Raw genomic sequence first — 72,089 nt, 5'->3', positions numbered from 1 at the left:
CCCTTCAAGTGCAGTGTGTGTGGAAAGGCATTTTCAGATTCATCTGCTCTTAAAACACACCAGAGAACACACACGGGAGAGAAACCCTTCAAGTGCAGTGTGTGGGAAGGCATTTGCACAGTCATCTGCTCTTAAACACCAGAGAACACACGGGAGAGAAACCCTTCAAGTGCACTGTGTGTGGGAAGGCATTTGCACAGTCATCTGCTCTTAAAAAACACCAGAGAACACACACGGGAGAGAAACCCCTTCAAGTGCACTGTGTGTGGGAAGACATTTTCAGATTCATCTGCTCTTAAAACACCAGAGAACACACGGGAGAGAAACCCCTCAAGTGCACTGTATGTGGGAAGGCATTTGTACAGTCATTTGCTCTTAAAATACACCAGAGAACACACACGGGAGAGAAACCCTTCAGGTGCAGTGTGTGTGGGAAGACATTTTCAGTCATCTGCTCTTAATACACACCAGAGTACACACACGGGAGAGAAACCCTTCAAGTGCAGTGTGTGTGGGAAGGCATTTTCACAGTCATCTGCTCTTAAAACACACCAGAGAACACAGAAGCATCAGAAGATCCACAAGGAGCGGAGTCTGAAATCAGCTTGTGAAAGTCAAAGTGCCGCAATGAGCCCATCCCTCATGAAACACGAACCGGAAGAAAATCCCAACTTGGACACTTTTAAAGGTATCGAGGTGAAATGTGAAGAAGTGGTGGTGAAGAGGGAAGAAGTGAAGGTAAAATGTGAAGATGAAGATTCAACTCCAAAATGGGACCTTCACATCGATGGAGGCAACGTAAAGCAGGAGGAGAATTCTCACTGTGAGGCAGAGCGAGGCAACTCTCAGCAGTTTGTGGAAGTGGAGGTGTGGGTGGACTTCCTCTGAGACAATACAAAGTCAAGTGGAGACTCGATAGATGTGTAAGCTTGAGATGATGTCGCTCCAATAGATGCACCTTTGTCACAGGCCTTTAATGACAAGAACGTGAAGTTGGACACTCAGTTGCTAGGTTCAACCTGCAGAGTAAGAGCGGCCAGTCTTTATAGACCTGTGGGTTGGGTAGATCTTTAACCAGGAGCGAGATACAATAAGCCCCCAAGCATTCACGATGTTATAATAATTGCATTTACACGCTGCTTGCCTTATCGCCTTGGCAACTCGGAGTTTTATGTCGTACCTCGTCTGAAACACTCGAAGAGCATCCCCAAGTAGCAGCTGCCCCTGTGTGGCACAAGGTGGTGTCCCTGCACCAGCCTGCATGTGGACAAGAGCCTGTCAGTAGGGGGCGATGATTGATGCATCATCTCAGTTGTGTAGTTTGTAGGCAATCTTGATTCGAAGCTTTGGTGACTGCAGGAATCCACACTGTTGAGTTATTTTGGTAAAGTCACCACGTGGGTAGAAACATAACAGATCGCGGCGTTTAGATCACAGCCCAAACAATCGTCATCAGGTGGGACAACCACAGCAAGAGAAACTGCTGAAGTAGTAGGCGCCTACTCCAGTAGTTTCTGCTTATTGCTGCTGTGCTTGTCCCACCTGATGACGATTGCTTGTGTTGCCATCGAAGTGCCCTCTATTATTTGTAGCGTAATGTTTAGAATTTGCTACATTTTGACCCAGATGCCAGCATGCAACGGCCTACTCGTTTTGAATGATGCAACAATAGTACGTTGTACATACACTGTTAAGCAGATGGTGCGTATTTGTAAAATAACTTCTTGTTAATACGATGTAACGTCATGCAGTCAATTACGCTGCAGTAATTCAATTTTGTTAATATGCCCGTCAATGATTTAGAATTAATACTTGTCTGATTGTGCTCGTGCATGTAACATTTTGTCTGAGGGTCACACATTGAATAAGTGATGTTAGCACAAAGTGTGTGTGTGTGTTTGGAAGTAACCTGTACAGAGAACTCAGGTGAGACCCGTTGTTCTTGTGATACAGGTCAAAGGGTACTTTTGTGTTTCACAAAGCGTCTGCCTCTGGAGCAACTCATTGTCTTTGAAATAGGGAGCACACTCGGATCTTTCATCAGTTACAAGGCATACCACTTAAAAGTTACACGTATAGGAGGAGGTACATTCTCTACAACACGAATTGTAGTTTTGTCTTACGTGTTGACGTAGATTTTGTCTAACTAGGACTAGAAATGCACCTCGCTGATTCACGTCTGGATGTTCGTACCTATCGGTTGAAGCAAACCCCACTGCTGTTGTTGAGACGCTGTGCACCAATAAGGGTCCAACACATTGACGGCCTTCAGGCCAGGAAAGTCACAAGATTTGCACATGAAGGACGCATTCACGCAAGTACCCCATGCTCCGTTTTGAAGTTTTAAAATGAAACATCTTTGAATTGTGTTGTGTTTTGAATGAGATGATTTTATTTCTTCATTAAAAGCGTGTATCAATTTACATCTGGATGACTCCATTGAAAAGGACATTTCATGTGAATGTTCTCTCGTCATTAAGTAGATGGCCTTGCCGGGGGTTCGGTTCAATGCGGACACAAACAGTGTACACACAGAGTGTACACACAGTGTACACACACAGTGTAGACACAGTGTACACACACACAGTGTACACACACACAGTGTACACACACACTGTACACACACACAGTGTACACACACACAGTGACACACAGTGTATACACACATAGCGTACACACAGTGTACACACAGTGTGCACACACACAGTGTACACGCACACAATGTACACACACAGTGTATACACAGTGACACACAAAGTGACACAACAACAACCGCCATTCGCCACTAAGTGGCGGTGACGTCACCACGACGCTTGTGCCAGGCACAGTGACACACACAGTGACACACAGCGACACACAGTGACACACAGTGGCACACACAGTGTACACACACAGTGTACACACACACAGTGTATACACAATAATGTCCACGTTGTTGCTGAGCTCACACACCCAAGGGAGGGAGCAATGGAAAATGAATCTAAATCAACTTAAACTCCAACTCTGTGACGTCACCACTCTGCATTACCTCATCGGTGTGAAACGCCAGGGGGAGGTGTACCTCGCTAGTGACGTCATGTTACCAAGGTATTCACCCCTCGCCCGTCCACCGCGCTCTTGAGCGTGACGTCACCTCCGCTTGGGTCACTGCCGATATCGTTCCAATGGCAATCCTTATTTGGGCAAAGCTACGCCCAGTGACTGGTGGCTCATTAACATAATGTATCCGTTAAAGCCGTCGCGAGTTTATTGCGACGGGTTCAGCGCCCACGCCCCCATCCCTCGACATATGGGCCTGCCTCATTAACATAATTTATTTAGTTAGAGAGCCGCTCGTGGGAGGGAAGTGACGTCATACTACTTCCTGCTGTCGCGAGGCAACAGGAAGCTTGAAATTGATTGGTCCACACCCAAGACAACTTTCTTTAGAGCCTCGTCTCACGTTGGTGTTGGACCAGAAGACGCCAAAAAGAAAGCTGTCTCGGGTGTGGACCAATCAATTTCAAGGACAGTGCCACATACATTATCAGAGTTGTTGTTTTGTGTTTGCGTTCCGACCGCAGGTATTGTGGTGAATGTGAACATGACTCCTTGTAAAAAAGGTGTCAGTTTTGTTGCCAGATTAAAGGGTAAAAATAACAATTATCATATTTTGTTACTGGCAAATGAGGTTTACAATGGTGTAAGGTGGGGCTTGTCAACAGCGTGGTGGTGTTCACTCTAGACACGTGGCGGTGTTCACTCTAGACGCTTAGTGGTGTTCACTCTAGACGCTTAGTGGTGTTCACTCTAGACGCTTAGTGGTGTTCACTCTAGACGCGTGGTGGTGTTCACTCTAGACACGTGGCGGTGTTCACTCTAGACGCGTGGTGGTGTTCACTCTAGACGCGTGTTGGTGTTCACTCTAGACGTGTGGTGGTGTTCACTCTAGACACTTGGTGGTGTTCACTCTAGACGTGTGGTGGTGTTCACTCTAGACGCGTGGTGGTGTTCACTCTAAACGCGTGACAGTGTTCACTCTAGACGCGTGGCGGTGTTCACTCTAGACGCTTAGTGGTGTTCACTCTAGATGCGTGGCGGTGTTCACTCTAGACACGTGGCGGTGTTCACTCTAGACGCGTGTTGGTGTTCACTCTAGACGCTTGGCGGTGTTCACTCTAGACGCGTGGTGGTGTTCACTCTAGACACGTGGCGGTGTTCACTCTAGACACGTGGTGGTGTTCACTCTAGACACGTGGTGGTGTTCACTCTAGACGCGTGGTGGTGTTCACTCTAAACGCGTGGCAGTGTTCACTCTAGACGCGTGGCGGTGTTCACTCTAGACGCTTAGTGGTGTTCACTCTAGATGCGTGGCAGTGTTCACTCTAGACGCGTGGTGGTGTTCACTCTAGACACGTGGCGGTGTTCACTCTAGATGCGTGGCGGTGTTCACTCTAGACACGTGGCGGTGTTCACCCTAGACGCGTGGCGGTGTTCACTCTAGATGCTTGGTGGTGTTCACTCTAGACGCGTGGTGGTGTTCACTCTAGACGCGTGGCGGTGTTCCCTCTAGACGCGTAGTGGTGTTCACTCTAGACACGTAGTGGTGTTCACTCTAGACGCGTGGTGGTGTTCACTCTAGACGCGTCGCGGTGTTCACTCTAGACACGTGGTGGTGTTCACTCTAGACGCTTGGTGGTGTTCACTCTAGACGCTTGGTGGTGTTCACTCTAGACACGTGGTGGTGTTCACTCTAGACGCGTGGTGGTGTTCACTCTAGACGCGTGGTGGTGTTCACTCTAGACGCGGGGTGGTGTTCACTCTAGATCAGTGGTTCTTAACCTGGGTTCGATCGAACCCCAGGGGTTCGGTGAGTCGATCTCAGGGGTTCGGCAGAGCCCCCGCCACGGAGGTCCGGACACACTTGAATTATTGTGTAAATTTGTGATGACACACACGGCCCGCTTGGCCATCACTGGCTGCAGATGATCATGCTACACTGCTTGGCCAATCAGCGCTGCGGGGAATTTAGTGCGTACTCAGTAGTCAACGTGTGACTGTTGTTGTCGTACGTCGTGTGATTTCTTTAATATTTTATCCATACTAACTATGTCGGGCAAAAGAAGAAAGTGGTCGGACGAATATGTACAACATGGATTCTCATGTATCACGGAACGTGATGGGAGTGAGCGTCCTATCTGCATGATTTGCAACGCCAAGTTGAGCAACTCTAGTCTTGCACCGGCAAAACTAAAGGAACACTTCTTGAAGCTGCATGGAGACGGGGAATACAAGAACACAACACTTGCTGAATTCAGGGTGAAGAGAGCCAGATTCGATGAAAGGGCCACTCTGCCTGCTCTTGGATTTGTACCTGTTAACAAACCGATCCTGACAGCATCGTACGAAGTTGCTTACCTGATCGCAAAGCAGGGCAAGCCACACACCATTGGTGAAACACTTGTGAAACCAGCTGCATTAAAGATGGCGAATCTGATACTCGGAACAGCGGCCGAAGGTAAATTATCCCAAATTCCCCTTTCAAATGACACCGTCAGTGACAGAATAGAAGACATGAGTAAAGACATCTTGGCTCAAGTAGTCGCGGATCTGATTTCAAGCCCGGCAAAATTCAGCCTTCAACTCGACGAAACCACAGACGTTTCTGATCTAAGCCAGCTTGCTGTTTTTGTATGCTATGTGAAAGACGACATGATAAAAGAAGAGTTTTTTTATTTTGTAAGCCTCTTACAACAACAACGAAGGCAGCCGATGTGAAGAAGCTTGTGGATGACTTCTTCAGAGACAACAATCTTTCATGGGATATGGTTTCTGCAGTTTGTACGGACGGAGCTCCAGTCATGCTGGGAAGAAAGTCTGGTTTTGGTGCGCTAGTAAAGGCCGATGCACCACACATCATTGTGACGCATTGTATTCTGCACAGGCATGCGTTGGCAACAAAAACCTTACCTCCAAAAATGGCAGAAGTATTAAAAACTGTGGTGGAATGTGTGAACTATGTGCGAAAAAGTGCTCTGAGGCACCGCATCTTCAGTGAGCTGTGTAAAGAAATGGGCTCTGAATTTGAGGTACTTCTGCTCCATTCTAATATTCGGTGGTTATCCCGGGGACAGGTGCTGAATTGTGTTTTTGCCATGCGTGTGGAATTAGCCCTGTTTTTGCAAGAGCACCAACACTGCCATGCAAATTGCTTCAAAAATCCTGAGTTCATTCTCATTTTAGCGTACATGGCTGATATATTCGCAGCTCTCAATCATCTCAATCAGCAGATGCAGGGTGGTGGAGTCAATATCATGGAAGCGGAAGAACACCTGAAGGCTTTTCAAAAAAAGCTACCGTTATGGAAACGACGAACAGAGAACAATAACTTCGCAAACTTCCCGCTTCTGGACGACTGTGCAAGTAAGATCGAAGATGTGTCTGGAATCGGAGATATTTCTGTATCCACGGAACTGAAGCAAACAATTGCCACGCACTTAGATGAGCTTGCAAAGTCTCTCGACCGATATTTCCCTACAAGAGAGTCATATCCAGCATGGGTTAGACAGCCGTTCAGGTTTGCTGTTGAAACAGCAGATGTCAATGATGAATTCCTCGACGAAATCATTGAAATTCAGCAGAGCCAGGTTCAACAGCAACTCTTCAGAACAACAACGCTCTCAACGTTTTGGTGTCGACAAATGAACAAGTATCCAGTTATTGCTAAGAAAGCCCTGGATTTTTTTATACCATTTGTTACAACATATCTTTGTGAGCAATCCTTTTCGAGGATGCTGGACATAAAAACGAAGAAAAGGAACAGACTTTGCTGTGAAAATGACATGAGAGTGGCACTTGCCAAGGTGAAGCCACGCATATCTGAACTGATCTCTCAAAGGCAACAGCAGAAGTCACTTTGATTTCTAGGTATGTAATTTGTTGTGAGTTTATGCATTGTGTTGGTTTTATTCTTTGAACAAGGTAATGTTCATGCACGGCTCATTTTGTGTACCAGTAAAAAACATATCTATGTCTTGAATTTGAAAAAAATCACATTTTATTTTTCACTAAAGAGGGGTTCGGTGAATGCGCATATGAAACTGGTGGGGTTCGGTACCTCCAACAAGGTTAAGAACCACTGCTCTAGATGCGTGGCGGTGTTCATTCTCTACATGTAGAGGGGAGACCGGGGGTTCGGGAAGGAAATCCACACGACCACGGGGAGAGAGACACGCAGCCTCGGTTGTGTTGATTGATCCTCAATTAACTACTTGGTGGAGTGAGGAAGCATTAATACTGAGCAGGTGAAGGTGGCAAGGCGTGGGTCTGGACACACCACCACCTGTGAACCATGCCAGTGTGTGACAGTGGTGGAGCCAGTGGGGGGTGGGGTGGCACGTGCCCCCCCCAACGATCCGATCGAAATCCCTAATTTTGATAGGATCATTGGGGTTTATTAGTAATAAGCTTCACTACCCAGCTTCGCCCGGGACTTGGATTATTGTCTTGGATTAACTTCACATTCCCTTCCATTTCACTGAAAAACCCTGGAAAAAATTGATGCTTGCAAGAAAGAAAAAAGCCGAAACAAATCAATTTACCTAAATCGGATGTTTTCACTCAAGGAAATTCAACCTCTTACGCCACTTATACGTAAGGTCGATTTTGGCCACCCGGGAAGGGAATAATGACGTGGCGAGCTGAAAATAGTCACGTTCATTTAGAAATTCCAGACAGCGTCAGCTGTGCAAATTTTCACGACGCCAGAGCTCGGCGCTGGAGAGGTTTTTGCTGCTTCGCACAAACAAACAGATGGAATGTTCTGCTTCATATTTAAGATAGCAGTTCTACCCGTTCTTCGCACGGAGGATATGTATTGAACTCCGAGAAGCCAATGGCTTCATCGGCCAGGAGCGAAGCGCCACCTAAAATCTCCCGGCACGTCTGTTAACAGCTCTAAGCATTGCAGAGCGCTTAACTCAGAGGTGTTGCGGGTTGACGCCAGACACTTCATGGTCATTCCCCCCCCCCCCAAAAAAAAATACTAAAGACTTTTTTTTTATATTTTTTACATTGTGTACAGTATGGAACATACCCACATGCCAAATTTCAAGTGTGTGGCACGTTGGGAAGTATGCTAAACATTTCGAACAGACACAAGTATCCACACATTTCCCTTTCATATATATAGATAAATCAGCATTTTGCGACCCCCACTGCCACCGTGTGGCATATTATTACGTGCCAGGGACTCTATGAGAGGACAACAGTCCAAGTCCATAATTGGCAATAAGTAACGGCAAAGCAGTTGTAAGTGACTCACAGAATTTTGCGCAGTTGCGTATACAGAGTACACGACTTCCCTGAAGGCAAACACCTTCAGCGAGCGCAATGCCGATCACACGCGTCGAATAAAAAGTAAGGGACAAGTCATTACATACTAACAACTCCTTACTTACTAACAACTCCTTACTTACTAACAACTCCTTACTAACAACTCCTCACTTACTAACAACTCCTTACTAACAACTCCTCACTTACTAACAACTCCTTACTAACAACTCCTTACTTACTAACAACTCCTGTCATTTCATTGCTGGAGGGGTTGCCCCCCTACCTGAAAATCCTGGCTCCACCTCTGAGTGTGTGACAGTGTCAAGTTTGTGTTTTCAGTAAAGTCTATTAACTCTATTGAGCACGGAGGTTATATCAAAACAGTAGTTTAGTTTTGTTTTCCTCTGCAACTCTTTGTAAGAATGGAGTCAGGAAGTTAACACAGCACACACGTGCAGCTGAAGTCGGATCTGTTCATCCCAGCATTCAAGGACATCTGAGCCTGGCTTCACACCTCTAAGTTGCGATTGAACATTAATTTATGCATTTCTGCATAACACAAATAGTATTATTTTAAACACCCTTTGCTATGTCAGCTGAAGTTAGCTTTCATAAATATTCCTTTTGAAGCCAGACAGCTGAAATTGTGTGCTCGGAGTTTTTGGTTAACATTCATTTTGAAGATACGAGGGCTTCCAGGCATGTTTGTAACCATTTTCCCTCTCATTGTGTGCCATAACAGCCCGTGTGTTGAATTTGGGACACTTTTCCACTATATCATGAATATATGAATAAGTATAGACGTGTAAGTCACGTTTTACTGTGTATATATGCTTTCCTCTGTGTATCGATACTGACGTGTAGATGGTGTAGATATTATATTTTTATGTCTGCAGCTGACGCTTCCTCTGACGCTTCCTCTGCAGAATTGGTCTGATGGAGCAAAGGCGCTCGGCGCAGCTCGTTACTACAAGGCAACATTGTGACTGGTGTGCATACAGCACGGATCGTACTGGAAATTTGACACGACACGAGAGAACTCACACAGGAGAGAAACCCTTCAAGTGCAATGTGTGTGGGAAGGCGTTTGCACGTTCATCTACTCTTGTAGAACACCAGAGAACACACACGGGAGAGAAACCCTTCAAGTGCAGTGTGTGTGGGAAGGCGTTTGCACAGTTATCTGTTCTTGTAATACACCAGAGAACACACACGGGAGAGAAACCCTTCAAGTGGAGTGTGTGTGGGAAGGCGTATGCACGTTCATCTGTTCTTGTAGAACACCAGAGAACACACACGGGAGAGAAACCCTTCAAGTGCAGTGTGTGTGGGAAGGCGTTTGCACAGTTATCTACTCTTGTAGCACACCAGAGAACACACACGGGAGAGAAACCCTTCAAGTGCAGTGTGTGTGGGAAGGCGTTTGCACGTTCATCTCTTCTTGTAGAACACCAGAGAACACACACGGGAGAGAAACCCTTCAAGTGCAGTGTGTGTGGGAAGGCGTTTGCACGTTCATCAAATCTTAAAGTACACCAGAGAACACAAAAGCATCAGAAGATCCACAAGGAGTGGAGTCTGAAATCAGCTTGTGAAAGTCAAAGTGACGCAATGAGCCCATCCCTCATGAAACAACCGGAAGAAAATCCCAGCTTGGACACTTTTAAAGGTATCGAGGTGAAATCTGAAGAGGTCAAGGTGAAATGTGAAGAAGTGAAGAGCGAAGAAGTGAGGGTAAAATGTGAAGATGAAGATTCAGCTCCAAAATGGGACCTTCACATCGATGGAGGCAACGTGAAGCAGGAGGTGAATTCTGACTGTGAGGCAGAGCGAGGCAACTCCCAGCAGTTTGTGGAAGTGGAGGTGTGGGTGGACTTCCTCCGAGACAATACAACTCAAATGGAGACCCGGTAGATGTGTAGGCTTGAAACGATGTCGCTCCAATAGATGCACCTTCATCACAGGCCTTTAATGACAAGAATGAAGTTGAACACTCAATTCCTAGGTTCAACCTGCAGGGTAAGAGCGGCCAGTCTTTGTGGACCTGTGGGTTGGGTAGATCTCTAACCAGGAGCGAGAGTCGAATAAGCTCCCAAGCATTCACTAGGTTCTAATAATTCCATTTATATGGTGCTTGCTTAATCGCCTCGGCAATTCGGAGTTTTGTGTCGTATCTCGTCTCAAACACTCGAAGAGCATCCCCAAGTAGCAGCTGCCCCTGTGTGGCACAAGGTGGTGGCCCTGCTCCGGCCTGCATGTGCACAAGAGCCTGTCAGTAGGAGGCGATGGTTGATGTGGCATCTTAGTTGTGGAGTTTGTAGGTAATGTTTAGAATTTGATAAATTTTGACCCAGACGCCAGTATGCAATGGCCTACTCGTTTTGAATGGCGCAATAGTATGTTGTACATACTAAAATAGCTTCTTGTTAATGCGATGTAACCTGATGCAGTATGTTTCAGTGCAGTAATTGAATTTTGTTAATATGCCTGTCAATAATACTTGTCTGATTGTGTGCATACATGTACCATTTTGTCTATAAGGGTTAAACATTGAATAAGTGATGTTAGGACAAAGTGTGTGTTTTGGAAGTAACCTGTACAGATAACTCAGGTGAGACTCATTGTTCTTGTCATACAGGTCAAAGGGTATTTTGTGTTTTCAGGAAGCTTCTCCCTCTGGAGCAACTCATTGTCTTTGAAATAGGGAGCACACTCGGATCATTAATCAGTTACATGGCATACCTCTCAAAGGTTACACGTAGAGGAGATTCATTCTCTACAACACAAATTGTAGTTTTGTATTACGTGTTGACGTAGATTTTGTCGAACTAGGACTAGAAATGCTCCTTGCTGATTAACGTCTGGATGTTCACAACCAAGGGTTGAAGCAAGGCTGACCGCCTGCGGCGCCCCTCACAACCATTTGCGGCCTTGGGCCAGGAAAGTCACGAAAAAAATTGCACAAGAACGACGCATCCACGCAAGCTCCCAATGCTCCGTTTTGAAGTTTGAAAATGAAACAACTTTGAATTGTATTATGTTTTGAATTAAATAATTGTATTTCTTCATTAACAGCTTATTCATTGAAAACGATATTTCGTGTGAATTTTCTCTCGTCGTTAAGTAGATGGCTTTGCCAGGGGTTCCGTTCGATGCGGACTTTCACCTGGTTGGGATCGCCGGATCGAGATGAGGCGACACAAAGCTTGCCGTGCGAGAAGACTGTCATCTGCAGATCGATTTCAACACGATCGAACGTCTGTCCCTGCGCCTCTGTCGTTCATGCAGGGGGCGCGTAGGTTTGCAGCACCCCATGCATGAAAATGACGGAACGTGCAGTGTTCGTCACGAAGTTGTGCATAAGCGCCATAACAAGGCACTGTAAGCTGACCTGCCACCACATTCACAGGTCAACGGGGCAGCCGAGAGAGAGCGCGGTGCGTAGGGGTCGACCAAAGGTTAAACCCCCGCCCCACCCCCCCGTGATCGGAGACTGATACCCCTGACCCCCCACCCGTCCCTAAGGCCCCTTAAAACCTTTCAGAAGGTTCTGGGAGGGGGGGGGGGTCAGGAGGGGTGGGGTGACCCCGACCTGAGGATAAAAGGCCGGCCCTCTGGACGGGCCGAGGCAGTGTTCACTAACTCAAGCCTGAAGACATCCGAAGACCTGAAGACTGGACCGGCACCCGGGGACCCTCAACCGAGGCTTTTGTTAGAGCCGGGTTGTAGCGGACCAGAGGTGGCTCGGACACCCTGGGACCCTCCCCAGGCTCTAGCCAGAGCCGGGTTGTAGCAGACCAGAGGTGAGCTCCCGTACCCTGGCTAGGACGGGTCGTCCAGTCTTCCCTTAACGCCGGGCTAAGGGACCCGTGGGTAGCAGAGCCCGGATTGTGCAGGCTGCGATAGAAGGGAGGCTGTCACTCCCGTAGGCGATCGGGTGGAAGGGGACGTACCCCTTCGTGTTTCAGTAGTGTGTAGAGCCGAGTTCGAAAGAGTTATAATAATTGCGTTGCCTCAACCAGATGTCTCCGTGTGGTTAGTTAAGGACACAACACTTATATACAGTGAGGGAAAAAAGAATTTGATCCCCTACTGATTTTGTACGTTTGCCCACTGACAAATAAATGATCAGTCTATAATTTTAATGGTAGGTTTATTTGAACAGTGAGAGACAGAATAACAACAACAAAATCCAGAAAAACACATGTCAAAAATGTTATAAATTGATTTGCATTTTAATGAGGGAAATAAGTATTTGACCCCCTCTCAATCAGAAAGATTTCTGGCTCCCAGGTGTCTTTTATACAGGTAACGAGCTGAGATTAGGAGCACACTCTTAAAGGGGGTGCTCCTAATCTCAGCTTGTTACCTGTAGACATAAAAGACATCTTTCCACAGAAGAAATCAATCAATCAGATTCCAAACTCTCCACCATAGCCAAGACCAAAGAGCTCTCCAAGGATGTCAGGGACAAGATTGTAGACCTACACAAGGCTGGAATGGGCTAGAAGACCATTGCCAAGCAGCTTGGTGAGAAGGTGACAACAGTTGGTGCGATTATTCGCAAATGGAAGAAACACAAAAGAACTGTCAATCTCCCTCGGCCTGGGGCTCCATGCAAGATCTCACCTCGTGGAGTTGCAATGATCATTAGAACGCTGAGGAATCAGCCCAGAACTACACGGGAGGATCTTGTCAATGATCTCAAAGCAGCTGGGACCATATTCACCAAGAAAACAATTGGTAACACACTATGCCGTGAAGGACTGAAATCCTGCAGCGCCCGCAAGGTCCCCCTGCTCAAGAAAGCACATATACATGCCCGTCTGAAGTTTGCCAATGAACATCTCAATGATTCAGAGGACAACTGGGTGAAAGTGTTGTGGTCAGATGAGACCAAAATGGAGCTCTTTGGCATCAACTCAACTCGCCGTGTCTGGAGCAGGAGGAATGCTATGACCCCAAGAAGAACACCATCCCCACCGTCAAACATGGAGGTGGAAACATTATGCTTTGGGGGTGTTTTTCTGCTAAGGGGACAGGACAACTTCACCACATCAAAGGGACGATGGACGGGGCCATGTACCGTCAAATCTTGGGTGAGAGCCTCCTTCCCTCAGCCAGGGCATTTAAAATGGGTCGTGGATGGGTATTCCAGCATGACAATGACCCAAAACACACGGCCAAGGCAACAAAGGAGTGGCTCAAGAAGAAGCACATTAAGGTTCTGGAGTGGCCTAGCCAGTCTCCAGACCTTCATCCCATAGAAAATCTGTGGAGGGAGCTGAAGATTGAGTTGCCATACGTCAGCCTCGAAACCTTAAGGACTTGGAGATCTGCAAAGAGGAGTGGGACAAAATCCCTCCTGAGATGTGTGTAAACCTGGTGGCCAACTACAATAAACGTCTGACCTCTGTAATTGCTAACAACGGTTTTGCCACCAAGTACTAAGTCATGTTTTGCAGAGGGGTCAAATACTTATTTCCCTCATTAAAATGCAAATCAAATTATAACATTTTTGACATGCCTTTTTCCAGATTTTGTTGTTGTTATTCTGTCTCTCACTGTTCAAATAAACCTACCATTAAAATCATATACTGATCATTTCTTTGTCAGTGGGCAAACGTACAAAATGAGCAGGGGATGAAATACTTTTTTCCCTCACTGTAAAAGAGTAAAGCCAGTGGGTTTTCAAAGTACCTTCCTTTTACAGAAATACATTTCACGTGAGCCCACCGCATTAAAACAATGCTCAGCTGAGCGGGGCGAGCCACGGGGGGGGGGGGGGGGGGGAGCACCTTTGTCACGTTCTGTAACTCACGTGACTTCTGCCGCAACAATGTCTGGATGTTTCGCCTGAGGATGACTGCTCGTGTTGTGATCGAAACATCGTGATTTCTTTTATTATTATTTTATTTTTTCTACCTACGTGACTTTACTGAAAGAACCAAAGAGTATGAAAGACGTCTTGTCTGCTGATATTGTTCATATCCGTGTACATCGATATCCCACATTGCTTACACGTACACACCACACACAATGAAATAAATAGAAACTAGAACGACTTTCGGGGATGGGCAAAGATCGAGGAATCTCTTTCAATGGAGCGAGTTAAGGGTGTTCGATTCAACATCTCTCTGTACGTCTGTATCTCTGTTTGCCTCTATGTCTCTCTCTGCCTGTGTCTCTGTCTGTCTATCTTTCTCTGTCTCTGTGTTCCTCTTGTCTGTGTCTGTCCGCCTGTCCTGTCTGTCTGTGTGTCTGTCTAAAGCACAGCAAGTTGGCACAGTAGGGGGCACAGGTGGTGCATCAGCCAGTCATTTCAGTCATCTCAGTCGACCAGTGGCACCTGGGTCTGCCCCGTGCCAGCGGGCGTTCGACACTTCACTTGGCCTCAAGGTGCACATAGCCTGGCACAAGCGTCGTGGTGACGTCACCACCACTTAGTGACCAATGGCGGTTGTTGTTGTCTATCATAAAATAATAAACCACTAATGTAGACTGTAGCCTGCTATCAAAGCAATTTTGCTGACGGTTTCCATCTGAAGACGGAAGCTTGTGTTGCCTCCAAAACGTCGTGATTTAATTTCGTTTTCATTTATTTTATTTTACCTACGTGTCTGTGTTTAGTGGGGGTGTGCGTGTGTTTAGTGGGTGTGTGCGATTGATCATATTAAACGTACTCAATTAGCATCAATTAACATGAAATACACAATAATAATTTACATTTCCCAATTTTATTGAATATTTTTCTGAAAAACAATACATACAACACTGTGTCACCTGCCGTTCAGATTTGGCCACAGCTGTTCACAAACCGCATAGCCAGCATCTTAAACGCCTTTTGGTTTGACAAAATATAAATCGGAGCAGGCTGTTACGGTATAATAACGACGTGCCCGCTAAACTCAGGCCCTCTTATCCACCGATGAACGAGGAAGTTTAACAAAACAACGAAAACAGAAACTCACACAAATTAAGAAGTAAGCTAAAGTAACAAAAATATTTGGGTTGCTTTAATCAAAACACACCTCCATATTGATTAAACACTCACGCAAACATTCCCCCCCCCCGACTCGTGCATTTATACGTTGGCCGAATGCGAAAGCCACAATGCCACACAAAACGCGTTCTAAGGAGATTTGAACTCTCAACGCTCTGGGTTACAAACCCAGCGCCGAATCCCCCGAGCCACGAGGCTGGGTGCTGGCGTACCCCCCGTGCCATCGCGAGCGGGTTAGCGGGGTGCCCGCGCTCTGCCGCTCGAATCTTAAAAGCGCAGACGGTCGCCTCCGATTGAATCTCGACGGAAGAATGTCACGAATACCTTCAAAGTCGAGACGATCCAAACGGCAGCGGCGCGTTGGGGGGGCCGAGTAAATGGAACGTGGGATGGCGAAAAGCGATTGAGCGATAACGACGCCCGAGAGTAATACTAGCACGCTAAACCCAAGACTTGCCGGACGCTTCGCCAGCGTCTTGCTCGGGGGGCTCCTGGTGGGGTCTCGGCGTCACCCCCAGCTCCGTCTGAAGTTTCTGCACCTCGTCAAGGAGCTGCCACAATTCTGACGGTGACATCGCTCTGGGACCCGCCGTCGATTCCGGCTCGACGGCATCTGCCACCCTAGAAACGAGTCAAATTTCAAGAAGAGTATTTTCATTAACAAAAATATATATACACTGTCCATGATAGAGGGTTTTTTTTGGGTTATATTGCATGTATAGTGTAGTGTATAGTATAGTGTATGGTGCAGTGGATAGTGTAGTGTATAGTAGTGTAGTGTATAGTAGTGTAGTGTATAGTAGTGTAGTGTATAGTATAGTGTATAGTAGTGTAGTGTATAGTAGTGTAGTGTATAGTGTATAGTAGTGTAGTGTATAGTGTAGTGTATAGCAGTGTATAGTGTATATTAGTGTAGTGTATAGTGTAGTGTATAGTGTAGTGGATAGTGTAGTATATAGTGTAGTGTATATAGTGTATAGTGCAGTGTATAGTGTAGTGTATAGTGCAGTGTATAGTGTAGTGTATAGTAGTGTATAGTGCAGTGTATAGTGTAGTGTATAGTGTAGTGTATAGTGCATTAGATAGTGCAGTAGATAGTGCAATCTAAACCCAAAAACCTTGATTATGAATAATTGTTAACGCCGTAATGTATGAACGTTGCGAGCGCTCACGAAAGTCACCCGGTGCGGTTCCCGTCAGAGGAGGCCCCCACAACCGAATGGTAGCTATACACTACACACACAACATCTATATACATAGCTATCAAACATAAACTACACTATACACTACACTATACACACAACATCTATATACATAGCTGTCAACACATACACTACACTATACACTACACACACAACATCTATATACATAGCTATCAACACATACACTACATTATACACTACACTATACACTACACACAACATCTATATACATAGCTATCAACACATACACTACACTATACACTACACTATAAAGTACACACAAAACATCTATATACATAGCTATCAACACATACACTACACTATACACTATAAACTACACACAAAACATCTATATACATAGCTATCAACACATACACTACACTATACACTACACTATACACTACACACAACATCTATATATATATAGCTATCAACACATACACTACACTATAAATTACACACAAAACATCTATATACATAGCTATCAACACATACACTACACTATACACTACACTATAAACTACACACAAAACATCTATATACATAGCTATCAACACATACACTACACTATACACTTCACTATGCACTACACACACAACATCTATATACATAGCTATCAACACATACACTACACTATACACTATACACACAATATCTATATACATAGCTATCAACACATACACTACACTATACACTACACACACAACATCTATATACATAGCTATCAACACATACACTACACTATACACTACACTATAAACTACACACAACATATATATACATAGCTATCAACACATACACTACATTATACACTACACTATACACTACACACAACATCTATATACATAGCTATCAACACATACACTACACTATACACTACACTATAAACTATACACATCTATATACATAGCTATCAACACATACACTACATTATACACTACACTATAAACTACACACATCTATATACATAGCTATCAACACATACACTACACTATACACTACACTATAAACTATACACAACATATATACACATAGCTATCAACACATACACTACACTATACACTACACTATACACTACACACACAACATCTATATACATAGCTATCAACACATACACTACACTATACACTACACTATACACTACACACACAACATCTATATACATAGCTATCAACACATACACTACACTAAACACTACACTATAAACTATACACAACATCTATATACATAGCTATCAACACATATACTACATTATACACTACACTATACACTACACACAACATCTATATATATAGCTATCAACACATACACTACACTATACACTACACTATAAACTACACACAACATATATACATAGCTATCAACACATACACTACACTATACACTACACACAACATCTATATCCATAGCTATCAACACATACACTACACTATAAACTATACACATCTATATACATAGCTATCAACACATACACTACATTATACACTACACTATAAACTACACACATCTATATACATAGCTATCAACACATACACTACACTATACACTACACTATAAACTATACACAACATCTATATACATAGATATCAACACATACACTACACTATAAACTATACACAACATCTATATACATAGCTATCAACACATACACTACACTATACACTACACTATAAACTACACACAACATCTATATACATAGCTATCAACACATACACTACACTATACACTACACTATAAACTACACACATCATCTATATATATAGCGGTTGGGGAGCTGACGGAACCAATATTATTTCCCTTCCACGTGACTTTAGCGAAAGAACCAAAAATAAGAGACAGCTTTGTTTAGAGCCTAGTCTCAAACAGTGTTAGATGAGAGGACAATGCCACTACGAAGACATTGACAGCTCGGGGTGAGACACACGAGGCTCTAAAGAAAGCTGTCTCTGGTGTGGAACAATCAGTTTCAAAGACAATGCATCATCATCATCATAGACTACCAGAGCGTGTTTCTGTTTGCATGTTCATTACAAGTACCGTGTGTGTGGCCAATGCAGTGAGATGATTCCTTGCAAGAGGTTTACGTTTGGTGTTATCACGTTCACACAGCTGTTTTACTGCTAAAAAAGGGTAAAACAAATTCTTATATCTTGTTACTGGCAAGGGAGGTCCCATGATGTTTTTTTGCTGTTGTCATCATCGGCGAAACGTCACGGAAACTCGAATTGTAGGCGTAGTTGAGGGTCACTCTCTGACACGCAGCCGGCGAGTGTCGAGCCGGTAGCGACCCGGCACGTTTCGTTTCCGTGACGCAACGCCGCTACTACAAGTTGGCGGCTTTGACGAGACGACGCTTTCGTTTCTCGCGATCCAACGCCGAAGCCGACAACCTCCGTCCGCGCGCCGAACTTTTTCCGCCCCCCACCCCTCCCCCCGCATAGCCGACCGTGGCCAACCGCGCCGTCGAGGCCCCCCACCTGCTCCGTAGCCGGCGCGGGCGCCACCCGCTCAGCGAGTCGTGGATGGTGCCCAGCCCCAGGTAGGCAATCTCAGACAGTTCGAGCAGGAGGCTGAGACCGGCGACCGCGTACATGACTAGAAGGAAGACGGTCTTCTCCGTGGGGCGCGACACAAAGCAATCGACCCGGTGCGGGCAGGGGTGACGGACGCACTCGAAGCGCGGGGCCACCTCCAAGCCGTACATCAGGTACTGCCCCACCAGGAAGCCGACCTCGGCCAGCGTGCGGGCCAGCAGCTGGAGGGTGTAGGCCACCATCAGGCCGTCCGTCTTGATCCTCCACCGCTCGTTGTGCTGCTTCCCCTCGCCGTCTTCTTCACCCTCCTCCTCCACCTCCTCTTCCACCTCCTCCTCTTTCTCCGTGCCTTCAATCACGCGGTCGGGGCCGCCGGTTCGCTTGGCTCGCTTAGTTTGTTCGTCTCGCATGTACTCGATCCTACCACGACAGAGAGCGGCGGCGGCGTCGAAGTTTCACCCCTCGCTACGAGCGAGCCACCGTCGGGACTCGAGGTAAGTGAAAATATTTACCTTCCTTTAAAATTTGACGCTTTATTTACTACTAAGCGGGAAGCACCCGGCGTTGCCCGGGGAAAAACATATATTGAAAAACTTCTCAAAACTTAAAACCATAACATATACAAATGGAAAAAAAAAACTTTGATCATTGCCTCATTCGTAAAAACTAAAATGAAACCCAACGCGCGGCGTAAAAAAACGTACGCTCGTGCGCCAAGATTCGATTCTTTAGATCGCGCAAAGGAATCGAAGGTTGTAGATTTCTTTAGAATCAGCCTATTCCTGTTTAATCGATACCACAAAGCTCACCAGATATCGATTCTCGCCACACTTCATCGTCATTTCCCCACCCCCCCCCCAAAAAAAATAAGTGTATTTTTATGTTTGCATGGTGTACAGTATGGAAAGTACCCACATGGCAAATTTCAAGTTTGTTGCATGTCGGGAAGTACGCTAAACATTTTGAACAGACACATACTCACAACTTTGCCTTTTATACATATGCAATTATAATATCGCATGCAAATGTATTATATTTCTTATTGTTGAAGAGTTTAACAATGCTTCCCTTTTTGCTGTTGAATCGCAGAATATTTTACGACGCTGACCGTGTGCGTGTTTAAACACAGCGCACATTCGCCCTCCCGAACTGAACTAGCCGTTCGGACATACCGACGGGGGGGCTCGGGAACGGAACTCCGTTCCTAAGTCAAGGAGAAACCTTGCCGGCACTTTCACCGTTCAAACTCGTGACCAAATCGACGGCGCAACCTAATTAAAAAACAAATTAAAACATTTCCAACTGCGGGCAGCCATTCAAATTTCCACCGTAGCCCCCCCCCCCCCCCCCCCAACTGTGAAAACTCCCTCCGAGAACCTCGGTACCTGGTGATGCGATGCACTGCGAAGCCGAGGTACAGGATGGTGGGCGTGGCGACCGCGATGATCTGGAACACCCAGAAGCGGACGTGGGAGAGCGGGGCGAAGCTGTCGTAGCAGACGTTCTCGCAACCGGGCTGCGCCGTGTTGCACGAGAAGCGGCCCTGCTCGTCGTAGTAGATGGACTCGCCGGCGACCGTCGTGAGAACGACGCGAAAGATGACGAAGGTGGTGATCCACAGCTTGCTCAGGAAGGTGGAGTGCCGATGAACCTCCTCCAGCAGATGTGTGAGGTAGCCCCAGCTCATCGTGGCCGCCGGTCTAATTCAGCGACGCCGCTGCGGGGAAACGTTCACCCGTGTTTGTACAGGCACTACTCTACTTACAAACATTCAACTTCAGGACTTTTAGAGATAATAAAAAAACCTATCCCGTTTGTCCAGTTGCCCGTTTGGAATGAGAGTCGTAAGTTCAACCTCCACGCACAATAAATGGCAGTGGTGGCATCTACATTGGCAGAATGTGAAGAACCAGTGGCATCTACATCTGCAGAACATGAAGAACCGGTGGCATCTACATCTGCAGAACGTGAAGAACCAGTGGCATCTACATCTGCAGAATGTGAAGAACCAGTGGCATCTACATCTGTAGAACGTGAAGAACCAGTGGCATCTACATCTGCAGAACGTGAAGAACCAGTGGCATCTACATCTACAGAACGTGAAGAACCAGTGGCATCTACATCTGCAGAACGTGAAGAACCAGTGGCATCTACATCGACAGAACATGAAGAACCAGTGGCATCTACATCTGCAGAACGTGAAGAACCAGTGGCATCTACATCGACAGAACGTGAAGAACCAGTGGCATCTACATCTACAGAACGTGAAGAACCAGTGGCATCTACATCTGCAGAACGTGAAGAACCAGTGGCATCTACATCGACAGAACATGAAGAACCAGTGGCATCTACATCTGCAGAACGTGAAGAACCAGTGGCATCTACATCTGCAGAATGTGAAGAACCAGTGGCATCTACATCTGTAGAACGTGAAGAACCAGTGGCATCTACATCTGCAGAACGTGAAGAACCAGTGGCATCTACATCTACAGAACGTGAAGAACCAGTGGCATCTACATCTGCAGAACGTGAAGAACCAGTGGCATCTACATCGACAGAACATGAAGAACCAGTGGCATCTACATCTGCAGAACGTGAAGAACCAGTGGCATCTACATCGACAGAACGTGAAGAACCAGTGGCATCTACATCTACAGAACGTGAAGAACGAGTGGCATCTACGTCTACAGAACGTGAAGAACCAATGGCATCTACATCTCCAGAACGTGAAGAACCAGTGGCATCTACATCTACAGAAAGTGAAGAACCTGTGGCATCTACATCGACAAAACGTGAAGAACCAGTGGCATCTACATCTACAGAACGTGAAGAACCAGTGGCATCTACGTCTACAGAACGTGAAGAACCAGTGGCATCTACATCTACAGCGCTGGTAGCGGCCATCGGCAAGTCCAATCAAGTTTCAAGTTTCATTTATTAGGTGTATAGCCCTGTGAGTCATGCGGCTCTTGAGTTCGGGTGCAACCGCAACAAACAAAATATGAACAGAGAAACATCTTAAAGCGACGACGCGTAACGGAAACATCCTGTGATAAAACAGCAAATCTTCCAGAAAAGAAAAAAACTTATTACAACTCTGTGTGCAAAAATCTCACAAACCCCTTCTTGAATAAGAGCCTTGAGACTCGGCGAGGAATTCCCCCCCGGGTGAACTGAATCACATCGTTATTATCACTACTGCCCTCTGTTCGAACTGCGTTCATCTATTTTCGTTGTAAAATGTCAATCGGTCACTTGTTCGGAGGTCATGTCCATGAGGACGCATTTCCTAAGAAGGCCACGGCAGTTGCGTTGGTTCCTCGCGCGCTGCCGAGAGACGAGTTCTCGGTGGCACTCGAGAAAAAACAAACGCGCATCCGTCCCGTGCCCTCCTGGATAGCATCATCAATTGCGGTGTATAAGGGAGCAAAGATGCCGCCCTAATCGATTGCGGTGTATAAGGGAGCAAAGATGCCGCCCGAGAAGACGATTCGTAATTTGTTTTTTTTGGGATCAAGATCTCTTGTGGACGCGCGCGTGTGTGTGCGTTCGGGCCCTCCTCCACCCGACACAGCCAATCAATAAAATGTTGACTCCCTCGCCTGGTATACAGGAGGTCGTGGATTCGATCCCGAACCTGACGCCTGCTGTGTACTCCATCTCTTCTCTAGCTGTTTAGGCATCCGCTTGCACACAACAACAACCGCCATTCGCCACTAAGTGGCGGTGATGTCACCACGACGCTTGTACCAGGCTATGTGCACCCTGAGGCCACGTGAAGTGTCGAACGCCCGCTAGCAGGAGGTCACGGGGCAGACCCAGGTGCCACGGGTCGACTGACTGAGATGACTGGCTGATGCACCACCTGTGCCCCCTACTGTGCCAACCTGCTGTGTTTTAGCCACCCGGCGCTCCGCTCGTTGTTGTGAGCTTCGCTCCTCCGCCCTCCGTTGTTGTTGGAGGGCGACTGCCTCCAACTGCCCAGTAGCGTCCTTCACGAGCCTCCTCCACAGAGGCCGATCTTGACACCGCTGGTACCAGTCATCGGCAAGTCCACTCAGCTCCACGTCCTCCTGTACCACATCACTCCATCTCTTCTCTAGCCCATGCCGCGCCCGTTTAGCCCCCTCGATCCGGCCGAACAAAAGCTGTTTCGGCATGCGGTGGCTGGGCATGCGGGCTACATGACCCAGCCAACGCAGCCGTGCCTGCCGGAGGAGCTCACCGATGGGACCTTGCCCAGATCTTTCAAGGATTTGTGAGCTCCTCACACAATCCAGTCTGGTTAAACCCAGGATGGATCGTAGGCAGGCCAGCCTAAATGTTTCTAACCGGTGAAGATGTTCCATTAGGGGGGTCCACGTTTCGCAAGCGTAGAGAAGTGAGGGAATGACTGTGGTCGAGAAGACCTGAAGCTTAGTGCGGAGCCACAGACCAGGTAGCTTCCACACAGCGTTACGCAACCGATGAAAAGATATTGCCGCTCGACTGATTCGGAGTGAGACCTCTGCTGTTAAACTGGAGCTGGTCATAAGCACACTGCCCAGGCATGGGAAACTCTCCACTCGCTCCACAACTGCCCCATCACCGATTGGGAGTTGTGGGGGTGTAGTGTCCGATGGTACAAAATACCCAGGCAGGTGCTTAGTTTTGGTGGGGCTGATGGTAAGGCCCCACCTCTTAGTGGCACGCTCCAGTCTCAGCAGCAGCTTCGACAACTCCTCCTCTGAATGAGCAGCTATTACCAAATCATCAGCATACATAACGTGGTTGAGCAATAGGGAGCCATCCCTTGACCGCACCCGGGCATCGATCAGCCTCCCATTATATCTGTACCATATGGAGATTCCCCCGGTACAGCTATTGAAGGCTTCACGAACTACGTGGTCAAAATAGATGTTAAATAATGTGGGAGCCAGAGGACATCCCTGTCGCACCCCAAGGTGTACAGGGAATGGCTCTGACTCCCGACCACATAGTTTTACCTGGGCCCGCTCACCATCATGAAGGTCCTTAATGATCGTGAGCAGAGGGTCAGGTACTCCAAAAGCACGAAGAACAACCCAGAGCCCTGGCCTATTAATGGTATCATATGCCTTGACCAGGTCAATAAAGCAGAGATGTAGGTCTTGTTGGAATTCCCTACACCTCTGCTGTAGCAGACGGACAGAAAATATGGCATCTGTGCAGGACCGCCCTTTCCTGAAAACGCATTGGGGCTCCGCAAGCCTCTCCTCAGCGTGCCTGGCAAGGCGATGCTGAATAATCCTTGCCAGGACCTTTCCCGGCACACTGAGGAGTGAGATGCCCCTGTAGTTGTTACAGTCTGTGCGGTCCCCCTTCATAAAAAGGGGGACCACCAGGGCATCCTTCCAATCCTGCGGAACCCGTCCAGTGGTCCAGACTGTTGTTATGATGTCATATAGGGCAGTCTGTGCACAAACGCCACCCTCCCTCAGCATTTCGCTTGGGAGATCATCTCTGCCCGCTGCCTTTCCTGGTCTCAGACTCCTGATCGCCTTCAATACTTCCTCAACAGATGGCACCTCAGCCAGCCACTCACAGGGGGTGACTTCTTCCAATATTTGAGGCACCGCAGCCTCAGCAGGGTCATCCTCACTTTGTGCCACGATGTTTTCCTGGCTGAGGGATTTTCCCTCCCCCAGGACCTCACAGAAATGCTCAGCAAATCTGCAAACCTGTTCCTGGGGGTCGGAGATTGGATCACCGTTTTTTCCCCTAATGATTGTAATAGGTGTGGCGCTGCAGGTTACTTTTTGATGGAGTTAAATAGAGATTTGTGATCACGGGCCACTGAGGCAGCATCTATCTCCTCAGCAACCCGCGACCACCACCCATCCTTGCAGCGCCTCACGGCCCTCCGAACCTCCGAGCGAAGGCTGCGGTAAGCCTCCTCATTCTCTGACGTGGGATTCTGTAGCCGATGACAGTGGGCCTGTCGCTTTTTCTCAACCATCCTGAACACCTCCTCTGTCAGCCAGGGTCTCTGGGGAGGTCTGGACCGCATGCCCAAAGCAGCCATTGCAGCTGCATGAGTCACAGTCCTAAACCTCGCCCATTTACCCTCGACATCAGGAGGAGTCGGGGACGATGCCAATCCTAGCCGCAAGCGATGATGAAATTCTCGCTTGCAACTTTCATCAGATAACTGAGACCAGGAAACTTTAGGTTGGAATGGGGTCCTGGGTGTACACCCACCACCGGAGTGGAAGAATGGCAGGCGCATCTTACAGATGACAAGTCGCTGGTCAGAGGGCAGATCAGCTCCACGGTAGGTCCTGGTGTCAAGGACATGGGCTCGCATCCGCTGGTCCGTCACTATGTAGTCCAGCAGATGTTCTTGCGTGGACCCGGCATGCATCCATGATGTTGTGTGGATGTGCCGATGCCAGAACAGCGTGTTGGTAATTACAAGCCCATGGGCTGCACAAAATCTAGCAGCCTCCTACCGTTGTTATTGAGCTGATCTGGCCCATGCCCTCCAATCACTCCAGACCAGGTGCCAGCATCATGACCAACTCGGGCATTGAAGTCACCCAACATGATGACTCTTTTCCGAGGGGCCAATTTAGCCAGCACCTGTGACAGGAGGTCATAGAAGGTATCTGACTCATCGGCTTTGCCTGCATCCCTCCATGGATGTTCATCTTCGGTGGGGGCATAAGTAACCACGACCACCATTCCTCGCCTCCGGTTGATGGGAAGGTGAGCCCAAAGTAGCCTGGGGCTTACAGCTTCCCACACCTCACCGCCACGCTCCCACGCCCCCTTCATTCTTTTGTTCAAAAGAAGAGCCACACCCTGTTGTTTGGCAGTCTGCTGCCCCGAGTAGAGGACTGTCCACCCCTCATGGTGGCAGGAGCCAGAACCGGTCCACCGGACACACACACAGACACACACACAGACACACACACAGACACACACACAGACACACACACACAGACACACACAGACACACACAGAGACAGACACACACACAGACACACACAGACACACACACAGACAACAACAACCGCCATTCGCCACTAAGTGGCGGTGACGTCACCACGACGCTTGTGCCAGGCTATGTGCACCGTGAGGCCACGTGAAGTGTCGTACGCCCACTGGCAGGAGGTTACTGGGCAGACCCAGGTGCCACGGGTCGACTGACTGAGATGACTGGCTGATGCACCACCTGTGCCCCCTACTGTGCCAACCTGCTGTGCTTTAGCCACCCGGCGCTCCGCTCGTTGTTGTGAGCGTCGCTCCTCCGCCCTCCGTTGTTGTTGGAGGGCGACTGCCTCCAACTGCCCAGTAGCATCCTTCACGAGCCTCCTTCACAGAGGCCGATCTTGACACCGCTGGTACCAGTCATTGGCAAGTCCACTCAGCTCCACGTCCTCCCGTACCACATCACTCCATCTCTTCTCTAGCCCGTGCCGCGCCCGCTTAGCCCCCTCAATCCGGCCAAACAAAAGCTGTTTCGGCATGCGGTGGCTGGGCATGCGGGCTACATGACCCAGCCATCGCAGCCTTGCCTGCCGGAGGAGCTCACCGATGGGACCCTGCCCAGATCTTTCAAGGATTTGTGAGCTCCTCACACAATCCAGTCTGGTTAAACCCAGGATGGATCGTAGGCAGGCCAGCGTAAATGTTTCTAACCGGCGAAGATGTTCCATTAGGGGGGTCCACGTTTCGCAAGCGTAGAGAAGGGAGGGAATGACCATGGCCGAGAAGACCTGAAGCTTAGTGCGGAGCGACAGACCAGGTAGCTTCCACACAGCGTTACGCAACCGATGAAAAGAAATTGCCGCTCGACTGATTCGGAGTGAGACCTCTGCTGTTAAACTGGAGCCAGTCATAAGCACACTGCCCAGGTATGGGAAACTCTCCACTCTCTCCACAACTGCCCCATCACCGATTGGGAGTTGTGGGGGTGGAGTGTCCGATGGTACAAAATACCCAGGCAGGTGCTTAGTTTTGGTGGGGCTGATGGTAAGGCCCCACCTCTTAGTGGCACGCTCCAGTCTCAGCTGCAGCGTCTCCAACTCCTCCTCTGACTGAGCAGCTATTACCAAATCATCAGCATACATAACGTGGTTGAGCAATAGGGAGCCATCCCTTGACCGCACCCGGGCATCGATCAGCCTCCCATTATATCTGTACCATATGGAGATTCCCCCGGTACAGCTATTGAAGGCTTCACGAACTACGTGGTCAAAATAGATGTTAAATAATGTGGGAGCCAGAGGACATCCCTGTCGCACCCCAAGGTGTACAGGGAATGGCTCTGACTCCCGCCCACGTAGTTTTACCCGGGCCCGCTCACCATCATGAAGGTCCTTAATGATCGTGAGCAGAGGGTCAGGTACTCCAAAAGCACGAAGAACGACCCAGAGCCCAGGCCTACTGATGGTATCATAGGCCTTGACCAGGTCAATAAAGCAGAGATGTAGGTCTTGTTGGAATTCCCTACACCTCTGCTGTAGCAGACGGACAGAAAATATGGCATCTGTGCAGGACCGCCCTTTCCTGAAAACGCATTGGGGCTCCGCAAGCCTCTCCTCAGCGTGCCTGGCAAGGCGATGCTGAATAATCCTTGCCAGGACCTTTCCCGGCACACTGAGGAGTGAGATGCCCCTGTAGTTGTTACAGTCAGTGCGGTCCCCCTTCTTAAAAAGGGGGACCACCAGGGCATCCTTCCAATCCTGCGGAACCCGTCCAGTGGTCCAGACTGTTGTTATGATGTCATATAGGGCAGTCTGTGCACAAACGCCACCCTCCCTCAGCATTTCGCTTGGGAGATCATCTCTTCCCGCTGCTTTTCCTGGTCTCAGACTCCGGATCGCCTTCAATACTTCCTCAGCAGATGGCACCTCAGCCAGCCACTCACAGGGGGTGACTTCTTCCAATATTTGAGGCACCGCAGCCTCAGCAGGGTCATCCTCACTTTGTGCCACGATGTTTTCCTGGCTGAGGGATTTTCCCTCCCCCAGGACCTCACAGAAATGCTCAGCAAATCTGCGAACCTGTTCCTGGGGGTCGGAGATTGGATCACCGTTTTTTCCCCTAATGATGGTAATAGGTGTGGCGCTGCAGGTTACTTTTTTGATGGAGTTAAATAGAGATTTGTGATCACGGGCCACTGAAGCAGACTCCATCTCCTCAGCAACCCGCGACCACCACCCATCCTTGCAGCGCCTCACGGCTCTCCGAACCTCCGAGCGAAGGCTGCGGTAAGCCTCCTCATTCTCTGACGTGGGATTCTGTAGCCGATGACAGTGGGCCTGTCGCTTTTTCTGAACCATCCTGAACACCTCCTCTGTCAGCCAGGGTCTCTGGGGAGGTCTGGACCGCGTACCCAAAGCAGCCATTGCAGCTGCATGAGTCACAGTCCTAAACCTCGCCCATTTACCCTCGACATCAGGAGGAGTCGGGGACGATGCCAATCCCAGCCGCAAGCGATGATGAAATTCTTGCTTGCAACTTTCATCAGATAACTGAGACCAGGCCACTTTATGTTGGAATGGGGTCCTGGGTGTACACCCACCACCGGACCTCCTGAATGCCGCATAGATCCAGCCGGTACCGGTCCAGCTCCCGACAGAGGAGTGGCAGCCTCTCCTCTGCAGTGAGCATTCGAACATTCCACGTGGCCACCCGTAGTGGCTTTTCGTTGTTTCTGGAGTAGCCCCGAGGGTAGGTATTCAATCTCCTGGCTCCGCCAAATGGGGTTTGGCCAGGAGACGTCATAGACGCCTGGCCCCCCGGGGCCTCCGGCACAAGCTTATTAGTTACATATTTCAGTTTAATTCGTGGTTTCGTGGTAATTAATTGAAGATGGAGGGCTTACCAGCCCCTCGCACCCGTCCAGAGCCCCCGTTTAGCCCCTGTGGTGGACACATATGCCATGAGGGGAGGAGCCAATCAAAATTGGATCTCCCCCCACAGCACTGTCCACGACAGAGTTGCCCGTCCGGCCCCGCGAGGAGGTAGGGGGTTGTTTTGACAGACACACACACACAGACACACACACACACAGACACACACACAGACACACAGACACACACACAGACACACACACAGACACACACACAGACACACACACACAGACACACACAGACAGACACACACAGACACACACACACACACACAGACACACACACAGACACACACACAGACACACACACAGACACACAGACACACACACACAGACACACACACTGACAAACACAGACACACACACAGACACACACACAGACACACACACACATACACACACAGACACACACAGAGACAGACACACACACACACAGACACACACACACACAGACACACACAGACACACACACAGACACACACACACAGACACACACAGACACACACACAGACACACACACACTGACACAAACACACACACAGACACAAACACACAGACACACACACACAGACACACACAGACACACACACAGACACACACACACTGACACAAACACACACACAGACACACACACAGACACAAACACACAGACACACACACAGACACACACTGACACAAACACACACAGACACACACACACACAGACACACACAGACAGACACACACAGACACACACACACAGACACACACACAGACACACACACAGACACACACACTGACACAAACACACACACACACAGACACACACAGACAGACACACACAGACACACACACAGACACACACAGACACACAGACACACACACTGACACAAACACAGACACACACACAGACACACACACAGACACACACACACAGATACACACACAGACACACACACACAGACACACACAGACAGACACACACAGACACACACACACAGACACACACAAAGACACACACACTGACACAAACACACACACACACAGACACACACAGACAGACACACACAGACACACACACAGACACACACAGACACACAGACACACACACACTGACACAAACACAGACACACACACAGACACACACACAGACACACACACACAGATACACACACAGACACACAGACACACACACACTGACACAAACACTGACACAAACACAGACACACACACAGACACACACACACAGACACACACAGACACACACACAGACACACACACTGACACAAACACAGACACACACACACAGACACACACACAGACACACACACACAGATACACACACAGACACACACACAGACACACACAGACAGACACACACAGACACACAGACACACACACAGACACACACACAGACACACACACAGACACACACACACAGACACACACAGACACACACAGAGACAGACACACACACAGACACACACAGACACACACACAGACAACAACAACCGCCATTCGCCACTAAGTGGCGGTGACGTCACCACGACGCTTGTGCCAGGCTATGTGCACCGTGAGGCCACGTGAAGTGTCGTACGCCCACTGGCAGGAGGTTACTGGGCAGACCCAGGTGCCACGGGTCGACTGACTGAGATGACTGGCTGATGCACCACCTGTGCCCCCTACTGTGCCAACCTGCTGTGCTTTAGCCACCCGGCGCTCCGCTCGTTGTTGTGAGCGTCGCTCCTCCGCCCTCCGTTGTTGTTGGAGGGCGACTGCCTCCAACTGCCCAGTAGCATCCTTCACGAGCCTCCTTCACAGAGGCCGATCTTGACACCGCTGGTACCAGTCATTGGCAAGTCCACTCAGCTCCACGTCCTCCCGTACCACATCACTCCATCTCTTCTCTAGCCCGTGCCGCGCCCGCTTAGCCCCCTCAATCCGGCCAAACAAAAGCTGTTTCGGCATGCGGTGGCTGGGCATGCGGGCTACATGACCCAGCCATCGCAGCCTTGCCTGCCGGAGGAGCTCACCGATGGGACCCTGCCCAGATCTTTCAAGGATTTGTGAGCTCCTCACACAATCCAGTCTGGTTAAACCCAGGATGGATCGTAGGCAGGCCAGCGTAAATGTTTCTAACCGGCGAAGATGTTCCATTAGGGGGGTCCACGTTTCGCAAGCGTAGAGAAGGGAGGGAATGACCATGGCCGAGAAGACCTGAAGCTTAGTGCGGAGCGACAGACCAGGTAGCTTCCACACAGCGTTACGCAACCGATGAAAAGAAATTGCCGCTCGACTGATTCGGAGTGAGACCTCTGCTGTTAAACTGGAGCCAGTCATAAGCACACTGCCCAGGTATGGGAAACTCTCCACTCTCTCCACAACTGCCCCATCACCGATTGGGAGTTGTGGGGGTGGAGTGTCCGATGGTACAAAATACCCAGGCAGGTGCTTAGTTTTGGTGGGGCTGATGGTAAGGCCCCACCTCTTAGTGGCACGCTCCAGTCTCAGCTGCAGCGTCTCCAACTCCTCCTCTGACTGAGCAGCTATTACCAAATCATCAGCATACATAACGTGGTTGAGCAATAGGGAGCCATCCCTTGACCGCACCCGGGCATCGATCAGCCTCCCATTATATCTGTACCATATGGAGATTCCCCCGGTACAGCTATTGAAGGCTTCACGAACTACGTGGTCAAAATAGATGTTAAATAATGTGGGAGCCAGAGGACATCCCTGTCGCACCCCAAGGTGTACAGGGAATGGCTCTGACTCCCGCCCACGTAGTTTTACCCGGGCCCGCTCACCATCATGAAGGTCCTTAATGATCGTGAGCAGAGGGTCAGGTACTCCAAAAGCACGAAGAACGACCCAGAGCCCAGGCCTACTGATGGTATCATAGGCCTTGACCAGGTCAATAAAGCAGAGATGTAGGTCTTGTTGGAATTCCCTACACCTCTGCTGTAGCAGACGGACAGAAAATATGGCATCTGTGCAGGACCGCCCTTTCCTGAAAACGCATTGGGGCTCCGCAAGCCTCTCCTCAGCGTGCCTGGCAAGGCGATGCTGAATAATCCTTGCCAGGACCTTTCCCGGCACACTGAGGAGTGAGATGCCCCTGTAGTTGTTACAGTCAGTGCGGTCCCCCTTCTTAAAAAGGGGGACCACCAGGGCATCCTTCCAATCCTGCGGAACCCGTCCAGTGGTCCAGACTGTTGTTATGATGTCATATAGGGCAGTCTGTGCACAAACGCCACCCTCCCTCAGCATTTCGCTTGGGAGATCATCTCTTCCCGCTGCTTTTCCTGGTCTCAGACTCCGGATCGCCTTCAATACTTCCTCAGCAGATGGCACCTCAGCCAGCCACTCACAGGGGGTGACTTCTTCCAATATTTGAGGCACCGCAGCCTCAGCAGGGTCATCCTCACTTTGTGCCACGATGTTTTCCTGGCTGAGGGATTTTCCCTCCCCCAGGACCTCACAGAAATGCTCAGCAAATCTGCGAACCTGTTCCTGGGGGTCGGAGATTGGATCACCGTTTTTTCCCCTAATGATGGTAATAGGTGTGGCGCTGCAGGTTACTTTTTTGATGGAGTTAAATAGAGATTTGTGATCACGGGCCACTGAAGCAGACTCCATCTCCTCAGCAACCCGCGACCACCACCCATCCTTGCAGCGCCTCACGGCTCTCCGAACCTCCGAGCGAAGGCTGCGGTAAGCCTCCTCATTCTCTGACGTGGGATTCTGTAGCCGATGACAGTGGGCCTGTCGCTTTTTCTGAACCATCCTGAACACCTCCTCTGTCAGCCAGGGTCTCTGGGGAGGTCTGGACCGCGTACCCAAAGCAGCCATTGCAGCTGCATGAGTCACAGTCCTAAACCTCGCCCATTTACCCTCGACATCAGGAGGAGTCGGGGACGATGCCAATCCCAGCCGCAAGCGATGATGAAATTCTTGCTTGCAACTTTCATCAGATAACTGAGACCAGGCCACTTTATGTTGGAATGGGGTCCTGGGTGTACACCCACCACCGGACCTCCTGAATGCCGCATAGATCCAGCCGGTACCGGTCCAGCTCCCGACAGAGGAGTGGCAGCCTCTCCTCTGCAGTGAGCATTCGAACATTCCACGTGGCCACCCGTAGTGGCTTTTCGTTGTTTCTGGAGTAGCCCCGAGGGTAGGTATTCAATCTCCTGGCTCCGCCAAATGGGGTTTGGCCAGGAGACGTCATAGACGCCTGGCCCCCCGGGGCCTCCGGCACAAGCTTATTAGTTACATATTTCAGTTTAATTCGTGGTTTCGTGGTAATTAATTGAAGATGGAGGGCTTACCAGCCCCTCGCACCCGTCCAGAGCCCCCGTTTAGCCCCTGTGGTGGACACATATGCCATGAGGGGAGGAGCCAATCAAAATTGGATCTCCCCCCACAGCACTGTCCACGACAGAGTTGCCCGTCCGGCCCCGCGAGGAGGTAGGGGGTTGTTTTGACAGACACACACACACAGACACACACACACACAGACACACACACAGACACACAGACACACACACAGACACACACACAGACACACACACAGACACACACACACAGACACACACAGACAGACACACACAGACACACACACACACACACAGACACACACACAGACACACACACAGACACACACACAGACACACAGACACACACACACAGACACACACACTGACAAACACAGACACACACACAGACACACACACAGACACACACACACATACACACACAGACACACACAGAGACAGACACACACACACACAGACACACACACACACAGACACACACAGACACACACACAGACACACACACACAGACACACACAGACACACACACAGACACACACACACTGACACAAACACACACACAGACACAAACACACAGACACACACACACAGACACACACAGACACACACACAGACACACACACACTGACACAAACACACACACAGACACACACACAGACACAAACACACAGACACACACACAGACACACACTGACACAAACACACACAGACACACACACACACAGACACACACAGACAGACACACACAGACACACACACACAGACACACACACAGACACACACACAGACACACACACTGACACAAACACACACACACACAGACACACACAGACAGACACACACAGACACACACACAGACACACACAGACACACAGACACACACACTGACACAAACACAGACACACACACAGACACACACACAGACACACACACACAGATACACACACAGACACACACACACAGACACACACAGACAGACACACACAGACACACACACACAGACACACACAAAGACACACACACTGACACAAACACACACACACACAGACACACACAGACAGACACACACAGACACACACACAGACACACACAGACACACAGACACACACACACTGACACAAACACAGACACACACACAGACACACACACAGACACACACACACAGATACACACACAGACACACACACACAGACACACACAGACAGACACACACAGACACACACACAGACACACAGACACACACACTGACACAAACACAGACACACACACAGACACACACACACAGACACACACAGACACACACACAGACACACACACTGACACAAACACAGACACACACACACAGACACACACACAGACACACACACACAGATACACACACAGACACACACACAGACACACACAGACAGACACACACAGACACACAGACACACACACTGACACAAACACAGACACACACACAGACACACACACAGACACACACACACAGATACACACACAGACACACACACACAGACACACACAGACAAACACACACAGACACACACACACACAGACACACACAGACACACACAGACACACAGACACACACACTGACACAAACACAGACACACACACAGACACACACACACAGATACACACACAGACACACAGACACACACAGACAGACACACACACAGACACACACACAGACACACACAGACACACACACTGACACAAACACAGACACACACACAGACACACACACACAGATACACACACAGACACACACACAGACACACACAGACAGACACACACAGACACACACACAGACACACACAGACACACAGACACACACACTGACACAAACACAGACACACACACAGACACACACACAGACACACACACAGACACACAGACAGACACAGACACACACACACAGACACACACACAGACACACACAGATCTCGGGGCCGTGGCCACAGCAGCAAGGGGAGACAAAGACGGCAGCGGCTGCGTGGGAGACAGCGCAGAGAGAGAGGGAAGGAGGAGGAGGGTGGTGGAGTGGTGGAGTCAGACCTCTGTTGGAGCGCCCGGGAGCCCAGGAGACGTCCCGAGCAGCTGGGAGATGACACAGAGAGATGAGAGACAGGGACAGCACCTGGCTAGGACGCCACCTTCCAGCCCCTCCCCCTCACTTCCAGCCCTTCCCCCTCACTTCACCCCCTCCACATCCGCCCCTCCCCCACATCCGGCCCCCCTCCACATCCGCCCCTCCCCCACATCCGGCCCCCCTCCACATCCGGCCCCTCTTTCGTCCTCTCTTTGGACCCTCCCCCCGGGCCCTCCCCTCACTTATGCCCCTCCCCCCTCGCTTCCGCCCTTCCCACCCTCCCCCCCTCGCTTCCGGCCCTCCTCTCCCCCGTCACCTCCCTCACCTCCGCCCCCCCCTCGCCCCTCACTTCAGACCCCGCCCCCCCTCACTTCCGGTTCCTCCCTTCTCATTCCCCTCCCTTCCCCCCCTGTTGTGGGCGAGGGGTTCGCACCATGAGCTGGAGAACCAAACAACCCGCAGACTGCCTGCTGCTGGATCTCCTCTCTGTTTCAAAGAACACATTTGAACAAATGTTGACCTCGGGTCTTTGCTCATCTACCGGCTTCACATTCCCTATTGCCCGTACAAAAACCCGGAGGAAGGGCCTTTGCTATTGATGCCCCCAGGGTCTGGAATGCTATTGCCAATAAACTGCAACTTGAATCGCTACCTATGAGATATTCACTCAAAACTGCTCTAGAGGAGTTGTACACCCCTAGCTTGCCACTGCTATTCAGTGGCCTAAAATAAAATAAAATGTTTCGCTCCGGATGACCGCTGCAAAGTATTATCTGTTTTGTGATTTAGCATGCTGATCTTAAAGGTGCATTGAAAAATTTGATACTCCGACCGATGCTCCTGTTGTTTGTGGAGTAACTCATGCAGCCAGCTGTGGCTCTAGGGTTTGGTGTTACATGGTTGTTTATGTAGTTTATTGTAAAAAATTCGGTCACAGTTCCTATGATCACTGTTACATTGCATTTATGGCTTTATTTTGGTGATTTCTAAAAGTTTTTTGGTTTGACCATGTTTTTGTTTATTGTAGTAGGGAGTTAGACTGATGGCCTTAATACTCTTTGGTTCTATTCGGTAAAGTCACGTAGGTAAATAATAAAACAACAATTTACCTACGTGACTTTACCGAATAGAACCAAAGAGTATGGATCCTTGCAGTCACGAAAGCTTTAAATCTAGAATTGATGGCCTTAATCTTAGTTTTCTTGTTGTTGTTTGACTTGCATCCCAATGGGATTTTTGCACACAGCGTTGGTGTACGGTGCTATTTCAGGAATATTTTGATGTTTTTTTCCTGGATTTTCTGTTTGCACATGCACAAAGTCACTTTAAGATGTTTTCTTGTTCATGTTTTTTTGTTTGTTTGCGTTGCACCCGATTCAAGAGCCGAATGGCTCACAGGGCTATACCATATAAATGAAACTATGAAACTATGAGAAGGGATGGACTGATGCGGCACAGGAGTATTTGGAGCTGAGTGGACTTGCCGACCAGCGGTGTCAAGCTTGGCCTCTGTGGAGGAGTTTCCTGAAGAACGCTACTGGGCAGTAGAGGCAGTCGCCCTCCCAACAACAGCAGTGGTTGGAGAAGCGACGCTCACAACAACGAGCGTTGCACTGGGCGGATAAAATACAGCGAGTTGGCACAATGGGGAGCACAGGTGGTGAAACAGCCAGTCATCTCGGTCAGTCTGTCCCGTGACCGGCTCGCAGAGAGCCTTCGATACTTCACGTGGCCTCAAAGTGTGCACTTTAAGTGCACCTAACCTGGCACAAGCGCTGTGGTCACGTCACCGCCACTTTATGGCAGTTCTGCATGGGTGCTAAAGAATCAACTAATGTCACCTGCTGGGTCTGTCCCGTGACCTCCTGCACCTAGTCTGGCACAGTGGTGCATCTGCCAGTCATCTCGGTGAGTCAACTAATGTCACCTGCTGGGTCTATCCCGTGACCTCCTGCACCTAGCCTGGCACAGTGGTGCATCTGCCAGTCATCTCGGTCAGTCAACTAATGCCACCTGCTGGGCCTGTCCTGTGACCTCCTGCACCTAGCCTGGCACAGTGGTGCATCTGCCAGTCATCTCGGTGAGTCAACTAATGTGACTTGCTGGCCCTGTCCCACGACCTCCTGCACCTAGCCTGGCACAGTGGTGCATCTGCCAGTCATCTCGGTGAGTCAACTAATGTCACCTGCTGGGTCTGTCCCGTGACCTCCTGCACCTAGCCTGGCACAGGTTCCAACGCGTTCTACCCTCCCGTCAATCCCCGCAGCTGCTACCGCTGCTGCTGCACAACAGCGACCTCTCTCAGATCTGCGTCACAGTCTCCCACCATGTGGCCTCGTCTCCTCTTCCCCTAGGTCAGGGGTCGGCAACCTATGGCTCGCGAGCCAGATGTGGCTCTTTTGATGACTGCATCTGGCTCGCAAATAAATCTGAGCTGACATTTCTTTAGTTGTATTCAGTGTTAAAAAAATATTATATGGCTCTCACGGAAATTTATTTTAAAATATGTGGCTTTCATGGCTCTCTCAGCCAAAAAGGTTCCCGACCCCTGCCCTAGGTCGCTGGAGAAACTCTCCATCCCATACAGGAGCTGTGTCCACAGTCCCCCCTCCCCGCCGCCTCCGCTATCACAGAAGGATTTTCTTTGTCCTTCCGCTGGCTAAAAACCTTTCAGAGGCGTCGTTCGGCGCTCAAAAGTATTTTGAAACTTTGACTTTATTTTCACAACTGTGGAACATTACATCTCTTGACCATTTACTGAAACTGGTAATACGATCAGAGGATTAGATATGCAACACCAACCGTGAAATGTTTTTATTAGATAAACTACATTATAAAAAAAAAACATTAACTTATACAAGTTGTGTTGCAGGCAAGGAAATTGCTGTTATGATGAAGACCATCCGTAAAGAATATAAGTGACGCAATTTTGCTAGAACACCTCGGTCAGACGTTTCAAAATCAATTTACCAACTCAGAAAATCCCTCTAAATATTTTCAGAAAGTTCTTCATAGCATCCTCAGCGTTCTCCGTTTGTTGTACGCTAAAATGTCGAACAACAACGACCAGCATTACAATTAGTGCGTCAATTTTAAAAAAACCCTCACAGTAGGCCATATTATTCACCATATAGACTATAGTCACTATACTTATTAACCCAGGAAAACATCGGTCAAAAAATACATCACTCCAATAGGGGGCGCCAATTGCTATGAATACAGTAGAAAGGTTTTTGTTTGGGTTAGATCGCATAAATGTGTCGTTATCCCACCACCACCCAACACAGCCAATTAGTAAGGTTTGTCACGTAAATAAGACGTGCCAATTAGTTCATACTTAAGCCCACCGGTGTGTTGCAGAGTAAATGCACAGATCTGGCCGTCCGCCTGATGATGCTGGTTGTAATCACTGGCGAAACGTCGTGCTCAGATTAAAAATGTTGTGGATTTGCTCTCCGTTACATCAACGTGCTGTACTAGTAAGGTTTTTTTGGAGGGGGGGTTATATCGCGCAAATATAAATGTGTGGTTAAACCCGCCACCACCCGACATAGCTGTGGCTCTAGGGTTTGGTGTTACATGTTATTTATGTAGTTTATTGTTAAAAATTCGGTCACAGTTCCTATGATCACTGTTACATTGCATTTATGGCTTTATTTTGGTGATTTCTAAAAGTTTTTGGGTTTGGTAATGTTTTTGTTTATTGTAGTACGGAGTTAGACTGATGCCCTAATCTAAGTTTTCTTGTTTTTGTTTGACTTGCATCCCACTGGGATTTTTGCACACAGCGTTGGTGTGCAGTGCTATTTCAGGAATATTTTGATGTTTTTTCCTGGATTTTCTGTTTGCACATGCACAAAGTCACTTCAAGATGTTTTCTTGTTCATGTTTTTTGTTTGTTGCGGTTGCACCCGATTCAAGAGCCGAATGGCTCACAGGGCTATACCAAATAATGAAATTATAAAACTATGAAAACTATGACATCTGAACAGAACATGCCAACTCGTTACCTGCACAGCACACCGGGTGTGTTGTGGAGTAAACCCATAACATTTACAAACTGAGTACGACGTTTCGCCAGTAATTACAACCAGCATCATCAGGCGATAGCCAGATTTGTGGAGACAGGAGGACAGAACAAATCTGGCTGTCGCCTGATGATGCTGGTCGCGAACACTGGCGAAACGTCGTACTCAGATTGTTAATGTTGTGGATTTGCTCTGCAACACACCGGCGTGCTGTACTAGTAACGAATTGGCACGTTCTGTTTACGTGACAAACCTTACTAGTTGGCTGTGTCGGGTGGTGGCGGGTTTAACGACACATTTACATTTTTGCGATCTAACCCAAGAAACCCATACCATTGATAAATGCTCAACATTTACAAATTGCATACTGTGATGCTTCGCTGGTAATTACACCCAGCTTCATGACTGGACTTGTGAGGGTTGCTCATGTTTAATATGGGAGGGCGGGTTGTTCTGATCCATTTTCTCTCACGTGCAATTTCCTAAATATTTTTTTTATAGGACACCAACGCGGACGGATTCTTTAAACATGCTTCACGACGATAGAAAGAAGGACAATAACCCGATCTAGAATACGATAAATCCTAACATTTGGAATGTATAAACTATGCCTTGATTCCCTTCCTCACTATTGACACACATTGCACAAGGTCACGAACCGACTGTGGCGGATGGCAATTTCTTGACAACCGAGTACAATCACTGTTTGAAGACTCAATGAACTCCCTGTTACGCACTCGTACGACAGCACCGTCACAAAGTGTTTCACTTCTTACCCCCGTAGGAAATTCAACCTTTCAATATACGGCGTACAATAGTGCAGGACTGTCATTTGCAAATTTGACTCCGGCAAGCAATGGCCAACTCATCTTAAAACAATGCCACGGGCTCTTTTAGCATCCTCTTCGAAGCAGACGGCGTGTCGTACTTAGCAGTTCATTGCCCGGCAGTAATATCCAGGGCAGTCCGCTAGATTCTAACCCCGGGACCTTTACAACAAGCGGGGGAAAAAACCCACTACCGCTGGGGCAGGTACTGTATAAGAACGTTAAATACGATAATACTGCACTGATGTTTGGGGCCCGTTGTTTAAAGCACCGATTTGTCTCACCTAGTGGAGCTTGGAGAAAAAAACATGCGACTTTTGGAATCACCGTAGGATTTCTCACCGCATGCCACCTGAGATGTAAAAAAAAGAGTAAGCACTTAAACATCGCCCTCCAATCACAATCGTGTCAAAACACAAGATGTCATCGTGGCGGCAGCCGTTGATACCACGAGACTTCTCCAAGCGAGGGAAGAAGAAAGAAGCAAAGAGGGAGTTGTTGTGGTTAGCGCATGCAGAGCGTGGATGAGATTAAACAGTTCGGTAAACCGAGCGCTCAACATGTGTGTAGAGCATCTACATCCTTAGACCTCCTTTGCCAGTACCAAAATATAATAATAGGGTTTTTCCCCTTTTTTCTGGCAACAAAACTGAAACCTTTTTACAAGGATTCATGTCTGCATTAACCACAATACCTGCAGTCAAAATGCAAACAAAAAACATACTATGATAATATATGCATTGTCCTTGAAACTGATTGGTCCACACCAAGGGACGGCGGGTCTCGTGATGGGGGGAGGGGCAGTCACGTGCCTACGGGTGGGGGTGGGCGGGTCTCGTGATGGGGGGGAGGGGCAGTCACGTGCCTACTTGTGTGGGGGTGGGGAGTTTGGTGATGTGAGGTGACGAGAAGAAGGTGATTTGAGGTGCGGAGTTGAGGCGAGAGAGAGGAGGTGAGGCGAGCGAGAGGAGGTGAGGCGAGGGAGAGGAGGTGAGGCGAGGAAGAGGAGGTGAGGCGAGAAAGAGGAGGTGAGGCGATAGAGAGGAGGTGAAGCGAGAGAGGAGGTGAGGCGAGAGAGAGGAGGTGAGGCGAGAGAGAGGAGGTGAGGCAAGGAGAGAGAGGAGGTGAGGCGAGGAGCGAGGCGTGAGGGGGCTGAAATCCGGCAAGTGGAGGGAGCCACATTGCATTCATGGCTTTTATTTTGGTGATTTCGAAAACGTTTTTTTTGTTTTGGCCATGTTTTTGTTTATTGTAGTACGGAGTTAGACTGATGGCCTTAATCTTAGTTGTCTTGTGGTTGTTGTTGTTGTTATTTGACTTGCATCCCACTGGGATTTTTGCACACAGCGTTGGTGTACGGTGCAATTTCAGGAATATTTTGATGTTTTTTTTCCTGGATTTTTCTGTTTGCACAGTCACAAAGTCACTTTAAGATGTTTTCTTGTTCATGTTTTTTGTTTGTTGCGGTTGCACCCGATTCAAGAGCCGAATGGCTCACAGGACAATACCAACATAAATAAAACTATGAACTATGAACTATGCTTCGCCGTTCTTACCCTCACGGCGATCACGGCGGCAGCAAGCAGCAGCGGCAAGCAGGGGCGGCACCGCTCCCCCATCGCCATGAGCCTCCTCCACTCAAGCCGCCGGCCGCGTCCGCACCGCCTCGTCCAGGCCCCGGCGTGGCTGGCGCTGCGCGCCACGCTGCGGTGCGATCCCCGCTCGGCCAGGACGCTCCGCGGCTCCGAGCTGATGGAGGCGCTGCGGTTCAAGGCACGGGGGGGCCTCGAGGCACGGGGGGGCCTCGAGGCACGGGGGGGCCCTGAGGCACGAGGGGGCCTCGAGGCACGGGGGGGCCTCGCGGCACGGGGGGGGGGCTCAAGGCACGGGGGGGCCTCAAGGCACGGGGGGGGCCTTACTGACGAGCGCGCCGTGAAGAAAAAACAAAAAAATTGAAAAAAAAATTCTTCTAGAAAAGTAGAGAAGGGGGGGTGGGGGGTTACGTAAAACAAAGCATTAAAAAATCCCCCCAAAAAATCGAGTGCAACTGGGTTAAATGTTAATTAACCAAGTCACCAGGAATGTGTCCGATCTCACGCGATCTCGGAAGCTCAGCACGGTTGAGTCTGGATCGTGCGTCGATCGGTGACCACCATACAAACCGGCTTAGTGCAGGCTGCTGTTATGCTTCATGGTGGGCAGCTCTATCATCTTAATGCTCCTGCTCTCACCATAATCCTCACAACTTACATGGTGGAAAGCCCTCATCCAGTGGTGAATTAATAAAGTGATGTACAAATATAAGACAACGGTCTGATTTGCTCCCCAAAAAGGTAAGATTAAATCCCCATTAGCCTAATAAACTTGAAAAGCAATGTTTAAACAACCAAACTCGTAATTTGTTTTATTGATGGAGAATATTGCTGGGGAGATGCTTTATCGCTAGCCATGCTATCTTAATGTTTTACAGCTGTAATCCTCTTGTTACGTGTGCATTGCATCAATAAATTGAGAAATATTCAGATAATTAGCGCTGTAAATGCCTCGGAGGCCAATTTCATTTACCAAATATAATATCAGGTAAGAATAGGAGGAATAAGAAGTGTGTTTAGTATAGAACATGCATCCATGTTAATGTAAGCCACAGGATGGCAGCAGCATGTATACACTGTTGATTAAAACCTTCCACTTTTATAACAAAAGCTGTTTTATAAGCAGACTTGAAGATAATGTTATAGTAAACGTGCGTATAATATGTTTTTAACATCTCTTTTTTGACATTTTTTATTATACAACTAATTCCTAAATGTTACATGTATAATAAAAGGAATTTACTCGCAACACAAGACGATCGCTTGTGTTGCGATGGAAACGTGATATTGTTTTTATTTTCATTATTTTTTCTATCTACGTGGCTTTACCGAAAGACCCAAAGAATATAGAAATTACATTTGGTATGACTTACCCAACCAAGATGGTTCTTGTATCATATGCTAGATGTACTGTAATTGAACATTTGTCTTGGTTTTTGTTTCTGACCGTGCAGATATGCCTGACCGGGTGCCGTCAGGATGCCATGATTAAGATTAATAGAATCTGTCACGAGCATAATTTTAAGTTCTTTGCAGGAGATGTGTTTGGTTATCACAGCTACATGTTTATATTCTTAGCTCTTTCGGTAAAGTCACATTTAAGGGAAACAATAAAATAATAAAAAATATATAAAACAATAAAAAATTATCACGATGTCTGAAATCCTGCGTCCTTTCACTGGAAAAACGACCTCTGCGGTACAAAATTCTACTCACCTGGTATCGACAATCAAGGGTATTTCCCTGTCCCCAGACGACCTGCTTGTCAGTTTTGATGTAGTTTCCTTATTCACCAAGGTTCCTGTACCTGACACCATCGCAATCATTGAAGACTTGGTTCATCAAGGACTAAACACTGAGGTACCCACCCTGGTGAGACACTGTTTAACCAATACATACTTCACTTGGAATGGAACTTTCTACAAACAAACTGAGGGCACCCCAATGGGCTCCCCCCTATCTCCGGTTATAGCTAACATTTTCATGGAGAAATTTGAGACTGACGCCATCCAGACTGTCACTCTGCACCCAACCTTATGGAAGAGGTACGTGGATGACACCTTTGTCATCTGGCCACATGGCCGGCCTGCTCTAGACCAATTCTTCGACCACATCAATTCCATACACCCAGCCATCAGATTTACCATGGAAGTCGAAAAAGATGGCAAGCTACCTTTTTTGGATGTCCTAATTAAAAAGAGACCTGATGGTTCAATGAGCCACTCTGTCTACAGGAAAGCTACCCATACGGATGCTTATCTGAAACCGGATTCCCACCACCATCCATCACAGAAGAATTCTCTCATCAAGAGTATCATAGAGCCCAATGCATATCCGACCAGGAACACATAGGCAGTGAACTCAAGCACGTACACCAAGCTCTTAAGGCTAATGGTTACCCCGACTATACAATCCGCAAAGCTATCACTCAAACCATGAAGAAGGACCTTCTTGAGGAGCCTTTCAAAACCATCACTTTACCCTACATTGCGGGGATCACAAAAAAGATCTCCAAAATCTTGAATAAACACAAGATCCAGGTCCGTTTCAACACATTACATAAAATCCGTGATCTGGTTCCATCTGTAAAAGATGTGATTCCGGACATACAGTACCCTGGTGTCTACAAACCAAGTTGCCTCTGTGGTAGTAGTTACATTGGAGAAACCAAACGCCATGTCTCGGACCGCATTCGTGAACACAAAGCAGACCTTAAACACGGTTGGACCAACACCTCGGCCGTGGCAGATCATTGTTATAATTCAGTAGGCTCACATGACATTGACTTTTCCAAGACAGGTTCTTTGTAAGCCATCTGGCTACCATGAGAGATTCGTTCATGAGGCTATCCACATATACAAGCACAGAGACAATTTCAACCGAGAAGATAGATTCTGGCTTAGCAATCATTGGAAAGATTTGATAAACCATTTCAGGTCTTAATTGATTGTTCACGCTTACAGTGGCTTTCAGACAGCATACATTAATTTTTCGTCTCCCCCCTCCTCTTTTCAGAACATAGATGGACTAGTCCTTCTAAATAAACTGCCAAATCGCTGCGCGTGGCGCTGACGTTTTTTTAATATAAATAAATGCACCGTTTAAAATAAATAAATTAATGCAAACCGACACACCTGATGATGACCGTTTGTGTTATGGTCGAAACGTGATAATTTTTATTGTTTTATATATATTATTATTTTATTGTTTCCCTTCAATAATAAAATATATATAATATATACTTTATTATTTTTTTGTTTCCCTTCAACGTGACTTTACCGAAAGAGCTAAGAATATGAGTTTATCAATCTCCATGACGACGACGATGATGATGATGAGGTTGTCAATCTCCATGACGACGATGATGATGACGAGTTTGTCAATCTCCATGACGACAATGATGATGACGAGTTTGTCAATCTCCATAACGACGATGATGATGACGAGTTTGTCAATCTCCATAACGACGATGATGATGAGTTTGTAAATCTCCATAACGACGATGATGATGATGAGTTTGTAAATCTCCATGACGATGATGATGTTGAGTTTGTAAATCTCCATGACGACGATGATGATGACGAGTTTGTAAATCTCCATGATGACGATGAGTTTGTAAATCTCCATGATAATGATGACGAGTTTGTTAATCTCCATGACGATGATGATGATGACGAGTTTGTAAATCTCCATGACGATGATGATGACGAGTTTGTCAATCTCCATGACGACGATGATGATGAGTTTGTAAATCTCCATGACGACGATGATGATGAGTTTGTAAATCTCCATGACGACGATGATGATGAGTTTGTAAATCTCCATGACGATGATGAGTTTGTAAATCTCCATGATGATGATGATGACGATGAGTTTGTCAATCTCCATGATGACGATGATGATGACGAGTTTGTAAATCTCCATAAAGACGATGATGATGATGAGTTTGTAAATCTCCATGACGATGACGATGAGTTTGTAAATCTCCATAAAGACGACGATGATGATGAGTTTGTAAATCTCCATGACGATGAGTTTGTAAATCTCCATGATAATGATGCTGAGTTTGTAAATCTCCATGACGATGATGAGTTTGTAAATCTCCATGATGATGATGATGACGATGAGTTTGTCAATCTCCATGACGACGATGATGATGACGAGTTTGTAAATCTCCATAAAGACGATGATGATGATGAGTTTGTCAATCTCCATGACGATGACGATGAGTTTGTTAATCTCCATGACGACGATAATGATGATGACGAGTTTGTAAATCTCCATGACGACGATGAGTTTGTCAATCTCCATGATAATGATGACGAGTTTGTTAATCTCCATGACGATGATGATGATGACGAGTTTGTTAATCTCCATGACGACGACGATGATGAGTTTGTCAATCTCCATGACGACGATGATGATGATGATGACGAGTTTGTTAATCTCCATGACGACGGCGATCATGAGTTTGTCAATCTCCATGACGACGATGATGATGATGATGAGTTTGTTAATCTCCATGACGACGATGATGATGATGAGTTTGTAAATCTCCATGATGACGATGATGATGAGTTTGTCAATCTCCATGACGACGATGATGATGACGAGTTTGTTAATCTCCATGACGACGATGATGATGATGACGAGTTTGTAAATCTCCATAAAGACGATGATGATGATGAGTTTGTCAATCTCCATGACGATGAGTTTGTTAATCTCCATGACGACGATAATGATGATGATGAGTTTGTAAATCTCCATGACGACGATGAGTTTGTCAATCTCCATGATAATGATGACGAGTTTGTTAATCTCCATGACGATGATGATGATGACGAGTTTGTTAATCTCCATGACGACGACGATGATGAGTTTGTCAATCTCCATGACGACGATGATGATGATGACGAGTTTGTTAATCTCCATGACGACGGCGATCATGAGTTTGTCAATCTCCATGACGACGATGATGATGATGATGAGTTTGTTAATCTCCATGACGACGATGATGATGACGAGTTTGTTAATCTCCATGACGACGATGATGATGATGATGACGAGTTTGTAAATCTCCATGACGACGATGATGATGAGTTTGTTAATCTCCACGACGACGATGATGATGACGAGTTTGTAAATCTCCATGATGATGATGACGAGTGTTAATCTCCATGACGACGACGATGATGATGACGAGTTTGTAAATCTCCATGACGACGACCTCCAAGCCTCGTGGAGCCTCCAGCAGCCCCCGTTGCCATGGCCACGGGCACAACCACTTGAAGACTTCAACCCGGGGGTGGTGGTCGACATCGGGCGGTGGCTGCGGCTCACGTCGGTGGCAGCGTTCAGTGGCGATCATCTGCGTTGTGTCTGTCATCTGCGTGAGAGAGAGAGAGACAGACACGTTCAGATATCTTCCATGGTAGGTTGGCAGTCACCTTTAAGTGCAATAAAAAATAGTTATAATAATTGTAACAACAATGAAAATAGCAATGACAATCATAATATTACTGACAAGGATGATTGTAACGGGGTTACACCCCCACTCCCCCACCACCTCCATTCAACATGGGTTGACCAACGGGTGACCGCCCGATGTTTTGTAAACAAGTTTTACGTTGAGGGGGTTGTTGGTTATTGATCCCCTCGGACGTGGTGAAGGAGTTTAAAGTTCTCTGCTCGACTCGGCAGAATCGGCGTCTTGGGAACGGCGACGTTGAGCTGAGAGCCTTGGGAGGAGCGAGAGAGTCTCTTAGCACGTGGGGGAATATCGTCACCCAAAAAAGTAAGAATCGTTTAAATGTGTCTTTGTGTATGTGCTGGGGGTGAAGAGCTTCATAGATTATCGGATTTCCTCCGGTAATAAATGTTCTCATGAAACATCCTTAACCTATAAGTTAAACGTAATTGAAGATTCAGGCTTCGCCTAGTAACAGGTTAGTAGGCCTCAAGCCTTAGGCCTAAAGGTTAAATCTTTAATTTGCTTACCCACCTAAGGTGTTTAATAATTAAATTTTACAGAGATCGTGAGATGGCAAATCTTCAGTCACCCCTTAATCTGTAAGTGCATTTTTAACTAATTAGAGGATTCTCACGCCGAAGGCTTCGCCTAGTAACAGGTTAGTAGGCCTCAAGCCTTAGGCCTAAAGGTTTAATCTTTAATTTACTTACCCACCTAAGGTGTTTAATAATTTAATTATACAGAGATCGTTAGATGGCAAATCTTCAGTCAACCCTTAAACTGTAAGTGCATTTTTTACTAATTTGAGGATTATTGTATGAAAATGTTGATGTAAATAAAATTTAATTTAATTTTATGCGTAATTATCCAAAGTTATGTTAATGTTTCAATTATGTGCATAAATTATGCTAAGTGGAGATGTGCCGTATTAATTTATGCGAACGCATGCTATTATGCTAATGTATACAGTTATGATAATTAAATGCCCAACCAGAGAAGGGAACACTCTGGATCACTGCTACACTACAGTCAGTAGAGCCTACCACGCCGTCCCCCGAGCAGCACTAGGACACTCTGACCATGCCATGGTCCACCTGATTCCTGCATACAGGCAGAAACTAAAACTCTGTAAACCTGCTGTGAGGACATCTAAACAGTGGACCAGTGAGGCTGTGGAAGATTTGCGGGCGTGCTTAGACTGTACTGGCTGGGATATGTTCACGACTGCTACCAATAGTCTGGATGAACTCACAGAGGCTGTGACGTCCTACATCAGCTTCTGTGAGGACTGCTGTATCCCAACACGTACCAGGGTGAACTTTAACAACAATAAGCCCTGGTTCTCAGCAAAGCTCAGAAGGTTGAGGTTGGAGAAGGAGGAAGCGTTTAGGAGTGGAGATAGAGACAGATTCAAGGAGTCGAAGAACAGGTTTAGCAAAGCGGTGAGAGAGGCTAAACGACTGTACTCAGAGAGACTAAAACACCAGTTCTCTACAAACGACGCTGCTTCTGTCTGGAGAGGGCTCAGGCAGATCACCAACTACAAACCCAGAGCCCCCCACACCACTAACGACTCCCGCCTAGCCAACAACCTGAACGAGTTCTACTGTAGATTTGAAAGACAATTGGACTGTCCTGAACCACCCCTTCCAACCCAAGAGGCCCCATCCCCCACCAATACTACAGAGACGACTATCTCCTTTCAGGAGGGAGAAGTTAATAGACTTTTCAAGAGGCAGAATCCACGCAAAGCAGCCGGGCCGGACTCTGTCTCTCCAGCCACCCTCAGGCACTGCGCTGACCAGCTGTCTCCGGTGTTCACCAACATCTTTAACACCTCCCTGGAGACATGCCATGTACCAGCCTGTCTCAAGTCCTCCACCATCATCCCTGTGCCCAAAAAGCTAAGGCCAACAGGACTAAATGATTACAGACCGGTCGCCCTTACATCTGTGGTAATGAAGTCTTTTGAGCGCCTGGTCCTGGCACACCTCAAAGCCATCACAGACCCTCTCCTGGACCCCCTTCAGTTTGCCTACAGAGCCAACAGGTCTGTGGACGATGCAGTTAACATGGCCCTCCACTTCACCCTACAGCATCTGGACGCCCCAGCATCCTACGCCAGGATCCTGTTTGTGGACTTCAGCTCTGCCTTCAACACCATCATCCCTGCCCTGCTTCAGGACAAGCTCTTCCAGCTGAACGTGCCATACACCACCTGTAAATGGATCACAGACTTCCTGTCTGACAGGAAGCAGTGCGTTAAGCTGGGAACACAAGTCTCTGGCTCCAGGTCCATCAGCACCGGAACTCCTCAGGGCTGCGTCCTTTCCCCTCTGCTCTTCTCCCTGTATACCAACAGCTGCACCTCCAATCATCTGTCCGTCAAACTATTGAAGTTTGCGGATGACACCACCCTCATTGGGCTGATCTCTGGTGGGGATGAGTCTGACTATAGGTGGGAAGCTGACAATCTGGTGACCTGGTGTAGCCAGAACAACTTAGAGCTAAATGCTCTAAAGACAGTTGAGATGGTTGTGGACTTCAGGAAGAATACAGCACCACTCACCCCCATCACCCTGTTAGACTCCCCAGTCAAAATTGTAGAGCCCTTCCGCTTCCTGGGCACTATTCTCTCCCGGGACCTCAAGTGGGAATTGAACATCAGCTCCCTCACCAAGAAAGCTCAACAGAGGATGTACTTTCTACGGCAGCTGAAGAAATTCAACCTGCCAAAGACAATGATGGTGCAATTCTATACAGCGATCATTGAATCCATCCTCACCTCCTCCATAACCGTCTGGTACGCTGCTGCCACTGCCAAGGACAAGAGCAGACTGCAGCGTATCATCCACACTGCTGAGAAGGTAATTGCCTGCAATCTACCGACCCTCGAGGACCTGCACACGACAAGGTCTATGAGGCGAGCGAGGAAGATTATGGCCGATTTCTCCCACCCTGGACACTCTCTGTTTCAGCTACTCCCCTCCGGCAGAAGGCTTCGGTCCATCAGGACCAAAACCTCACGCCATAAAAACAGTTTCTTCCCATCTGCTGATGGCCTGTTAAACAAGGCCAAGGGCTAACACTGTTTTTAACATTTGATCTACATAACGACACGTTGCTGATATTAACTATGTTTCCCTATTTGTATTTTTAAATTATATCTTAAAGCTATTTTATATTCGATATTTATTTAATTTTATATACTTCAGCCCCTTAATGTTAGACTTTTAACCCTTATTATAGTAAGACTTGTTTAAAACTTATTTAAGATTTTAGATTCCTATATGTTGAATGTATGCACCATCCTGCCAAAGTAAATTCCGTGTCGGTGTGAACTTACATGGCGAATAAAACCCTTTCTGATTCTGATTTCTGATTTCTGATTTTTAGCTTCGTTGCCCAGGGTCGTATCATCAATCGGCATACAATTAATTGTATGAAGTTATGCAGGTGTGCTGTAAGTATGCCAGATTGAGCTCGGCTTTGTTGTCTAGGTTCGTATTATCGATCACTATGATACAATTATTCTCGCTTTAACATTTACTGATTATGTATTAGTGTGCTATCTCAGGTCTCCAAATTCAAATCTCACCGCAGGATACAGTTCTTATAATTAAGAATTAACTTAGGAAAGAAACACTCAAACACTGCTGTGTTAAGCAATTTTAATTTCTAAACAAAACTTTAACACTCTAATATGCGAATTCTTATGCTTGAAATTGTCAATACAGTACTCCACGAGATGTTCCCCTCATTGATCCATACATTTAACCCTCAATAATCACGTTTGTTAACTGGGTACCAGAACAATTGATTACTTCCTCAGAGTAACACGACCATATACGGCGATAGGGAACAAAACTCCTTAAAAATTCGTGCAACGATATTCATACGAAGGCAATAAAGAAACATGTCCTGAAGGCAAAGTACACGGTAATTAATTCATGAGCAAGATTACGTAATTGCGAAATGTCTTGGAACAAGGGTGTGTGGCAGTACGCCTGCTTCAGCAAATACTCATCAATTGGCTAAGGCTTCATGGATTCATACATTTAACCCTCAATGATCACGTTTGTTTACTAGGTACCGGAACAAACGATTGCTTCATCAGAGTAACACGAGCATATACGGCAAATAGGAATAAAAGTCCTTCTTAGCTCTTTCGGTAAAGTCACGTTGAAGGGCAACAATAAAATAATAAAAAATATATAAAACAATAAAAATTCTCACGACGTTTCGACCATAACACAAACGTCGTGAGAATTTTTATTGTTTTATATATATTTTATTATTTTATTGTTTCCCTTCAACGTGACTTTACCGAAAGAGCTAAGAATATGAATTACTGCAGTCACGAAAGCTTTAAATCAAAAGGAATAAAAGTCCTTAAAAAATTCATGCAACGACATTCACACGAAGGCAATAAAGAAACTTATCCCGAAGGCAAAACGTATACGGCAATGAATCCATGTGCAAGATTACGTAAGTTAACGAAATGTTGAAACCATGGTGTGCAGCAGTAGGCCTGCTTCAGCAAATACTCATTAATTGGCTGAGGTTTCAATACATTCACGGGCCAGATTCTGTGATCAAAGGAAGATTTCAACGCAGTGTTCTCCCTGTGAGTGTGTGAATTCGTAACTTATGTTTTTAAACGTTTAGTTTTCATCAATGAATTCGTTGATAATATTTATGCAAATCAAAAAGAAACATAACTACTAAAAATACTTCTACACGACCGTTTCCCCGTAACCCAATGGCAACCGTGTTCTTCGTTATCAGTTGATACTTGACGCACTTATCATGAGTCTTCTTAGTAATGATTCGTGTATATGTGTTGAGTGAGCATGGTATGGGTTGAGTGGGGATGTGTTGTTGATCAATTATTTGCGTCAAGCAGATGCCAGGTGATGCGTTGCAATGCGTGGCGGCGTGCGTGTCGTACGGATAGCTGGGTTCTCCTTCTCTCACACGGGCGGCCGGAGTTCGGTCCGCAGCCAGTCGGAAGAGTCGGCACGACGCGATGATCCCGTCGTCAGGTAGCACCCACAGCTCATCCGCTGGCAGCTGACACCCTTGCTTGCTGCGCGCCGGCTCCGGCTCTCTGGCGACGAACGATGCTTTTGTTCGTCGATGGATGACGCTGGAATTCTCGTCAGCTTAGCTCGAACTGCAGTGGCTCTTGTGAGTCGACGCCCAGAGCAGAATGATTTTCGAGCGATACTTCTTCGGACGGCGCTGAATTCGCACGGCGTAGCATGTCGCTACTCGGCGAGCCTCACCATCCTGGATGAGTTGCGGAGTCTTCTTCTGCGTCGGCGGTGATCTCCTGCGTCGATGGCTGGCTGTTATCTTCGGTAGCTGGTCATCTTCGGTAGCTGATGATCGCCGTCTTCTGCCGCTGGTAGCTGTGTTGCAATGTATGGCCCGTGTCTCTCTTTTTATGCCAAAATTTTTCTCTACTCGCCTTCTCACAAAGGACCGGAACTTCCTATGATCTCGCTCTGTGTTGTGGGGGGGGGGGAGTTGTATGTGTGTCCGTGTGTGTGTCATTTATTAAGCCATCTGTGTCTCTCCCCAAGCCATCTTTTCATCTGTGGAACACAGATGCCCCCCTGCAATACAAGAGTAATTTCCCTCGCTCTGGGCGTTACATTCTTTGCTATGCCGTGCTGCGGGAAGACAAAGACGGTTGGGAGGGTCTTTTCCTATGGGATACAGTGTGTGACCTATTTCGCCTCATATTTTCTGGATAACCCTCGGTTTAATACTGCATAATTATTATTTGGTTAATGTTTCCCAAGATTTGTGATTTAACATTGTAATCACCACATATTTCTTAGGGTTTTTTTTTATTTCGTCCCCCCGTCTGTATCCGCGGACCCGTGCTGTTATACTAGAGTAATTTTTTGGTGTCCTCAGTTTTAGAGGTATAACTTAGTTTCGGTTAAGCTTCTTGACTGCTGGAATTAATTTCTTTGGTTTTTGTAAAGTCACGTGAATGGCAAGATGTAGTGTAATTTAAGGTGAATAACGTTAGTATCAGTATTATGTACGAGAAGTAATACCCACTATGTAGATTGTAGTCTGTTTTTTTATCGTAGCAAGTGTGTAGATTCCTATAATGTCAACTTATTCTTTAAAGCTTTCGTGACTGCAAGGATTCATCTTCTTTGGTTCTTTCGGTAAAGTCACGTAGAATGAGAATAAAATAATAAATTAATAACATAAAATAACACAATAAAATTCTCACGACGTTTCGGCCACAACACAAGTGGCCTTCATCAGGTGAAGGGACGAGACTGTCTGGAGGACAGCGCTGGAGCGAACACAGCCAAGCTCAGACCGCGACCTTTAAGCTGTGTGAGAAGAAACAGAGCGCCTTGACAAAGGAATTAGCATTTGGTATTACCTTAGAGTCGCGGCTTTAAATCGAAATTTAACCGCCTCTACGGGGAGGGATTCCACATAACCTTAAGATCATTCAACAGACTCCGGGATAAGAAGGCTCAACTAATCGAGTCTCTCACCTTTCTGAAGAGATGCCGCGACTCTAAGGTAATACCAAATGCTAATTCCTTTGTCAAGGCGCTCTGTTTCTTCTCACACAGCTTAAAGGTCGCGGTCTGAGCTTGGCTGTGTTCGCTCCAGCGCTGTCCTCGAGACAGTCTCGTCCCTTCACCTGATGAAGGCCACTTGTGTTGTGGCCGAAACGTCGTGAGAATTTTATTGTGTTATTTTATTTATTTATTATTTTATTCTCATTCTACGTGACTTTACCGAAAGAACCAAAGAAGACTTATTCTTGTTGCTGAGTTTTGTCCTATTTCGTCTGATGTATGTGTGTTTGTTATATTTTATTGTGGTGATGAGATGTCTCATCAAGGCCTGGCTCCTTCCTTCGCGGTCGGGTGTCGCCTTTGTCTATCTCGGTGGGAGTCGTGTTCTCTCCCTTTGTCGTTTTATTGCTACCGCATGTGGCTGGGAGAAAAGGCGGCCGATAGGCTTCCTCTATGGAATCATTTTCTCTCAGTCCCGTGATCAACCCATCTCGCTCCATCTCCTCTGGGTGACCCTTGGCTTAACTCTAATAATCATTATTTGGTTTATGTTTTCCAAGATTCATCTTGAATCTTTAATTTGTTTACCCACCTAAGGTGTTGTTAACAACTTCACTGATTTTGAAATAACAAAAATCTTTTTTTAACACAAAATGTTTTTTGTTATTTTCTTTGAACCTATCTAAGTGACTTTACCGAAAGACCCAAGAATATGCAATGACCTCGTTTAATAATGATAATTATCATGACAGATTAAGAACAATAATGGTAACAATGATAACATTAACAATAATGAACAATAAGGATAACAAGGATAATTTTAACAATTTATGATAATCGTAATGATGATAGCAATGATACGGATACTGATAATACGGATGATCGTGATAAATATATTATAACGAAACAGATAATGACAATGATATGGATACTGATAATACGGATAATCGTGATAAAGATATTATAACGATACAGATAATGACATTGATACGGATACTGATAATACGGACAATCGTGATAAAGATATAACGATATAGATAATGACAATGATACGGATACTGATAATACAGACAATCGTGATAAAAATATTATAACGATACAGATAATGACAATGATACGGATACTGATAATACGGATAATTGTGATAAAGATATTATAACGATACAGATAATGACAATGATACAGATACTGATAATACGGATAATCGTGATAAAGATATAACGATACAGATAATGACAAGGCACCTTAATTACTCTCACGCAGCTTAAAGGTCACGGTCTGAGCGTGGCTGTGTTTCACTCCAGCGCTGTCCTCGAGAAAGTCTGGTCCCTTCACCTGATGAAGGCTGCTTGTGTTGTGGCCGAAACGTCGTGATTTTTGTTGTTTTATTTTTTACCTACATGACTTTACCAAGAGTATGATAATAACTCTTATATTTTATTTTAAACAAACCCCCCCCCCCCAGGAAAGAGAATGCCGTGAATGTTGAAGCAATGGATCTCCCAGACGACGTGGAGACTCACCACGTCGGCGGCGGCGCTCACACCCAGCTCCACTTAGCCCAGCGGAGCGTTACCTTGGAAGGGCTTTGTGTGGTGGTGGAGGAGAAAGAGGAGGAGGTGGAGGAGGAAGAGGCGGAGGAAAAGGAGGAGGGACAGCAGGTGGAACGTGACCCGTGGGATGAGTTAGACAAGCTGGAGTGTGCCTCGTGGGATGAGTTCGACAAGCTGGACGATGAGGTGCAGCGTGTCCTGTGTGATGAGTTAGACGAGGTGGGGGAACGTGTCCTGTGGGATGCGTTTGACAAGGTGGGGGAGCCTGTCCCATGTGATGAGTTAGACGAGGTGGGGGAGCGTGTCCCGTGGGATGAGTTAGACGAGGTGGAAGATGAAGTGCAGCGTATCTTGTGGGATGAGTTTGACAAGGTGGGGGAGCGTGTCCCGTGGGATGAGTTTGACACGGTGGAGGAGCGTGTCCTGTGTGATGAGTTAGACAAGGTGGGGGAGCGTGTCCCGTGTGATGAGTTAGACGAGGTGGGGGAGCGTGTCCCATGTGATGAATTAGACGAGGTGGGGGAGCGTGTCCCGTGGGATGAGTTAGACGAGGTGGAAGATGAAGTGCAGCGTATCCTGTGGGATGAGTTTGACAAGGTGGGGGAGCGTGTCTTGTGGGATGAGTTTGACAAGGTGGGGGAGCGTGTCCCGTGTGATGAGTTAGACGAGGTGGGGGAGCGTGTCCCGTGTGATGAGTTAGACGAGGTGGGGGAGCGTGTCCCGTGTGATGAGTTAGACGAGGTGGAGGACGTAGGCTACAAGTGCTCTCCCATGGAGTCGATTGGAGACGAGGCTTTGCCGTGTTCCGACGGAGGGGACCCCTGGGAACGGATCTTTGACGTCGCCTCCGCCGTGACCTCCTCCACCGCCTCCACTTCGACGTCGTCGACACTCGGAGGTCTCCACTCGGAGGCCATCGACGACGCGACCCGAGGGGGCTCCTCCTGGACAGAGTCGGATCTCATTATTTTCAAGCTGATAGAAAACGCCTGGCGTGGCGGCGGCGGGGACGACGACGATAGCCCCGGGGAGGTCGCTGCCGCGTCTCCCTGCGGCCCCGGCGCTCCGGGCGAGCCGTTTGAGGACGCTCGGCGGGGCACCTCTTTCCGCGGGGGGGAGGCCCACGCCGAGGAGGAGGCCGGGGTCGGGGCCGGGGTTGGCGGCGCTTGTCGTCTCGCGGCCGCCGCCTCGGGCGCGGGGACGCGAGCGGCGGGCCGACCTCCCCCTCGGCGGAACCTTGGGGGGCCGCGACGGGACGCCGGCCGGGCCTCCACCGCGGAGCTCGCGAGCCGAGGCGGAGCTCCGCCGGTCCACCCTGGCGCGAGCTCGGAGCCGGCGCGGCCTCTCGTCGGCGGCGTCCGTCAAATCGTGCGGAACCCGTGGGGCGCGTTTCTTCCCGTCGGCCCGGCGGGGTGCGCTCTCTCACAATTCGACGACGCGGAGGCCGCCGCCGCCTCCCGCTCGTGGCGCTCGCCCGATGCCGGCCGGCAGCGCCGGCGGCTTTGGGAGGAGTCGTGCCGGGCGGCGCGGGGCCCGCCGCCGCCGGTGCCGGCCGGTCTCCCCCCCGCGCCCCCGAGCCAGCCGGGGACGCACGCCGGAAGGCGGCCTGCGGATGACAGTCCCCGCCGAGGCTCTGGGGAGGTTGCAGCCGAGGCCGCGGAGCCGCCCAAGGAGAGGAAACAGCGAGCCAGGAGCATCTTCACTCGGCGTATGTGTACACGGTGACGGTAGCGGCCGCAGCGACGGCATCGGTTGTTTTGGCGGTTTCCGTTTGACTCGCGGTGCAAGATGGAGGAGAAGTGAAGCCAATCACCAAGGCAGGGAACTCCTCTACTTACAAACATCACTTCAGATAATCCCCTACTTATGAACGTTACTGCGAGGACTCCCCTACTTACAATCATTACCGCAGATACTCTCTTATGAGCATCGCCAGAGGGATTCTTCTATTTACTATCACTGCTGCAGGGATTCCCTTACATTACCGCAAGACGCCCCTGTTTACAAGCATTACTATAGAGATGCCCCTACTTACGAACATTACTTCAGAGATTCCCATACTTAAGAGCGCTACGACATGGATTCCCCTACCTACGGACATCACAGCATGTACTCTATGTACGAACATTACTACAGGGACTTCCTTACTTATGAACATTCGACTTACGAACTTTCAGAGATGCGAACAAACCTGGTCTGTATGTCCACTTGCAGCTGCTCGTACCGAGAGTCGTAAGTTCAACCGGCGCGCAACAGATGGTGGTGGTGGCATCTACAGCGAGGGAAAAAAAGTATTTGATCCCCTGCTGATTTTGTACGTTTGCCCACTGACAAAGAAATGATCAGTCTATAATTTTAATGCTAGGTTTATTTGAACAGTGAGAGACAGAATAACAACAACAAAATGCAGAAAAACGCATGTCAAAAATGTTAGAAATTGATTTGCATTTTAATGAGGGAAATAAGTATTTGACCCCCTCTCAAGCAGAAAGATTTCTGGCTCCCAGGTGTCTTTTATACAGGTAACGAGCTGAGATTTGGAGCACACCTGTCCACAGAAGCAATCAATCAATCAGATTCCAAACTCTCCACCATGGCCAAGACCAAAGAGCTCTCCAAGGATGTCAGGGACACGATTGCAGACCTACACAAGGCTGGAATGGGCTACAAGACCATTGCCAAGCAGCTTGGTGAGAAGGTGACAACAGTTGGTGTGATTATTCGCAAATTGAAGAAACACAAAAGATCTGTCAATCTCCCTCGGCCTGGGGCTCCATGCAAGATCTCACCTCGTGGAGTTGCAATGATCATGAGAACGGTGAGGAATCATCCCAGAACTACACAGGAGGATATTGTCAATGATCTCAAGGCAGCTGGGACCATAGTCACTAAGAAAACAATTGGTAACACACTATGTCGTGAAGGACTGAAATCCTGCAGCACCCGCAAGGTCCCCCTGCTCAAGAAAGTTTGCCAATGAACATCTGAATCATTCAGAGGACAACTGGGTGAAAGTGTTGTGGTCAGATGAGACCAAAATGGAGCTCTTTGGCATCAACTCAACTCGCCGTGTTTGGAGGAGGAGGAATGCTGCCTATGACCCCAAGAACACCATCCCCATCTGTATGTAAGTGTCTGTATGTAAGTGTCTCAGTGTCTGTATGTAAGTGTATGTAAGTGTCTGTATGTAAGTGTCTGTATGTAAGTGTCTGTATGTAAGTGTCTGTATGTAAGTGTCTCAGTGTCTGTATGTAAGTGTCTGTATGTAAGCGTCTGTATGTAAGTGTCTCAGTGTCTGTATGTAAATGTCTGTATGTAAGTGTCTGTATGTAAGTATCTCAGTGTCTGTATGTAAGTGTCTGTATGTAAGCATCTGTATGTAAGTGTCTATGTAAGTGTCTCAGTGTCTTTATATAAGTATCTGTATGTAAGTGTCTCAGTGTCTGTATGTAAGTGTCTGTATGTAAGTGTCTCAGTGTCTGTATGTAAGTGTCTGTATGTAAGTGTCTGTATGTAAGTGTCTGTATGTAAGTGTCTCAGTGTCTGTATGTAAGTGTCTGTATGTAAGTGTCTCAGTGTCTGTATGTAAGTGTCTGTATTTAAGTGTCTGTATGTAAGTGTCTGTATGTAAGTGTCTCAGTGTCTGTATGTAAGTGTATGTAAGCGTCTGTATGTAAGTGTCTATGTAAGTGTCTCAGTGTCTGTATGTAAGTGTCTGTATGTAAGTGTCTGTATGTAAGTGTCTTAGTGTCTGTATGTAAGTGTCTGTATGTAAGTGTCTAAGTGTCTGTATGTAAGTGTCTTTATGTAAGAGTCTGTATGTAAGTGTCTGTATGTAAGCATCTAAGTGTGTGTATGTAAGGGTCTGTATGTAAGTGTCTGTATGTAAGTGTCTGTATGTAAGTGTCTGTATGTAAGTGTTTGTATGTAAGTGTCTGTATGTAAGTTTCTGTATGTAATTGTCTCTATGTAAGTATCTGTATGTAAGTGTCTGTATGTCAGTGTCACAGTGTCAGTATGTAAGTGTCTGTATGTAAGTGTCTGTATGTAAGTGTCTGTATGTAATTGTCTGTATGTAAGTGTCTGTATGTAAGTGTCTGTATGTAAGTGTCTCAGTGTCTGTATGTAAGTGTCTCAGTGTCTGTATGTAAGTGTCTGTATGTAAGCGTCTGTATGTAAGTGTCTATATAAGTGTCTCAGTGTCTTTATGTAAGTGTCTGTATGTAAGTGTCTCAGTGTCTGTATGTAAGTGTCTGTATGTAAGTGTCTCAGTGTCTGTATGTAAGTGTCTGTATGTAAGTGTCTGTATGTAAGTGTCTGTATGTAAGTGTCTCAGTGTCTGTATGTAAGTGTCTGTATGTAAGTGTCTCAGTGTCTGTATGTAAGTGTCTGTATTTAAGTGTCTGTATGTAAGTGTCTGTATGTAAGTTTCTCAGTGTCTGTATGTAAGTGTATGTAAGTGTCTGTATGTAAGTGTCTGTATGTAAGTGTCTGTATGTAAGTGTCTCAGTGTCTGTATGTAAGTGTCTGTATGTAAGCGTCTGTATGTAAGTGTCTCAGTGTCTGTATGTAAATGTCTGTATGTAAGTGTCTGTATGTAAGTATCTCAGTGTCTGTATGTAAGTGTCTGTATGTAAGCGTCTGTATGTAAGTGTCTATGTAAGTGTCTCAGTGTCTTTATATAAGTATCTGTATGTAAGTGTCTCAGTGTCTGTATGTAAGTGTCTGTATGTAAGTGTCTCAGTGTCTGTATGTAAGTGTCTGTATGTAAGTGTCTGTATGTAAGTGTCTGTATGTAAGTGTCTCAGTGTCTGTATGTAAGTGTATGTAAGCGTCTGTATGTAAGTGTCTATGTAAGTGTCTCAGTGTCTGTATGTAAGTGTCTGTATGTAAGTGTCTGTATGTAAGTATCTCAGTGTCTGTATGTAAGTGTCTGTATGTAAGCGTCTGTATGTAAGTGTCTATGTAAGTGTCTCAGTGTCTTTATATAAGTATCTGTATGTAAGTGTCTCAGTGTCTGTATGTAAGTGTCTGTATGTAAGTGTCTCAGTGTCTGTATGTAAGTGTCTGTATGTAAGTGTCTCAGTGTCTGTATGTAAGTGTCTGTATGTAAGCGTCTGTATGTAAGTGTCTCAGTGTCTGTATGTAAATGTCTGTATGTAAGTGTCTGTATGTAAGTATCTCAGTGTCTGTATGTAAGTGTCTGTATGTAAGCGTCTGTATGTAAGTGTCTATGTAAGTGTCTCAGTGTCTTTATATAAGTATCTGTATGTAAGTGTCTCAGTGTCTGTATGTAAGTGTCTGTATGTAAGTGTCTCAGTGTCTGTATGTAAGTGTCTGTATGTAAGTGTCTGTATGTAAGTGTCTGTATGTAAGTGTCTCAGTGTCTGTATGTAAGTGTATGTAAGCGTCTGTATGTAAGTGTCTATGTAAGTGTCTCAGTGTCTGTATGTAAGTGTCTGTATGTAAGTGTCTTTATGTAAGAGTCTGTATGTAAGTGTCTGTATGTAAGCGTCTAAGTGTGTGTATGTAAGGGTCTGTATGTAAGTGTCTGTATGTAAGTGTCTGTATGTAAGTGTCTAAGTGTCTGTATGTAAGTGTCTTTATGTAAGAGTCTGTATGTAAGTGTCTGTATGTAAGCATCTAAGTGTGTGTATGTAAGGGTCTGTATGTAAGTGTCTGTATGTAAGTGTCTGTATGTAAGTGTCTGTATGTAAGTGTTTGTATGTAAGTGTCTGTATGTAAGTTTCTGTATGTAATTGTCTCTATGTAAGTATCTGTATGTAAGTGTCTGTATGTCAGTGTCACAGTGTCAGTATGTAAGTGTCTGTATGTAAGTGTCTGTATGTAAGTGTCTGTATGTAAGTGTCTCAGTGTCTGTATGTAAATGTCTGTATGTAAGTGTCTGTATGTAAGCGTCTGTATGTAAGTGTCTCAGTGTCTGTATGTAAATGTCTGTAAGGAAGTGTCTGTATGTAAGTGTCTCAGTGTCTGTATGTAAGTGTCTGTATGTAAGCGTCTGTATGTAAGTGTCTATATAAGTGTCTCAGTGTCTTTATGTAAGTGTCTGTATGTAAGTGTCTCAGTGTCTGTATGTAAGTGTCTGTATTTAAGTGTCTGTATGTAAGTGTCTGTATGTAAGTTGCTCAGTGTCTGTATGTAAGTGTATGTAAGTGTCTGTATGTAAGTGTCTGTATGTAAGTGTCTGTATGTAAGTGTCTCAGTGTCTGTATGTAAGTGTCTGTATGTAAGCGTCTGTATGTAAGTGTCTCAGTGTCTGTATGTAAATGTCTGTATGTAAGTGTCTGTATGTAAGTATCTCAGTGTCTGTATGTAAGTGTCTGTATGTAAGCGTCTGTATGTAAGTGTCTATGTAAGTGTCTCAGTGTCTTTATATAAGTATCTGTATGTAAGTGTCTCAGTGTCTGTATGTAAGTGTCTGTATGTAAGTGTCTCAGTGTCTGTATGTAAGTGTCTGTATGTAAGTGTCTGTATGTAAGTGTCTGTATGTAAGTGTCTCAGTGTCTGTATGTAAGTGTATGTAAGCGTCTGTATGTAAGTGTCTATGTAAGTGTCTCAGTGTCTGTATGTAAGTGTCTGTATGTAAGTGTCTGTATGTAAGTATCTCAGTGTCTGTATGTAAGTGTCTGTATGTAAGCGTCTGTATGTAAGTGTCTATGTAAGTGTCTCAGTGTCTTTATATAAGTATCTGTATGTAAGTGTCTCAGTGTCTGTATGTAAGTGTCTGTATGTAAGTGTCTCAGTGTCTGTATGTAAGTGTCTGTATGTAAGTGTCTCAGTGTCTGTATGTAAGTGTCTGTATGTAAGCGTCTGTATGTAAGTGTCTCAGTGTCTGTATGTAAATGTCTGTATGTAAGTGTCTGTATGTAAGTATCTCAGTGTCTGTATGTAAGTGTCTGTATGTAAGCGTCTGTATGTAAGTGTCTATGTAAGTGTCTCAGTGTCTTTATATAAGTATCTGTATGTAAGTGTCTCAGTGTCTGTATGTAAGTGTCTGTATGTAAGTGTCTCAGTGTCTGTATGTAAGTGTCTGTATGTAAGTGTCTGTATGTAAGTGTCTGTATGTAAGTGTCTCAGTGTCTGTATGTAAGTGTATGTAAGCGTCTGTATGTAAGTGTCTATGTAAGTGTCTCAGTGTCTGTATGTAAGTGTCTGTATGTAAGTGTCTTTATGTAAGAGTCTGTATGTAAGTGTCTGTATGTAAGCGTCTAAGTGTGTGTATGTAAGGGTCTGTATGTAAGTGTCTGTATGTAAGTGTCTGTATGTAAGTGTCTAAGTGTCTGTATGTAAGTGTCTTTATGTAAGAGTCTGTATGTAAGTGTCTGTATGTAAGCATCTAAGTGTGTGTATGTAAGGGTCTGTATGTAAGTGTCTGTATGTAAGTGTCTGTATGTAAGTGTCTGTATGTAAGTGTTTGTATGTAAGTGTCTGTATGTAAGTTTCTGTATGTAATTGTCTCTATGTAAGTATCTGTATGTAAGTGTCTGTATGTCAGTGTCACAGTGTCAGTATGTAAGTGTCTGTATGTAAGTGTCTGTATGTAAGTGTCTGTATGTAAGTGTCTCAGTGTCTGTATGTAAATGTCTGTATGTAAGTGTCTGTATGTAAGCGTCTGTATGTAAGTGTCTCAGTGTCTGTATGTAAATGTCTGTAAGGAAGTGTCTGTATGTAAGTGTCTCAGTGTCTGTATGTAAGTGTCTGTATGTAAGCGTCTGTATGTAAGTGTCTATATAAGTGTCTCAGTGTCTTTATGTAAGTGTCTGTATGTAAGTGTCTCAGTGTCTGTATGTAAGTGTCTGTATTTAAGTGTCTGTATGTAAGTGTCTGTATGTAAGTTTCTCAGTGTCTGTATGTAAGTGTATGTAAGTGTCTGTATGTAAGTGTCTGTATGTAAGTGTCTGTATGTAAGTGTCTCAGTGTCTGTATGTAAGTGTCTGTATGTAAGCGTCTGTATGTAAGTGTCTCAGTGTCTGTATGTAAATGTCTGTATGTAAGTGTCTGTATGTAAGTATCTCAGTGTCTGTATGTAAGTGTCTGTATGTAAGCGTCTGTATGTAAGTGTCTATGTAAGTGTCTCAGTGTCTTTATATAAGTATCTGTATGTAAGTGTCTCAGTGTCTGTATGTAAGTGTCTGTATGTAAGTGTCTCAGTGTCTGTATGTAAGTGTCTGTATGTAAGTGTCTGTATGTAAGTGTCTGTATGTAAGTGTCTCAGTGTCTGTATGTAAGTGTATGTAAGCGTCTGTATGTAAGTGTCTATGTAAGTGTCTCAGTGTCTGTATGTAAGTGTCTGTATGTAAGTGTCTGTATGTAAGTATCTCAGTGTCTGTATGTAAGTGTCTGTATGTAAGCGTCTGTATGTAAGTGTCTATGTAAGTGTCTCAGTGTCTTTATATAAGTATCTGTATGTAAGTGTCTCAGTGTCTGTATGTAAGTGTCTGTATGTAAGTGTCTCAGTGTCTGTATGTAAGTGTCTGTATGTAAGTGTCTCAGTGTCTGTATGTAAGTGTCTGTATGTAAGCGTCTGTATGTAAGTGTCTCAGTGTCTGTATGTAAATGTCTGTATGTAAGTGTCTGTATGTAAGTATCTCAGTGTCTGTATGTAAGTGTCTGTATGTAAGCGTCTGTATGTAAGTGTCTATGTAAGTGTCTCAGTGTCTTTATATAAGTATCTGTATGTAAGTGTCTCAGTGTCTGTATGTAAGTGTCTGTATGTAAGTGTCTCAGTGTCTGTATGTAAGTGTCTGTATGTAAGTGTCTGTATGTAAGTGTCTGTATGTAAGTGTCTCAGTGTCTGTATGTAAGTGTATGTAAGCGTCTGTATGTAAGTGTCTATGTAAGTGTCTCAGTGTCTGTATGTAAGTGTCTGTATGTAAGTGTCTTTATGTAAGAGTCTGTATGTAAGTGTCTGTATGTAAGCGTCTGTATGTAAGTGTTTGTATGTAAGTGTCTGTATGTAAGTTTCTGTATGTAATTGTCTCTATGTAAGTATCTGTATGTAAGTGTCTGTATGTCAGTGTCACAGTGTCAGTATGTAAGTGTCTGTATGTAAGTGTCTGTATGTAAGTGTCTGTATGTAATTGTCTGTATGTAAGTGTCTGTATGTAAGTGTCTGTATGTAAGTGTCTCAGTGTCTGTATGTAAGTGTCTGTATGTAAGCGTCTGTATGTAAGTGTCTCAGTGTCTGTATGTAAATGTCTGTATGTAAGTGTCTGTATGTAAGTATCTCAGTGTCTGTATGTAAGTGTCTGTATGTAAGCGTCTGTATGTAAGTGTCTATGTAAGTGTCTCAGTGTCTTTATATAAGTATCTGTATGTAAGTGTCTCAGTGTCTGTATGTAAGTGTCTGTATGTAAGTGTCTCAGTGTCTGTATGTAAGTGTCTGTATGTAAGTGTCTGTATGTAAGTGCCTGTATGTAAGTGTCTCAGTGTCTGTATGTAAGTGTATGTAAGCGTCTGTATGTAAGTGTCTATGTAAGTGTCTCAGTGTCTGTATGTAAGTGTCTGTATGTAAGTATCTCAGTGTCTGTATGTAAGTGTCTGTATGTAAGCGTCTGTATGTAAGTGTCTATGTAAGTGTCTCAGTGTCTTTATATAAGTATCTGTATGTAAGTGTCTCAGTGTCTGTATGTAAGTGTCTGTATGTAAGTGTCTCAGTGTCTGTATGTAAGTGTCTGTATGTAAGTGTCTCAGTGTCTGTATGTAAGTGTCTGTATGTAAGCGTCTGTATGTAAGTGTCTCAGTGTCTGTATGTAAATGTCTGTATGTAAGTGTCTGTATGTAAGTATCTCAGTGTCTGTATGTAAGTGTCTGTATGTAAGCGTCTGTATGTAAGTGTCTATGTAAGTGTCTCAGTGTCTTTATATAAGTATCTGTATGTAAGTGTCTCAGTGTCTGCATGTAAGTGTCTGTATGTAAGTGTCTCAGTGTCTGTATGTAAGTGTCTGTATGTAAGTGTCTGTATGTAAGTGTCTGTATGTAAGTGTCTCAGTGTCTGTATGTAAGTGTATGTAAGCGTCTGTATGTAAGTGTCTATGTAAGTGTCTCAGTGTCTGTATGTAAGTGTCTGTATGTAAGTGTCTTTATGTAAGAGTCTGTATGTAAGTGTCTGTATGTAAGTGTCTGTATGTAAGTGTTTGTATGTAAGTGTCTGTATGTAAGTTTCTGTATGTAATTGTCTCTATGTAAGTATCTGTATGTAAGTGTCTGTATGTCAGTGTCACAGTGTCAGTATGTAAGTGTCTGTATGTAAGTGTCTGTATGTAAGTGTCTGTATGTAATTGTCTGTATGTAAGTGTCTGTATGTAAGTGTCTGTATGTAAGTGTCTCAGTGTCTGTATGTAAGTGTCTGTATGTAAGCGTCTGTATGTAAGTGTCTCAGTGTCTGTATGTAAATGTCTGTATGTAAGTGTCTGTATGTAAGCGTCTGTATGTAAGTGTCTCAGTGTCTGTATGTAAATGTCTGTAAGGAAGTGTCTGTATGTAAGTGTCTCAGTGTCTGTATGTAAATGTCTGTAAGGAAGTGTCTGTATGTAAGTGTCTCAGTGTCTGTATGTAAGTGTCTGTATGTAAGCGTCTGTATGTAAGTGTCTATGTAAGTGTCTCAGTGTCTTTATATAAGTATCTGTATGTAAGTGTCTCAGTGTCTGTATGTAAGTGTCTGTATGTAAGTGTCTCAGTGTCTGTATGTAAGTGTCTGTATGTAAGTGTCTCAGTGTCTGTATGTAAGTGTCTGTATGTAAGCGTCTGTATGTAAGTGTCTCAGTGTCTGTATGTAAATGTCTGTATGTAAGTGTCTGTATGTAAGTATCTCAGTGTCTGTATGTAAGTGTCTGTATGTAAGCATCTGTATGTAAGTGTCTATGTAAGTGTCTCAGTGTCTTTATATAAGTATCTGTATGTAAGTGTCTCAGTGTCTGTATGTAAGTGTCTGTATGTAAGTGTCTCAGTGTCTGTATGTAAGTGTCTGTATGTAAGTGTCTGTATGTAAGTGTCTGTATGTAAGTGTCTCAGTGTCTGTATGTAAGTGTATGTAAGCGTCTGTATGTAAGTGTCTATGTAAGTGTCTCAGTGTCTGTATGTAAGTGTCTGTATGTAAGTGTCTTTATGTAAGAGTCTGTATGTAAGTGTCTGTATGTAAGTGTCTGTATGTAAGTGTCTGTATGTAAGTGTCTCAGTGTCTGTATGTAAGTGTCTGTATGTAAGCGTCTGTATGTAAGTGTCTCAGTGTCTGTATGTAAATGTCTGTATGTAAGTGTCTGTATGTAAGCGTCTGTATGTAAGTGTCTCAGTGTCTGTATGTAAATGTCTGTAAGGAAGTGTCTGTATGTAAGTGTCTCAGTGTCTGTATGTAAATGTCTGTAAGGAAGTGTCTGTATGTAAGTGTCTCAGTGTCTGTATGTAAGTGTCTGTATGTAAGCGTCTGTATGTAAGTGTCTATATAAGTGTCTCAGTGTCTTTATGTAAGTGTCTGTATGTAAGTGTCTCAGTGTCTGTATGTAAGTGTCTGTATGTAAGTGTCTCAGTGTCTGTATGTAAGTGTCTGTATGTAAGTGTCTGTATGTAAGTATCTCAGTGTCTGTATGTAAGTGTCTGTATGTAAGCGTCTGTATGTAAGTGTCTCAGTGTCTGTATGTAAGTGTCTGTATTTAAGTGTCTGTATGTAAGTGTCTGTATGTAAGTGTCTCAGTGTCTGTATGTAAGTGTATGTAAGTGTCTGTATGTAAGTGTCTGTATGTAAGTGTCTGTATGTAAGTGTCTCAGTGTCTGTATGTAAGTGTCTGTATGTAAGCGTCTGTATGTAAGTGTCTCAGTGTCTGTATGTAAATGTCTGTATGTAAGTGTCTGTATGTAAGTATCTCAGTGTCTGTATGTAAGTGTCTGTATGTAAGCGTCTGTATGTAAGTGTCTATGTAAGTGTCTCAGTGTCTTTATATAAGTATCTGTATGTAAGTGTCTCAGTGTCTGTATGTAAGTGTCTGTATGTAAGTGTCTCAGTGTCTGTATGTAAGTGTCTGTATGTAAGTGTCTGTATGTAAGTGTCTGTATGTAAGTGTCTCAGTGTCTGTATGTAAGTGTATGTAAGCGTCTGTATGTAAGTGTCTATGTAAGTGTCTCAGTGTCTGTATGTAAGTGTCTGTATGTAAGTGTCTGTATGTAAGTATCTCAGTGTCTGTATGTAAGTGTCTGTATGTAAGCGTCTGTATGTAAGTGTCTATGTAAGTGTCTCAGTGTCTTTATATAAGTATCTGTATGTAAGTGTCTCAGTGTCTGTATGTAAGTGTCTGTATGTAAGTGTCTCAGTGTCTGTATGTAAGTGTCTGTATGTAAGTGTCTCAGTGTCTGTATGTAAGTGTCTGTATGTAAGCGTCTGTATGTAAGTGTCTCAGTGTCTGTATGTAAATGTCTGTATGTAAGTGTCTGTATGTAAGTATCTCAGTGTCTGTATGTAAGTGTCTGTATGTAAGCGTCTGTATGTAAGTGTCTATGTAAGTGTCTCAGTGTCTTTATATAAGTATCTGTATGTAAGTGTCTCAGTGTCTGTATGTAAGTGTCTGTATGTAAGTGTCTCAGTGTCTGTATGTAAGTGTCTGTATGTAAGTGTCTGTATGTAAGTGTCTCAGTGTCTGTATGTAAGTGTATGTAAGCGTCTGTATGTAAGTGTCTATGTAAGTGTCTCAGTGTCTGTATGTAAGTGTCTGTATGTAAGTGTCTTTATGTAAGAGTCTGTATGTAAGTGTCTGTATGTAAGCGTCTAAGTGTGTGTATGTAAGGGTCTGTATGTAAGTGTCTGTATGTAAGTGTCTGTATGTAAGTGTCTGTATGTAAGTGTTTGTATGTAAGTGTCTGTATGTAAGTTTCTGTATGTAATTGTCTCTATGTAAGTATCTGTATGTAAGTGTCTGTATGTCAGTGTCACAGTGTCAGTATGTAAGTGTCTGTATGTAAGTGTCTGTATGTAAGTGTCTGTATGTAAGTGTCTCAGTGTCTGTATGTAAGTGTCTGTATGTAAGCGTCTGTATGTAAGTGTCTCAGTGTCTGTATGTAAATGTCTGTATGTAAGTGTCTGTATGTAAGTATCTCAGTGTCTGTATGTAAGTGTCTGTATGTAAGCGTCTGTATGTAAGTGTCTATGTAAGTGTCTCAGTGTCTTTATATAAGTATCTGTATGTAAGTGTCTCAGTGTCTGTATGTAAGTGTCTGTATGTAAGTGTCTCAGTGTCTGTATGTAAGTGTCTGTATGTAAGTGTCTGTATGTAAGTGTCTGTATGTAAGTGTCTCAGTGTCTGTATGTAAGTGTATGTAAGCGTCTGTATGTAAGTGTCTATGTAAGTGTCTCAGTGTCTGTATGTAAGTGTCTGTATGTAAGTATCTCAGTGTCTGTATGTAAGTGTCTGTATGTAAGCGTCTGTATGTAAGTGTCTATGTAAGTGTCTCAGTGTCTTTATATAAGTATCTGTATGTAAGTGTCTCAGTGTCTGTATGTAAGTGTCTGTATGTAAGTGTCTCAGTGTCTGTATGTAAGTGTCTGTATGTAAGTGTCTCAGTGTCTGTATGTAAGTGTCTGTATGTAAGCGTCTGTATGTAAGTGTCTCAGTGTCTGTATGTAAATGTCTGTATGTAAGTGTCTGTATGTAAGTATCTCAGTGTCTGTATGTAAGTGTCTGTATGTAAGCGTCTGTATGTAAGTGTCTATGTAAGTGTCTCAGTGTCTGTATGTAAGTGTATGTAAGCGTCTGTATGTAAGTGTCTATGTAAGTGTCTCAGTGTCTTTATATAAGTATCTGTATGTAAGTGTCTCAGTGTCTGTATGTAAGTGTCTGTATGTAAGTGTCTCAGTGTCTGTATGTAAGTGTCTGTATGTAAGTGTCTGTATGTAAGTGTCTGTATGTAAGTGTCTCAGTGTCTGTATGTAAGTGTATGTAAGCGTCTGTATGTAAGTGTCTATGTAAGTGTCTCAGTGTCTGTATGTAAGTGTCTGTATGTAAGTGTCTTTATGTAAGAGTCTGTATGTAAGTGTCTGTATGTAAGTGTCTGTATGTAAGTGTTTGTATGTAAGTGTCTGTATGTAAGTTTCTGTATGTAATTGTCTCTATGTAAGTATCTGTATGTAAGTGTCTGTATGTCAGTGTCACAGTGTCAGTATGTAAGTGTCTGTATGTAAGTGTCTGTATGTAAGTGTCTGTATGTAATTGTCTGTATGTAAGTGTCTGTATGTAAGTGTCTGTATGTAAGTGTCTCAGTGTCTGTATGTAAGTGTCTGTATGTAAGCGTCTGTATGTAAGTGTCTCAGTGTCTGTATGTAAATGTCTGTATGTAAGTGTCTGTATGTAAGCGTCTGTATGTAAGTGTCTCAGTGTCTGTATGTAAATGTCTGTAAGGAAGTGTCTGTATGTAAGTGTCTCAGTGTCTGTATGTAAATGTCTGTAAGGAAGTGTCTGTATGTAAGTGTCTCAGTGTCTGTATGTAAGTGTCTGTATGTAAGCGTCTGTATGTAAGTGTCTATATAAGTGTCTCAGTGTCTTTATGTAAGTGTCTGTATGTAAGTGTCTCAGTGTCTGTATGTAAGTGTCTGTATGTAAGTGTCTCAGTGTCTGTATGTAAGTGTCTGTATGTAAGTGTCTGTATGTAAGTGTCTGTATGTAAGTGTCTCAGTGTCTGTATGTAAGTGTATGTAAGCGTCTGTATGTAAGTGTCTATGTAAGTGTCTCAGTGTCTGTATGTAAGTGTCTGTATGTAAGTATCTCAGTGTCTGTATGTAAGTGTCTGTATGTAAGCGTCTGTATGTAAGTGTCTATGTAAGTGTCTCAGTGTCTTTATATAAGTATCTGTATGTAAGTGTCTCAGTGTCTGTATGTAAGTGTCTGTATGTAAGTGTCTCAGTGTCTGTATGTAAGTGTCTGTATGTAAGTGTCTCAGTGTCTGTATGTAAGTGTCTGTATGTAAGCGTCTGTATGTAAGTGTCTCAGTGTCTGTATGTAAATGTCTGTATGTAAGTGTCTGTATGTAAGTATCTCAGTGTCTGTATGTAAGTGTCTGTATGTAAGCGTCTGTATGTAAGTGTCTATGTAAGTGTCTCAGTGTCTGTATGTAAGTGTATGTAAGCGTCTGTATGTAAGTGTCTATGTAAGTGTCTCAGTGTCTTTATATAAGTATCTGTATGTAAGTGTCTCAGTGTCTGTATGTAAGTGTCTGTATGTAAGTGTCTCAGTGTCTGTATGTAAGTGTCTGTATGTAAGTGTCTGTATGTAAGTGTCTGTATGTAAGTGTCTCAGTGTCTGTATGTAAGTGTATGTAAGCGTCTGTATGTAAGTGTCTATGTAAGTGTCTCAGTGTCTGTATGTAAGTGTCTGTATGTAAGTGTCTTTATGTAAGAGTCTGTATGTAAGTGTCTGTATGTAAGTGTCTGTATGTAAGTGTTTGTATGTAAGTGTCTGTATGTAAGTTTCTGTATGTAATTGTCTCTATGTAAGTATCTGTATGTAAGTGTCTGTATGTCAGTGTCACAGTGTCAGTATGTAAGTGTCTGTATGTAAGTGTCTGTATGTAAGTGTCTGTATGTAATTGTCTGTATGTAAGTGTCTGTATGTAAGTGTCTGTATGTAAGTGTCTCAGTGTCTGTATGTAAGTGTCTGTATGTAAGCGTCTGTATGTAAGTGTCTCAGTGTCTGTATGTAAATGTCTGTATGTAAGTGTCTGTATGTAAGCGTCTGTATGTAAGTGTCTCAGTGTCTGTATGTAAATGTCTGTAAGGAAGTGTCTGTATGTAAGTGTCTCAGTGTCTGTATGTAAATGTCTGTAAGGAAGTGTCTGTATGTAAGTGTCTCAGTGTCTGTATGTAAGTGTCTGTATGTAAGCGTCTGTATGTAAGTGTCTATATAAGTGTCTCAGTGTCTTTATGTAAGTGTCTGTATGTAAGTGTCTCAGTGTCTGTATGTAAGTGTCTGTATGTAAGTGTCTCAGTGTCTGTATGTAAGTGTCTGTATGTAAGTGTCTGTATGTAAGTGTCTGTATGTAAGTGTCTGTATGTAAGTGTCTCAGTGTCTGTATGTAAGTGTCTGTATTTAAGTGTCTATATGTAAGTGTATGTAAGTGTCTGTATGTAAGTGTCTGTATGTAAGTGTCTGTATGTAAGTGTCTCAGTGTCTGTATGTAAGTGTATGTAAGCGTCTGTATGTAAGTGTCTATGTAAGTGTCTCAGTGTCTGTATGTAAGTGTCTGTATGTAAGTGTCTCAGTGTCTGTATGTAAGTGTCTGTATGTAAGTGTCTGTATGTAAGTGTCTCAGTGTCTGTATGTAAGTGTATGTAAGCGTCTGTATGTAAGTGTCTATGTAAGTGTCTCAGTGTCTGTATGTAAGTGTCTGTATGTAAGTGTCTTTATGTAAGAGTCTGTATGTAAGTGTCTGTATGTAAGCGTCTAAGTGTGTGTATTTAAGGGTCTGTATGTAAGTGTCTGTATGTAAGTGTCTGTATGTAAGTGTCTGTATGTAAGTGTTTGTATGTAAGTGTCTGTATGTAAGTTTCTGTATGTAATTGTCTCTATGTAAGTATCTGTATGTAAGTGTCTGTATGTCAGTGTCACAGTGTCAGTATGTAAGTGTCTGTATGTAAGTGTCTGTATGTAAGTGTCTGTATGTAAGTGTCTCAGTGTCTGTATGTAAGTGTCTGTATGTAAGCGTCTGTATGTAAGT

At 45.6% G+C, this 72,089-nt stretch overlaps 1 protein-coding gene across 1 annotated transcript; it reads right to left on the bottom strand.

Annotated features, from left to right (window-relative positions):
• Positions 1–15,031: 15,031 nt before the first annotated feature.
• Positions 15,032–35,415, bottom strand: LOC116937335 (gap junction gamma-1 protein-like). The gene is made up of 4 exons (XM_076062031.1): positions 35,307–35,415; positions 20,438–20,769; positions 18,996–19,472; positions 15,032–15,937 (listed from the first exon to the last, which is right to left on the bottom strand). Exons 2-4 carry the CDS (start codon positions 20,737–20,739, stop codon positions 15,757–15,759), a joined length of 960 nt encoding a protein of 319 aa, XP_075918146.1. The 5' UTR covers positions 20,740–20,769; positions 35,307–35,415; the 3' UTR covers positions 15,032–15,756.
• Positions 35,416–72,089: the final 36,674 nt, after the last annotated feature.

Source organism: Petromyzon marinus, unplaced genomic scaffold (genome assembly GCF_048934315.1).
Source record: "Petromyzon marinus isolate PM22_M1 ecotype Great Lakes invasive population unplaced genomic scaffold, UKy_Petmar_22M1.pri1.0 PM_G_Scaffold_48, whole genome shotgun sequence".
Classification (NCBI taxonomy): domain Eukaryota; kingdom Metazoa; phylum Chordata; class Hyperoartia; order Petromyzontiformes; family Petromyzontidae; genus Petromyzon; species Petromyzon marinus.
This window is presented reverse-complemented; position numbering and strand designations above follow the sequence as displayed.

Bases quoted from the DNA above. Each gene is read 5' to 3' on its own strand.
- LOC116937335 (XM_076062031.1), bottom strand. From the start codon at position 20,739: ATGAGCTGGGGCTACCTCACACATCTGCTGGAGGAGGTTCATCGGCAC. The intron at 19,473-20,437 runs GTACCGAGGTTC...CTGTCGTGGTAG, and splicing joins GCAGTGCATCGCATCACCAG to GATCGAGTACATGCGAGACG. The intron at 15,938-18,995 runs GTGGGGGGCCTC...ACTCGTTTCTAG, and splicing joins CCGCGCCGGCTACGGAGCAG to GGTGGCAGATGCCGTCGAGC.